Source organism: Bidens hawaiensis, unplaced genomic scaffold (assembly GCF_021521415.1).
Source record: "Bidens hawaiensis isolate Kalapana, Puna unplaced genomic scaffold, B.hawaiensis_p1.1 tig00004833_1, whole genome shotgun sequence".
NCBI lineage: Eukaryota > Viridiplantae > Streptophyta > Magnoliopsida > Asterales > Asteraceae > Bidens > Bidens hawaiensis.
In genome coordinates, this window is record NW_027504964.1 from 153,570 (window position 1) to 225,658 (window position 72,089).

At 37.0% G+C, this 72,089-nt stretch overlaps 1 protein-coding gene and 4 pseudogenes across 2 annotated transcripts; 4 read left to right on the forward strand and 1 right to left on the reverse strand.

The window, feature by feature from the left end:
• Positions 1–13,013: 13,013 nt before the first annotated feature.
• LOC143609580 (cytochrome P450 86B1 pseudogene) lies at positions 13,014–14,584 on the forward strand (annotated as a pseudogene).
• Positions 14,585–15,942: 1,358 nt separating this feature from the next.
• On the forward strand, positions 15,943–17,529 carry LOC143609583 (cytochrome P450 86B1 pseudogene; annotated as a pseudogene).
• A 16,321-nt stretch (positions 17,530–33,850) lies between these two features.
• On the forward strand, positions 33,851–39,597 carry LOC143609585 (proteasome subunit beta type-7-B-like). Its single transcript, XM_077084300.1, has 9 exons — positions 33,851–33,907; positions 35,257–35,398; positions 35,496–35,500; positions 38,561–38,652; positions 38,727–38,796; positions 38,891–38,995; positions 39,074–39,172; positions 39,260–39,347; positions 39,464–39,597. The coding sequence occupies exons 1-9, from the start codon at positions 33,851–33,853 to the stop codon at positions 39,541–39,543; spliced, it is 738 nt and encodes a 245-aa protein (XP_076940415.1). The 3' UTR covers positions 39,544–39,597.
• Positions 39,598–41,558: 1,961 nt separating this feature from the next.
• LOC143609586 (coilin-like) lies at positions 41,559–48,620 on the reverse strand (annotated as a pseudogene). Its single transcript, XR_013149444.1, has 14 exons — positions 48,412–48,620; positions 44,692–44,756; positions 44,366–44,599; positions 44,101–44,277; positions 43,974–44,025; positions 43,771–43,848; positions 43,613–43,684; positions 43,456–43,534; positions 43,337–43,368; positions 43,032–43,229; positions 42,463–42,534; positions 42,255–42,386; positions 42,071–42,179; positions 41,559–41,992 (listed from the first exon to the last, which is right to left on the reverse strand). The product of XR_013149444.1 is annotated as a coilin-like (transcript).
• A 6,953-nt stretch (positions 48,621–55,573) lies between these two features.
• Positions 55,574–56,189, forward strand: LOC143609587 (sufE-like protein 2, chloroplastic pseudogene; annotated as a pseudogene).
• Positions 56,190–72,089: the final 15,900 nt, after the last annotated feature.

A 72,089-nucleotide genomic window follows, 5' to 3' on the forward strand; every position in this document is an offset into this window, starting at 1 on the left:
TAAACTATAATGTTAAGTATAATCCCAATAGAAAATCCCGTCGTTTCATAATTTAACCATGTTTTTTTTATTTTTATGGGCAATTTTTAAATTACACAACTGTCACTGTTACAGAAAAATATAAATCTTTTTGATAGTGTAGAGTTGACAAAAATAAAAAAAATAATAATTCTTTTTGAAATTTATTGAGTAATATATTTTTAAGAATGATGCATGGTGGGCTCTGGTTTCCTTAAACCAGTCGGCAGGACGTGGATTAGTTCATGGCCACCTGTTTCCATTAGAATAACAGGATGCTAATTGCTAATATAAAATATCCTGCAATTGCGCTGCAAATTATGGGCTTGTATTAGTTAAATATATACAAATTAAGCCGTAAAAGTGTCACACCCCGACTCAGGATCTGGGTGCTACACCCGTTAGTTTGTATCTAATTTTAAAAATATATCAGAGTTGCGGGTTTGTTTAGCGAAAGTCTTAAAATATAATATTCACTATAAAAATGTTAGGTCGGAATACCCATTTGAATATTGTATAAAATATCATAGGAAGTCTTTTCGAATAAAATATTATTATATTGAAAACTCGGGACTTGAATACCCGTTTGATAATTAAAATACCATTCTTTTGAAAACATCATTGCTTATAATATTATTGAATAAAATATCTGAGCCATCAGATCACCCTTAATGACTATGCCTCCAATCTTCTATCAGTCTTGTCTGTCAGTTCTATTCTTTACAGTTCCCTGAAATGTGGGGAAAAATACGTCAGCACACAGCCGGTGAATGACGCTGACTCAATAATACCAATGTGTAAACAATAACAACACCTTTGTGACAATACTCATTAGGCACCCAACTCAATTGGGTTAAAATTACCCTAAGTACATGTATAATTAATCATATACACAATATCATTTCCCTGAACAGTCATGTAGACTTCCAGAGGCATGTTTGATGATATGCATGGCCTCGGGGAACTCCGAGTCACCATGTATGTATGGATCCAGACACATGTATACTCTTAATTTGAGTATGCCCGTTTCTTATTATTCCAACACAAAATTTTAAGGATTCGTAAATCCTATGCAAACAGTTTAGACTCTAAAAGAGTTGTAAAAGTTTAGGGCGTATTCACCTTTTTATGATTGTAATCAGTTTCTGATACTGATTCCTGTATATTGATGTAACACCCCGGCTTAAATCGGAAACGCCCGAGTGTGACATACAGATTTCTTAAACACACGTGGCACTATTAAATGACCATAATAACATTAATTCGTTAAATAGCCAAGTACACAAGTTCAATCAAGTAAACAATACAAGTTTAGATCAAAGATAAACAATAAGCAAAACAAATGTCTCGTTTATTAAATAACCTAGGTATTCTAAGCATCTTCTAGTCCTTCATCCTCTAATCACGGTACCTGTAACATATGTATAAAATATGGTCAGCTATAAATATAGCTGGTGAGATTTCCACAGTTTAAATACTGCGTAAAAACCATACAATTCCATGAAAACTTGTGAAAAGCACATAAGGGTTATTTACACTCGATGCAATGGACCTGAGTGTAAAGAACAAACGAAGGTCCTTTTTCAGTTGGGGCTACCAACGTACTTGGATAATGAGGTCCCTTTTCCACCCAATACAAATGGACCTGGGTGCAAAGGGGGACGTATGATCATACTTAATGACGCAACCACTTGAATTCCACGTATATAACAATTAAACAAATAAGCACACAAGTCCATGATTGAATTGTAGTTTGTAAGTAATCAAAATAGTAATACTTGAATTTTATAATGGATAGATATGCCACACCAAAACATTAAAACATTTAAAAAGGGGTTGTGAAAACTCACCTTACTAATTGAAGTGAAAAAGAAAATAAGAATAATTCGAAGGCGTCAAAGGAAACCGAAGCGGTCAATCCGTACGAACTATAAATAAGAATAAACACGACTTTTAATGACTATTCTAACGGAACTTTAAAGTTGGTTAAATGAATAGATTTTGAAGTTAGTTATTGTTTTATTACAAACTTTACGGCTCTTTGATTATTATATTAATATTTATGTTTTAACGGAAATCGGTTATTAATATGGTTTAAGTATTTTAATGGCGGGGATATGAAGTTTGTATGTTTGAAATACTTGAACTAATGTTTACAAGTCGAAAAAATATAATTTTTGTTTTAACGAAATGATTTTTAATATATTAAAGTTTTACGTCGCAATTAATATAAGATTTTTAGTTACGGCTTACGAGAATGAAAAACTCGGTTTCTAAGTGTAAAATGGTGAGATATATTTTATAGTTAATTTATATAATTTTTATTTAACTTAAGAAGGTTTTTATAATTTTATTTTGATTTTTAATTGCTTAAAATGATTTATTAGTTATTAATAAATAAACTGTTATTAAATAATATATAAAAAAAACGTGACTGACTCGGGTTTCGAACCCGGGTCTTGAGGGTTATAAGTTCATTCTTTTATCCAACTGCTCTGGGGAAGTCATCCGTTTAAAATATGGTTTTAAATATTTATATATAGTATTAGGTTTTAACAGTTAATATTAATAATAATAATAATAATAATACTATATACATGCTGCTCAAAAAAGACTTTATCCGTGTGTCTAACAGTCTTTTATCCAACTGCTCTGGCGAACCCGGGTCTTTCATGTATTAACCCGTGTGTCTAACCAGTTGATCTGTGTGAAACATTCGTTGTAGGCTCAATAATATATATATATATATATATATATATATATATATAATATTTCAGGTTCTTCTTCTTCAAGAAGAACCCTAGGTTTTGCAATTGAGTAATCCCTTCCATGTTTGATCAAATTAGTTTAGGGCTATTGTTCATCAGTTAATCGACATTAGAAAGCACATATCAATTACCTTTAGATGTTTTGATTTGGCCGAGATTAAGGTTGCCGGAAGAGAACTAATAAGAACTCACAATTACAGAAACTCGGTGTATTAGAGGGGGAATAAGAGGAGTGAGCAAGTTGTAATGAAGCTTAGGGTCCTATTTATACTAGTAGGAGGAGCGTATACACGGTTATCGCATTAATGGTGAATCCCGTGAAATCCGGCGTCGATTACGGGGTGTTTTACGGCAAGGAATCACAATTAATTAGTTGGTTATTGATTAATATTGACGGAGAATCGTTTTTATATAATTAATTTGCTTAGAAAAATGTTTTAAGGGGTGTTTGGGGTTGCCGGAACCGTTTTCCGGTGACCGGAAAACCGGGCCGGAAAAACGAGGGGAAAGGGACGGGGTGGGTTGGGTTTGATTTTAAGAAAATAATATAATTTAATTAATATTTACACTTTGGCCCCTAAAGTATCATAAACCTTTTAAATGTAATTAAAGTTCTTTTAAGTTAATATAAGTATTAAAGTTTTTCACTTTAACCCTAAACTTTATAATTAAAATATATAGCATTTGGATTGTTCACGCGTTTAACCCGCATTACTCGATTAATGTTTAAGACTCGGAAACTATAAATAATAACATCGAACGTTGAATATTAAACGTCGAGAACACTTTAATAAATGAACAATAATAGATCGAAACGACCCATCGGGTCGGGTTTACAAATACAAATACGAATCAAAATTTGACGAATGTCATAATTGATCAGTTTCTGTTACTGACTCATGTCTGTAAATCAGTTTCTGTTACTGATTCTTGTTTCTGTTTTTCGCTTTCAGATTGATTGATTGGCTGTTATCTCGGACCTATAGTACGAGAATAACATTTGTATAAATATCTAGATCTACGATCTAGTCTCAGACCTCGTAGTCTGTTTTGTATAGCTGTAACCTTGATAATTTATTTGTTTGTACAAAACATGTGGACATTTAGTCCCTTTGTTTATTTATTAATTATATATCAGGTTTCTTCTTCAGGAAGAAACATTTATACCAGGTTTCTTCTTACTTTGTCTATAACCTGTGAATGAATAGTATATTTTTTAATCATTAAGGAATACTATTTAATTATACCCTTTGTATGAAAATGATTACGTTTCTTAATCATGAAGAAACTATAATTAGATTATAACCTATGCTTATGAAAAGCTATATTATACTTAACAGTGATCAAGGTTCGGGTTATACCTCCGACTATGGTCTAAGCTATTATAATAATAATAAAATAATAACTTAATCAGAACCCCTACCTCGTATGGGTATTTGGAGTTAGTTAACTAAGACTGATCGAGTGGCACTTCTACTCTACTTCGCGTACTACTGCTTAAACTGTCAGAGCTTCTGGGCTTGGCACGTTCCACGAGATCGGCACGCTTCACGAGGTCGGCACGCTTCACGAGGCTAAGTGTGTGTAAAAGTGTGTGTTCAGTGTGAGATGGAATGTGCCGAATACCCCTCTATTTATAGCTGAAATTCTGTAACTTTGCGTATCGCGAAGCTGCTTCGCGTATCGCGAAGATGCACTAGTTTTGCCGAGTCAGCAGTAGGGGTGCCACGTGTCACCAGGTGCTGCCACGTGTCTCCACGTGTCATGCATGCAGAGATGCAATTTTGCGTATCGCGAAGATGCTCCAAAGTCGGTCCAAGTCTTTTGTCTTTCGCGTATCGCGAAGATGCCTGATCTGCAACTTCGCGTATCACGAAGATGCAAGTTTCAGATTTTAATTTCCAGTCCTTACACTATCCAAAAATACTAAAGCGGCCCTTATGCGGCCTGCAGCGATGCGAGCGTGCGAAGTGCGCCATCAAAACGCCACATTACGCCTATCGCTCGAGTCCGAGTCTGAGCGCGTGCGCGTCGGGTGATTCGCACCCTCCGCTAGGAATATAGAGAGTGGTTAACCACATTAAAACTTTTCTATGGAAACTTGCTTCCTTATAAAAAGCTTCAATTTCTTTGTTTGTTTCCATGTGGAATGAAAATTCTATTTCTTATTTATACCCACAGGAATGCTTTCCTTTTCTTTCATCTGTCCATGTGGGATAGATTTTCTTACTTTCCCAACATAAAATGCTTATTTTTCTTGTTTCATTTTTCTCATGATTTATCTTTGAGAATATTTTTGGTCCTTCAACTTTCAAAGTTGACAACTTTAGTCCAAAATAAATATGGGTTTTTCCTAGATATTACAAAAAGAATATATCAAAAAAATCAGCATGAACAGTTAACAATGACATTTCGTCTCAGAAAGGCTCATTCGGATATTAAGGGTGGTTCCAAACACCGTTAAATAAAAACGAGTTGACCAAGGGCGGACATAGCATATTGACAGGGATAGCACCGCTACCCCTCAACTTTTCTGACGAAGTGAGATTTTTTTAAATATTTTTTACGATTTATATGTAGCGTTATCCTTGAAAATTGTATTACACTATCCCTCAATTAATTTAAACGTCGAAAACTACAAATTTTAAACTTTCATTAAAAGTCCAAAATGATTACAGGTCTATTATTTATATATAAAACTTAAAAGTCCAACTTAAATAAAAAGCCCAACTTAAATAAAAACTCAAGTGTAATTATTATCCTTGATGAGGGTTTTAAATAGGTCGGGCAAATTAAACCCAAATGGTTTAACCGGGCGCCAGGACACACGAAACGAGTGACCCTACGCTGATACGCGCGCAACGTAAAACCAAGCCCGACACGGCGGAAACGCGTTGTCGGGCCCACCTTGGTACGCGCTAAATTGGAAAATGGACGCCAATACACATGAAATGGGTAACCAGGCGTCGATACATAAGTAACGCAACATCGGGCACGGGAAGCATGGAAAGCGTAACCGGACGCCTGCACGAGCGAAACGCGATACCGGACTCTGGTACGCACAAAACGCTTAACTATGGTCCGTTACGGGCGAAGTGTGAAACCGAGCGCTCGTACTTGTGAAACGGGTAAAAAAAATTTCTTAATGTATGGGTAAAAAACAAATATACATGAGACCCCTAAAATAATATTCTAGATCCACCGTACCGTACTTGACCTAACTGATAAAAGAATATACTGTTTTTTTTCCTTTTCTTACATCAACTCCTCAATTTTAATTTCGAGTTACTTTCAAAATATAATAGTTTTAAAATTCTATAAAGAAATAAGACAACGTGACAGTTGATTCATAGTTGATCGATAAGAACTATAACTGTTAGTTTGTTAAAAGTAGTCACGTTGCCTACACTTATTTTTTCTTTTGTTCATTTTAAATCTGGTCTTAATCATCTAATTAGTCAATTAGAAACGTGTTAATTAAGTATTAACTATACCAACTATGTTAATATATGTTCTAAGCAATATATGCAAATTGGTTGAACAAGAACAAAAACAACAGCTTTCCTCAAATATAAAATTTTATCTATCGTGTTATTCTCTCATATGGATCATATTGGATATAATAGTCATATAGAATATTTCTATCAACACATGACCCGACCAATATCATTTACAAACCGAATAAAATAAATATAAAATACAAAATTTATATCCCAAAGTTGATGTGTACGGTGTCTTTAACAGGTACTGCAACGAGTAAATCTATTTTACGGTATAGACGCTAATGACCTCCCCCTTTATGCCCTGCAGTAATAATTCCTCTGGCATTACGACCTTTACCACAATAATGCTGTCCATAGATAGGTAGTATCCTCGTCTTGGGTGTTCATCACATCCAGTCTTTAGCTAAGCTTCTTGACTACAACAATAAGTAAACAGAATGTTGATAGTTGTGACTAAGGATTCATGTTTAACGACGCTCCTTCAAACAGATTTCAGGTATCTACTATAGAGTCCGTTCTCAGGATGCAACTGCCGAAACAGTATGTGTTGTCGGAGAAGGCTCTCGAACCCGAGGTTTTACTAGATAAAATAAGTGCATTGCCGTGATAAACTAGTTATACCATGATTTTATTAATTGTTGGTGTTTATTGCTATAATTTTAATCGTCATTAAAAAAAGCAGTTTGCATTATTTAGTTCTTTAAGGCCTAAACAGTTTGCATTTTTTCCTGCTTGGCCAGGGCTTATGAATTCTCAAGGTTGCCATTTTAAAAATGTTCTGTACGAGTTAGTGGTAGATCGACCTATTTAAACAAACAAGTTTGCCTGTCGACATGTTTGATTAAACACGTGACCCTAAGATCAAGTAAATGCTATAAGCATGAATGAATCTTGTTGAATGTAGGACTATAATTCTTCTTTTATTTTTGTAAACCATAATTTGACACAAACACTAGACGTTGTTTGGTTAGTTGGATCATAACTCCAACCAAACTACTTACATCAAAGTTTCGACATTTTTCATTTATGTGGTTTGAGATAAAGATGGATTTGTGCTTTGCGAGGGCAAAAGCCTAAAAGGGAATGAAGAAAAAAAATTTTAAGTTTTGCCTCCATGCAAGATCGAACTACAGACCTCCAGTTTACAAGAGCTATAGGGGCAGTTTTAATTATACAAATTACTTAAAAATATTTCAAATCATTATTTAATTACCAAATAGAGACTCGTTACCTGACGTTTTTTTTTTTTTAAATAATTGTATATGTAGAGAAATAAACTCTTTTTACTTTTCATTTAATGACGTTGCAACACTTTGTTATCATGTTTATCTGTTAATAAAAAGGTATAAAAGTAAGCTGTCATTTTTGTTGGAGGTTTTGTAAAATCCAAACTTATATAATAATATCTTAACAAAGACACCATACTGGAGACTCACCACTGGAACTGATTAGTAAAGTCAAACCCTAACATCTGAGGTGATATCCGTAGGTAGTAGGTACTAGGCTAGGACAGCAACACTGCCAACACATGGGTTTGGATGGAGACACATACATGTTGATGTTGTTTGTTTATTCTCGTGTTTTTTGACACACATGGGTTTCGATGGCGACATCACATGGTCGATCGAGTTTAATCAGCGTAAACTAAACTTTGGCCGTCCAAATTTCAATTTTCTTCAATCATTTGGTTTGGAGTGATCTTCATACATCATTTCTATATACCTATACATCTCGTATAGGCTTATACTGCTTGTATATGCTTGTATGAGTTATATAGGTCACGCGTGAATAATAAGTGTACGAAGAGAACAAAAAAATAGCTTTTTGCAGCCTATACAACCCGTATACTGTACAAGCCGTATAGGCCTGATACAACATAAAACTCGTATAGGATCTATACGATCGTATAGAAACATTTTGCAATCAGACTGGGCGTTAACCGACTATTACTTGTAGCTTGAAAAGGACTTTATGAGCCTATACGACCCGTATAGGCAGATTTCATGAAGTTTTTTTTGTGATGGTTGATAACATTATGCTGAAAGTAGTTTGACTGTATGTAATATTGGGATTAAAGCTTAAAACGTGAAAGATTTGTTTATTGATTTATAAGATTTTACCGAAATTTGTTTGGTTTGATGTATATATTATCATATTAAGAAAACATTTCTCGTTCAAATTAATAATATAATAAAATAGATAAAGAGGGTATTTAACTCTCATGAAATACATTTCAAACAAATCCTATTCTCAACAAAAGACAATCAATCATCTTCTACTACTTTAAATTAATATATATATATATATATGGCTCGTATAATCCTATACGAGCCGTATGGGTTTATATGAGCTGTATAGAGCTATACAAGGCACTACTCACAAAGACTGATACCTTCTGACACGTCTTAACATGACTCAGGGTAGCCCCGATACGTATACAGACAAAAACTGGTGTGTGAAGATTAAATGTGGTGTATGAAGATCTTGTTTTTTTTGTTTCTATATATGAACTAATTTTTCCATTACTTCTATTAAATTTTTTTGTTAATTTGAGAAAAAATTGATGCTTATGTGTTATTTTTCATAATTTAATATTTGACGGTATTTTGTTTTGTCTTTCATATATATATAATTTTATGTTTTGTCCATCGATGAAGTGTTTACTTGACTGACTACATTCATCATACACTAGCCCATAAAAGTAACAATGTAACATCTTTAAAAAATAGCATGTTTTAATTTATCGTTCCACATCAAGTTCTTTTATTTCATAAATAAATACTAACGGATATTAAAATATAATTTTTACGAATTTGCTCGGCTAGAGTGTTACTCCATGATAAACCATTCTTTCTGCCTTAACCCAAGCCAAGGGTGGCTTGCTTGTTAGTTTGGCTCGCTTGTTGGCGTACTCAATTAAAATTGATTTGGACATGTTATGTATATGCTTTTTGAACTATGTCTTGTAAATTGAACTTGAATAGTGTTTATTAATTTTCTTTTTTCTGAGAGCCAAGCCGAGCTCATGCTTAATTTTCAACCTCGTTTCTTATCAGAGCCAAGCCCTAGCTCGCCCTGGCTCATCTCTGCTAGGCTTGTGAACAACCCTATACCTCATTTGTATCTGAAGTACGTCATTGTGCTATTCACGTAACGCTATTACTTTTTTCCACTTTAGTTCTTGGCTTCCAACACATGGTAAAACTGAAAAAATAACTGTAAAATCTGCCTGACATAATTAATAAACTCAAAAAACAGTTTGATAAAAAAGGGTCAACCTTTTTGGGCTCTAAACCCATGTTTAATTTCTATATATACTTGTCGGGCTGCCCTAATTTTGCGTCGTATATAAACACATTATAATAATTTTTTTTGAACTAATTTTTTCCACTTTATTTTCTCTAGATGTTTCAAGTGAGACTATAATTCACAAACATTTAGTTCAAAGTAATACATCTTTATCACCGAATCAAGCTAGTGATTATGATAATGTTATTTGCATATGGACATGTAAAGCGTGTTAGTATCCCTCGTTAACCGATAGAATCCAACATTAAAGCGTCTTGATCAATAACAACGATTCAACTTTCTCTTTGTATGTTGTTTGGATTGCTTATTAAAAGTGCTTCTCTTTTTATTATTTGTTGAATTGTAATTTCATTCATAAACAATCACATATAAAAAGCATTGATTTAGATATTATTAATTTTTTGGGGGGGTTTGAATGACCATTTGGATCAGTGACGGGTAAATGACCCAGTCGATCATCTTCCATTCTCAGGAGGAAATCAACAATATGTGAAAAAACCCTTTGATCGAACATGAAATCCCTATTATTTGTTAGATATATGTGAGACTTAAACCAAAGAACTCCTTTCTTATTGGGACCAACTATAAGATGAGTTGTCACAACTATATAAAATCTTTAATTTTAAGAAAAATTCAAGATCAAAGACTCAAAGTTGCATCTTGTTATGGTTTTTGTGACGTCTATAATCTTGCTTCATCATCTATTTTCAATTGACAAAGGGAAAAACACTATATATAGGGGTGAGCAAGATAATGATCGGATCCTTGAAACTCTTTTACCCGACTTATAAAACCCTTAATTATACCCGAATATACAATATGGGTCGGGTAAAGGGTATTTAAATTTCACCTTAAAGGGTAAAATGGTTTCAAGTGTCCGACCCGTTTTCAAACCCTTCACCCGTTTACTAGTTTCTAGATAGATATGCATCAGATTCACAATTAATCTGAAATATAGGATAGGTTTGTATTTTATATATGATTCATCATAAATTTCATAAGTACTGAGAAAAATAAAAATAAAATACCATACTATTAATTGGAAACATATATATAATATATATATATATATATATATTATATATATATAAAGCAAGGTTAGAATAAGAAGTTAACATTTCTTAAAAAGTGTAGGAAGTAATTAGGATCATAGGATTAGATAAAACACAGTGATAAGATTGTCCATACAATTTTTTATAATTTTTGGTATTAATGTAATCCACACATTATAATTTAAGGAAACGTAATTATCTTTCTTTCTTGTCACAAAATCTCTCTTCTTATTTAATATCCACCGCCCCAAAATATCTCCCAGCCTCCAAGCCACCGCCGTCCCCACCACCACCAACAACCCGCTGAGAAGCTTTAGGCCTTTAGCACATCATTACCACCTCTGACGGCGATCTCCTTGTAATTGTGTGTTATTTCTCATGGCATTGTGATATTGTTCTTACTGCATAACCTTCTTTTTTACTAGGTATTATTGTTTGAGTGTCACATGCCATCATTAACTACCATCCCTTATCATCAAGTGTTCATAATATCCAATTGGTGCTTGAATATGGCTGGGAAGAAGAACGAGGAGGCGTCTAAACCTCCAGATCCGGTTTCCTTTTGAGTTTTGTTTACCAAATCTACTGTTTGTTTGGTATGGAGAATAAAAAAGTGTAACGGCGGAATTTGAAATATTTTTCAGGCGACGAACTAAATATATAGATTGTTACTCGACGAGATGAACCGACGTTCCGGAAATGACCCAACAGCGGTGTTACTCAAACACTAGGGTGAGTTCCGATGGGAGATTGCATGTTGCGTGTCTAGAAATCTGGCGTATTCACCCGTAGAAAACGATTTTGTGGCGACCTTAAAATCCTAACTTTCTTGTTGATGAATTTGTATTCTATATTTTAGAAAAAGGATAGCAAATTAACGTGATCTAAATAATATGTGGACTGTGTATATATATTGTTTTGAAGACAAGAAAATCAATGAAAATTTGAACGAAGGCGAGATGGCAGGGTAAATGTAAAAAGACAAATTGCGGATATGTATACTTGTTATGGAATATAAAAAAAATTTATAACTATTATTTAATTTTCTAACAAGCATAAAAAATTACACAATGAGCATTAGAAAATTGATGATATTTTGAACGAAATTACATAAAAAAAATAAAATAATAGTGTGGTATTCTGGTAATTCACCGGTGTGTTTCTTTTAATGAAAGTGTGTTCTTGTTCTTTATGTTTTTGGTGTTGTGTTTTAAATTTGGTGTTGTTTTAAGAATTTGATTGTTATTTAATTTAAAACACACTGTTAAATATCTTATAATGTTTTTGGTGGTGTTTTTTAAGTTAGAATTAAAAAATAATAATTATTGATTGATAATGTTTCCATATATAATATAACACACTGGACGATTATGCTCATAAAGTGTTTTAAAACAAGTATTAAAATAAAATACACCGCCTATAAAACACACTTTCCATCTAGACCATCAGATCACCAAATTTAATACATCAGATTACTTCTTACACTTCTTAGACACACTCCACTTCTTATTATAACTCCACCCTATATATATATATATAGAAAATGGTTCAAATAAGAATAAAGAGTTTTCTAGGAATGGTAAGAACCAATAGATTTTTGACATTTGGCATTAAAACCTATGGTAAAAGAATAATTCTAGGAAACAATGTCGGTTATAATGGTGAAAGAGTAATTCTAGGAAACTATGTCCGTTTTTGGTCATTTTAAATCTCAACCATTGATTAGCATGATCCAATGGCTATGATTTATTCTTAGTCTTTCTAGAAAACTACTTCTTTTCACTATAACCCTCCCCTATATATATATATAATTTGTGAATGTAATTTGTGAATGTGAATATTATTTGCATCGGTTCAAATAGTTGATAAACTTTTGAAGTTAGAGTTTACTGTGTTATTAAATGAAAGTATAATTGTTCTAGGATTCATATATTAAGGTCATATATGAGATATGCAACTAGTAAATACAGAAAAGGAGCTACGATTACTGCTTTAAAGGGTTGGACCCTTGAAACCCTTATTTATACCCGACCCTTTTATTGTTTAGAGGGTAGGGTCTCGAATCCACATTTCTTCCTAAAAGGGTAAAGGGTCCGGATAGAGTATTAGGTAAAAGGGTAGGATCTTACCCTTTGAACAGTCCTAACTATACATGTGTAAATAAGACGAGTTTTGTTGTAAATACTAACATAGAAAAACACATTTTGCATGGTAAGGTGGTTGTTACAAATTACCAAAAGAGTCGTCTTGAATTATCAACAACAGTTCATGTATATATAATATATGAGTTTAGTTAGCTAGCAAATTTACCACAAATCTGCTTTTTTTAAGCACATATATACATTTGATTGGATTACTATATCATGATCAAGAACCTCATATTCTCTTCACCTAGATGGTTGTATTCGCATTTATGGTTCTCAGACGTCGCAATGGGGCTATTCTTCATATTCATATTCAAATCCATACGTCAAAGACTCACTACAAATGGTCCGATGATATGGCCGGTTTTCGGGACATTTCCAACGGTAGCCTTAAATGCCTTCAACATTTATGAATGGGGTACCAAGGCTTTGATCAAATCAGGTGGAACCTTTTCCTATAGAGGTATTTGGATGAGTGGTACTTTTGGCATTGTCACAAGTGATCCTGTTAAAATTGAATACATGCTCAAGACCAATTTCAAGAATTTTCAAAAAGGGAAAGCTTATAAAGAGAAGTTTTATGATTTACTTGGTGATGGAATCTTTAACGCCGATGACAAGTTGTGGCGGACGCAGCGTCGAGTGGCTAACTCTGAAATGCATTCGACACGTTTCATCCAGTTCTCCATGGACTCGATTAAAGCGCTTGTGCATGACAAGTTGTTGAAGGTTTTAGATGCTAAAAAAGGGTGTGTTATTGATTTACAAGATGTGCTTCTTCGTTTTACTTTTGATAATACTTGTGCGGTAGCATTTGGTGTCGATTCGGGGTGTTTGGAAGTTGAATTACCGGAGACTTCATTCGCTAAGGCATTCGAGAAGGTGACTTTCTTGATCTTGATGAGGTGGTTGGCGCCTCGTTACCTATGGAAGCCAATGAAGTATTTCAAATTAGGGTTTGAGAAAACACTACAAGGAACTGTCAAAATTGTTCATGATTTTTCTGAGAAAACCGTACGAGAAAGAAAGGTCGAATTATTATCAGACAATAGGAGTTCAAGGTGTGATCTTTTGTCAAGACTGATCATAATGGAACAAGATAAAAAAGACAAGTTTTTTAGTGATAAAATGTTACAAGATTTTTGCATAAGTTTCATCTTAGCAGGTAGAGACACAAGTTCAGTGGGATTATCATGGTTTTTTTGGCTAGTTGCCAAGAACCCAGTGGTAGAAACCCGAATCCTCGAAGAAATCTACAATGTCATACGACAACGAGAAGAACCCTACGAGGAAAATCAAGAAAACATAGTATTTACCAAAGAAGAATTGGAGAAAATGAGTTATTTGCATGCATCAATATCCGAATCCTTGCGTTTATACCCTCCTGTCTCGTTTGATTTCAAAGAGCCACAAGAAGACGACGTTTTCCCTGATGGGACTCCGGTTCAAAGGGGCGCACGAGTTATGTATATGATGTACGGCATGGCTAGAATGGAGAGCCTTTGGGGTAAAGATTGTTGCGAGTTTAGGCCCGAAAGGTGGATCAAAGATGGTGAGTTTGTGAGGGAAAGCCAGTTCAAGTACGCGGTGTTTAACGCGGGTCCGAGGTTGTGTGTGGGCAAGAAGTTTGCGTATATGCAAATGAAAATGATTGTTGCTTCTATTTTGTTAAGGTATAGGTTGAAACTTGTCGAAGGTCATAAAGTATGTCCAAAAGTAAACACCACACTTTATATGAAGCGTGGTCTATTGGTCACAATAGAGCCTAGGGCAAAGTTGATAGATTGATGCTGATTTGGCATTTCTTTTATGTAATTGTTGTGAACTTTCTTACGTTATAAACAATGTGAGATGTAATGGAAGTTACTGTAGATTCTATGCTCTCAAATTATTTATCTTCTATAACATAAAATTTAGTTCATTTGTTTGATAATATCTTTTATTTAGTGCCCATTTAGATTTATCCTACATTTTATACATCTTAAGTTGTATCAAACTTAAAATTGGTTGGTCTTCATCTTATCGTATTGTATTAAATATAGTTTACTTGCATATATTTTGACACCCCTCACCATCAATTGTTGTTAAAACTTCGACTCCAACCTAGTTAGTTGACTGTTTGTCAAACGATCTATATTTTAGTTTTCATTTTTCTCGTTTGTTTCAGGAAATGCATTTCCGGTTGGGTTGGTTCATTACTACACCGGTACTTTATATAATTTGTTATACTAGAAAATACTTAATTTTGTATGCAACCTTATTTTCAATAAAATTTATATCTAAATGTTAAAAAAAGTATTTATTCATTACTGATATTGAAAATACCGAAACCTAAAATGAGTAAACACATAAACCGAACAAAGTGCCTATTATGACGATACGCTACAAGCCCAATTCAAGACCGTGCAAAAATACCACAAAATATTCAAACCGAAAGGCATAAAAATAAATACCGATACTAGTATTAATTTGTTAATTTAGGTACTAATCGGTAAGGTACGTAAATATATAACATACTTTATTTTGAATACAAAAAATTTTCAATAGTATTATTTATATCGCAATACGGTGATACAATGAACTTAAATATAACAATATATTATATTCAGACAAAAATTTAATTAGTAGAGAAAATTCAAATTTATAATAAAATATTATTATAGAAAGAAAAAAAACTTGGAAGCATGAATACCAAAATGTCAATAAAATTAATAAATAAGAATAAAAAAAACAACGGCAAAAAATATTTATTTTTTAACATGGAAGATTGTAACATGCTGCAAAGTCGCCATTCATAACTCATACGGTCATTATTTATTTATTTATTTAACGTAATGCAAGGATTTTGAATCGTAAATCTTCCATCAAGCTAGCTGAGTAGAGACGCCTTTTATGTGTCCCTAATACCGTTAGTAATTGCAGTTAGCAACGTAATATATGTAGCATATATATGATCCACGTTTTTCCACACGTAAATAACAAGAGTTTTGTTCTAAAACCACACATTTTGTGTGCTAGCTAGTATGGACGTTACCAAACGATTCATGACTTACCCAAAGTCATGTATCCATCTTGCATATATATACCTTAACCAAAATCCATAGACCAGTTTTACTAAGTTTTATTATTTCATGAAACCAAACTATATATTCACAACATGATCATTAACCTCATTTTCTCTTCAACAAAATGGTTATATTCCCATTTATGGTTCTCAGACATACTCATGGCGATGTTCGTCATCTTTGTCTTCAACTCCATACTTCAAAGACTCACCACAACGGGTCCTATGATTTGGCCGGTGCTCGGAATACTTCCAACGGTCGCCTTATACGCCTACGACATTTACGATAGCGGTGGCAATGTTTTGATCAACAATGGTGGAACCATTTACTTTAGAGGTTTGTGCATGAGTGGTACTTATGGGTTTGTCACAAGTGACCCTATTAAAATTGAATACATGCTCAAAACAAATTTTAATAACTTCCCAAAAGGGAAAGCTTATAAAGAAAGATTATATGATTTTCTTGGAGATGGAATATTTAATGCCGATGGTGATTTGTGGCGGACGCAGCGTCGTGTGGCTAACTCCGAAATGCATTCGGCTCGCTTCATGCGGTTCTCCATGGACTCGATTAAAACACTTGTGCATGGCAAGTTGTTGAAGCTTTTAGAGGCTAAAAGAGGGTGTGTTATTGATCTACAAGATGTGCTTCTTCGGTTCACTTTTGAGAATGCTTGTGCGGTAGCTTTTGGTGTCAATACCGGGTGTTTAGAGATCGAATTACCCGATACTCCTTTCGCTAAAGCATTCGAGAGAGCGACTTTGGGGAGTTTGGTTAGGTTCTTGATCCCTCATTTTGTGTGGAAGCCAATGAGGCTTTTAAAATTAGGGTTTGAGAAAAGACTTCATGAATCTATCAAAATTGTGCATGGTTTTTGTGAGAAAATAGTGACAGAAAGAAAGAAGGAATTATTATCCAACAAGGAAGGGATAAGTGCTACTTCAAGGTGTGATCTTTTGTCAAGACTTATATTAATGGAACAAGAACAAAAAGATGTGTTTTTTACTGACAAATTGTTACAAGATTTTTGCATAAGTTTCATCTTAGCAGGTAGAGACACAAGTTCAGTGGGATTATCATGGTTTTTCTGGCTAGTTGCCAAAAACCCATTGGTAGAAACCCGAATCCTCGACGAAATATACAACATCTTACGACAACGAGAAAACCCTAAGAACAACAATCATGAAAACATAGTATTTACAGAAGAAGAACTTAAGAAAATGGTGTATCTGCATGCTGCAATATCTGAATCTTTACGCCTCTATCCTCCGGTGTCATTTGACCACAAAGAGCCGCTAAAAGATGATGTTTTCCCGGATGGAACGCGAGTGAAAAAAGGTGCACGAGTAGTTTATTGCATGTATGTCATGGCTAGGATGGAGAGCCTGTGGGGTAAAGATTGCCGCGACTTCAAGCCCGAACGGTGGATCAAAGACGGCAAATTTGTGAGTGAAAGCCAGTTCAAGTACACGGTGTTTAATGCGGGTCCAAGGTTGTGTGTGGGTAAAAAGTTTGCATATACACAAATGAAAATGGTGGCTGCTTCGATTTTATTAAGGTATAGATTGAAGGTTGTTGATGGTCATGTAGTGTGCCCAAAAGTAAACACTACACTTTACATGAAGCATGGGTTGTTGGTTAAAATGGATTCTCGGGAAAAGGAGTATTGATTGATGATAATTTTGGACATATGGAGGTGTTTGCTTCTTATTTGTTGTAATGGTTATCAATTTATTTGGATTGTTAGGGTTAAATGCTATATTTATAAGTAAAAGACTGATAGGTAAGTCTGCAAGTTACGGCAGGGACGTAACGGGAGCTCGGTTAATAACGGTTGCTATAGCAAAATTTATATTTGGTATAGTTAGGTGTATGTGGAATGTAAGTTTGAAACGTAACTTGGTACCATAAAAAAACTTACCATTAGACGTAACCTAGTACATTAATAAATGGTTACATCACCTCCGTTTCCTAACAACAAACCAAAACATGTTAACAAAATAAAACATAGAAAATAACACAATGGGTGTGAAATGATCATGAACACAACCGACTATTGCTAGCAAAACAAGATAACCTTAAGGCTTTTCCAGTTTGTTAATTCTTCTCATATATCGGCATGGTTTCCCCTTATAGTGGTCAGTAGGCAATAGCAACTCACCGCAAACTTTGAGCAGCCATGTCTTCAATCGCTATTATAAATATTCTACTTGCACAGTCCACAATCAAAACAAGATGATTGTTCAATGTTGATGCATCCTTGATACTTGCTAGATGATATAATGCCAACATTCTCTATCAAACAAGCTTAAACCTTCATCTCCCTTTGGTTTGTCTCTCATTTTTCACTATAACCTTCTTCATACATGTCATCCACATAAGGATTAGATTAAACTAGTGTTACACCCGGCGTGTTGTGCCAGGAAAGTCAGTAAAACCCAAGCATTATCGGCCTCAAGTGTTGAGGCGGTAAATCAATGTGAACTGAGTCGGTTTTGGTTACGTGCGTTATTGTACTAGAACCAAAACCAAAAATAAAACAAAAAAATTATAAAATTTGAGGTGGATCAATGGGGTGGCGTCGGTGAGTAAAACTCGAGCGTTGGTAAAACCTGACCTTGTCGTTCCCAAGTGTTAAGATAGTGAGTCTACACAAATTTGGTTGGTTTCCGCCACTTTTGGTATCGGAAGCCAATGCTCAAAATTGTTGAAAATATTTTAGCCAACATTATTGTGAAGAAATATGCGATTGGGCAATTATAGCATGTGTCGTACTCTGCAGCCTTTTCGGAATTGGAGGTTATTTATGTTGTACTATAGGTGATCCATCCTCACAACTTATTTGCAAAGAATCAAGTCAGTTGTAGAAACATGATAGCAACAAAAAGTATAGAATAATATATTATACAATATATTTACTGTTTTATTTTCTAAACAACTCATAATATACTCATATTAACCTCACATATTTCCGACTTAAGTTTATGTATAGATGAAAGACACATTATATTACAATGGCTTTTATGAGACGATAATACGGTATATGCTAATATGCATACATTTGGGATAAACTGTTAACATTTAGAATGTTGCGGTGGTGAGTTAACGTGAATTTAGTCGAACTCAGTTGCGTTCATTATGGTACCAGAAATAAAAAGGTCGGTAAAACTCGAGCGTTGTTGGCCTCGGGAAGTGCGGCGGTGAGTCGATGTGAATTCGGTCGGTCTTAGTTACGTTAGTTACGGTACTGGAACTAAACAAAAAGGACGGTAAAACCCTGGTGTTGCGGTGGTGAGTCGGTAAAACATGAGCGTTGTCGGTCTCGGGCATTGTGGTGGTGAGTCAACGCAACCATAATCAGTTTCAATTATGTTTGTTACATTACTGGAACTAAAGAAACAAAAAAAACAATAATATTGACGTGGCCCAATACCGGACCACCATTTAGCTCAATAGGTTTCCAAGCGGCACCAAACTTCTATTATATACATATTAGATAATTTTCAAGGTCTCAAATAATTACTAACCCTTTTGTAAGTGGGGATTTACTTCATGATGTGGTCTAGCATGTAAGTGAGCCAAACCGCACATATGTTACAGGTAATCAGCTCGCTAAAAGCTTAAATCATGGCAAGGTTAAAGAAGTTGTGGTTCAACCTTTATTGGAGCTTGTTTAATAAACAAACATGAGCTTGATCCAATATTGAGATTAAAAGTAGAATTCGGAATGAGCAAAGCCCGAGCTTAAAAAAATAATGCTCCATAGGAGTAAAGCTCGAAATAAGCAAAGTTAGAACTTAAAACTAGAGCTTGATATAAGTAAAACTAAAGCACAAACTCTCTTAAATTAAATAAGTCGGTTTGAGGCTTTGATAAGTTGTTTACGTCTCTAGTGTTGCTTATGAGCACTTTTTGATCACTCGTCATGAATATATGTTTGCCTAATAGACAAATAGCACATACCGGGTCGCCTATTGTATATGGGCCGGAAAGAATATACGAATCACTTTTTATTTACCCACACTTGTTATGATATACCTCGTGTATCAATCAACTAGTCAACGTGTATGGTTTAATGAGACTATATATGAGAGTAACTTGCTAATCTTAGATCCCATAAAAGTCAAGCTTAAGGTTGGCCTAACACGCTTGTATCCTTCTGTGTTGTAGATCGACTAAAATCATATAAAGTGAAAAAAATTAAAAGTTCTTTAATTAATAAAGTCTGTATTATTATGAACATATGAAGAACAGAATTATATGATCAAAGTGATTAGATATTCAATCATAAGTAAACTAAATTAAAGTAATATACTTTCTTTCAAGTAGTTAATTAATTTCAGTGAAAAAAATTAATCAAAGTGAAAATTACAGGTATGTTATTTCATCAAGAGTAAAGTGTCATTTTCGTCTTTGTGGTTTGGTAAATAATGCGAATTTTGTCCAAAAAGTTTATTTTTTTTGTATATGGACCGTCCACGTTTCTCATTCTTACCAATTACATCTAAATCACTAACCCCACTATAGACATGTATCTTTTCACTCTTTCTTTATTATATGAGTAAAGTGCCAAAATCGTCTCCGAGATTTGGTCACATTTGCGAATTTCGTCCAAATTTTTTTTTTTTTGCAATTAGACCATCGATATTTCTCAACAGTTGCCAATTTCGTCCAAATTGTTAACTCAGTCTAAATACAACGTTAATTCAGAGGTTTTACTGCTATTTTACATGTTTGTTAACATTATTATTATTATTGTTGTTGTTGTTGTTGTTGTTGTTGTTATTATTATTATGTGTTTGTTCAATGACATATATAAAAGCCCACTTATTATTATTATTATTATTATTATTATTATTATTATTATTATGTGTTTGTTCAATGACATATATAAAAGCCCACAATTCCTGTGTTTGAATCCAATATAGTATCCGTTAGTTTTTCTTCTTTATTTTTGGTCATATAAAGGGTTTAGCTCTGTGTAATAATAATAATAATAATAATAATAATAACAAACATGTAAAAAGACAGTAACGCCCCTGAGTTAACGTTGAATTTAGACCGAGTTAACAATTTGAACGAAATTGGCAACGGTTGGGAAACATCGATGGTCTAATTGCGAAAAAATATTTTTGGACGAAATTAGCAAATGTGATCAAATCTTGGGGACGATTTTGACATTTTACTCATATAACAAAGAAAGAGTGAAAAGACATGCCTACCCCTGACTTAACGATTAAATTTACCAGCATTAGTGATTTAGATGGAATTGACAAGAATTGGAAACGTGGATGGTCTATATGCAAAAAATAAACTTTTTATACTAAAACCAGAAGGACGAAAATGACCCTTCACTCTTTTGAACAATGTACAAACATCAATGGGTAAACCGTAAAAATGTGATTCCTTCGGTCTCATCTTTGAGGTGTGTTTAATTCGAACGAGATGAGATTGTTGTGTTACAATCTATAGTTTGTTGATAATTTTAATTATATGTGTTTATTGATTGTTTGTATTGAATTGAAAATTGTGATTAAGCTGTGTTAGTATGTATAAATGAATTTGGGCATCAAGGGTGTGTCAATTCAAGGGGTGCAAATGAGCCTGAGCTCAGCTTGTTATGGTTTACGAGACTTCAAGCTTGAGCTCAGCTAAAGACTTGTTGTTTCAAGATTAAGTTCAGCTCAGGCTTAACTCGTTGATTATTTATTAATTAATTTATATGCATTTTTAATTATTTTGTATGTTGAGAAAAACCTTAAGCGAGCCTTAGCTCAAATCGAGCTTGTATGCAGTACCTTAAAACGAAACTTAGCTCGGATAGAGCTCGGCTGTGCGGTGTGAAATAAATATGTAGAAGCTTAAAAGAGTTGAAATTTAAAAAGTACACAAAGTTTGTTAAGGCTTGACGAGCCTAGACAATTTTTTAATGCAAGGCTCAAGCTTGGGCTTGATAAGGCTTGTCTCATTTCGTGTTTTTTATTATTCGATCTCGAGTAGCTCATTAGCGGCTTGACACATTTGTATTTCTATAGTCACTTTGTTACTTTTCTTAAAAGTAACCATCTGTAAGTTGTAACCATTATACTTGAATTTAGCTTTAAGAGAAACTATTTATTGAAGAAGATCCAACAGTGTTTGGTTTCACTACTCTATGCATATAGTTTCTCAAAATATATTAATAAAAGTTCTTTTGAACTCAGAAAAGTTGAACTATGAATACAAGTTGCTTTATATATGTAAATACATTTTTTTTTTTGAAAATTGACTTTCATTAAAAACAAACACAACCAACGACTATCACCAAGACGGAGATAGACGCCGAAAGCCAAAAACCAATAACAACAATCACGTTACATCAAATAAACACCATCTTTTCCAATCCACTACCCCTATCTTAGATCTATTTTTGTACCAAAGAAAACCCAAAGATTTTATATCCGCAACCATTTCTACCACCTTAGTGTTCTTGCCCGAAAAAATCTTTTCATTCCTAGCCCGCCAAATCCTCCAATAAGTAATGATGACAATGCCATGAATAATCAATCTCTTGTTCCCCGTCGCACCACTAACCTTATGCACTTCCACCAAATCATTGACATGGAAAACAAAAGATCTAGGGATGTTGCACCATGAACCAATCGCATTCCAAACGGCCATAGAAATGAAACACCCGGTTAACAAGTGCTCGAGCGATTCCTCATTACTCTCACATAAAGCACAACTATGATCATCACAATGCAAATGACGCCTAGCTAAAGCCTCCTTGGTTGGAAGACAATCCAGAACGGCCCTCCACATAAAAATATTACATTTTTTCGGGACCCAATCGCTCCATTGAAAACCGAAACTCTCAGCATCCACAACGGACCGCACCATCCATCTTTTAATCGACGAAACCTCGAACTCTTTGCAGCTACCAACCGCCCAAGACCATGAATCTTCACGGTCAACCATCATCACCCCTTGAAGGAGATCTTCCAACTCTTGCTTCTCGATCACCTCCTGTTGGGAGCAAGGAGCTCTAAGCCAATCCCACACAATGCGACGAGAGGATCCAGTGACCACCAACCGATCTGCTAACAAGACATTTTTATGTTTTTCTACCGCATATAAGGACGGATACTTGTCCATAATCGGCGCCGAACCCAACCACAAATCCATCCAAAACCGAACTTGGCGACCATTCCCAACTGTGGCCCGGATCACTCTATTAAAACCCACACCATCAACCTTAAATTTGTTCCAAAACATAACACAATTCTTCCAAACCCCGGGAATCCCATTATTAACCGGAGCAAGCCCCCAACAGCGCGAGGACCCGTGAATAGACAACACTACTCTTCTCCACATCGCGTGATGATCGTTTAGAAATCTTCCAAGCCATTTAGTAATCAGCGTTTGATTATTAACCTCTAAACGAGCGATACCTAAACCCCCTTCTTTTATAGGTTTGGTGACTACCTCCCAAGCCACCCATGACATCTTCCTCACTTCATCCGAACCACCCCATAAGAACCTTCTCATCAAAGCTTCTAAATCATTGATAACCTTCTTGGGTGCCTTAAAAAGCGAAAAATAATAAGTGGGAAGACTATCCAGCACCGATTTAATAAGGGTTACCCGACCGGCAATAGATAACGAATTAACTTTCCATTTAGAAAGCCTCTTCTTGAACTTGGACACAACCGGTTCCCAATTAACCACCCTATTCATGTTAGCACAAACTATAATCCCTAGATAAGAAAACGGGATTGTACCCGGCTTACAACCCATGAAACCAGCTTGGATATCAATCTCACCATCTTCTACACCTACTCCAAATAACACTGATTTATGGAGATTAATCTTTAGCCCCGAACACAAGTAAAATATGCGAAGAATACGTTTCAAGTTATCAAAATTAAAAGAAGACCACTCTCCCATAATCATAGCATCATTCGCATAAAAAAGATGGGATAAAGTAGGACCTTCATTAGGAAGAGTAATACCATGAAACGCACCTATATCACAGGCTTGCTTCAACATACCTGAAAAAGCCTCCATCAGAATAATAAAAAGAAAAGGCGATAGCGGGTCACCTTGACGAATGCCTTTATGACACCCAAATTCGAAAGTAGGAGATCCATTAACAAGAACAGATGATCTGGTTGCCAACAAAATACCACTAATCCAATCACACCAGACCGAAGGAAAACCCATCTGAGAAAGAACCGACAACAAGAACTCCCAATGCTAAGTATGATCACAATTGTTTCACTTGAGATGAACGGTGGGTGAATAACATCTAATTATGATTATTTCATCTTCAGAACGGTGCCATTCTTGGGGATGATACGAGAGCTAAACATAGTCCCATTGTTGCTGACAAAAACTGTGAAAAGATTCATTATATGGTTCCAAACATCTTATGCTTCTGAGCTGGAACTGATGCTGGTACTCTATCTAGTTGCGTATTTGCAAGTTATTATTCTTTTTTAAGGATCTTGTGCAATAAACTTTAATGATTGAATGTCTGTTTTTTGGTAGACAGCATCAACTCTCAATTGAAACTGCACTGATATCATAATGGTCGCGAATCAAGGGTCGTAACAGCACTCACCCTAATAAAGTCCCATCTTTTCCGGTATGCTTAAGTGTTTTCCCGAGTTTCTTTTGCTTTTGAGTAGCATCTCACTTTGAATTTGTTTTCTTAGTTACAAAGGTCATGTATCTGCTGCTTTGATACTTGGTGGAGTTGATGTGACTGGCCCACATTTAAATATCGTGAGTCGATTTCATTTCTGTGCATCCGGGAAAGTTTTTATCAGCAATAATGTTGCGATACAATTAAAATTCACATAGAATCAGGCATTAACAACAAATAGTACTTTTTTATCAAACCCAAAAGAAATTTAAGGCGTCATTAAGAATACCAAAGAAACTCCAATTCAAGTAACAATATGCTAAGTGGAAGAAAACAGAGGAAAACGCTAAGTCAAGACACATACATCTAGTCTTCATCAGACTCATCACTATATGGAACAAGCCCGCCAGTAAAACTAGTAGGAACTAGAGTTTCTTCAGAGGAAAGTTCTAAAGAAATGGCAAGTCAAGACATACATCTAATGGTCATCCGACTCATCACTATATGGAAAAAACACGCCAGCAACACTAGTAGGAACCGAAGTTTCTTCATGTGCTAGTCTTTGCCTTTTTCGGTTACACTTTTCAGCTTCCGTTTCAGGGTCTAATTCACCCGCTCATGATTGACGAGTTTATAACAGACATCAGGGACTTTTCAACTTCCATGTCAGGGTCTAATTCACCCGCTGCCATGATAGTGTTCTGTGTAAGACTAATTTGCTCATGTTATGAAAGATCTTGTGGAAAAAATGGGTTAGTTTTCGTTCCGAAATGCTTCACTTTTGTTACGGGGACACACATAGTTAATTTTATGTAACTTTTTTCAATATTGTAGATTATGCCATGTCACCACAAAGGCACAAACTGTCATTGTTGGTGATCAACTCTCTGACTTTCGATGCACCCCTATACATGGTTATTTTCCTGCTTCTGCTTTGGTATTTGCAGTGGAGAGAGATAAGCCTCCTGGTAATATTTAAATCTGCACTTCGTGTATATAATATATATTTTATGATATCCTTGTTTTTGTTTTTATATTCTAAGGTTGCCACTTGAGTCTCTGATCACTATTCATTTGGATCCTATTTATGGTGTAAAGGAACCATGGTTTGGTGTATTATACCAGTAAATTAAAATACATTTAATCCTCACCTGTATCAATACAGAGATTCTCAATCAAACCACCTTGTTGGAGCTCTATTTGTTTAATGATTTCAAATTTATAAAGAGTTTCATCCTTAACATGCAACAAATAGACATAACAATATCTAGAAGTATTGTCACACCCCAACCTACGGCGGAATATGCCGGGGTGTGACATAATTATATCATAACTCAAAGACACTAATAATAATAACAATAAGTGTCAATATCTAAATTTATTTATTCATATCAATCGTATACAAACAATTCAAATGAAAAAGAATTTAATACAACATTTAAATTTTAGCCTGAAGTCCAAGTTTATGTATTCACTTTAGATAACTTCTTATAACAACCTGCATTATGCGTTAAAATAATTTGTCAACAACACATGTTGAGCGAGTAATTCACAGTTTGGTGTAAATATAATAATATTAATATGAGAAATAAAAAATTCCTTGCGTATGTGAATAGCGTCAATTAATATAAACAAATATAAGTGTCTTTTCAATCATGCCACTAGAATACGGACATGTCTACTCGGACGAATTTGCAACCAATACAACATAAAGTAAAAATAAACAAATGTGTCTTTTCGAACATGCCACTAGATTTCGGGCAAGCCTACTCGGACGACGTATAATCATACTATGAGGATGAAGATGAGATATCAACCAAACATAAAGCAATAAACACATAATTCATATAGCATTCAATAATCAATTGAGCAATATCATAACCACACAAATAATGGAATTGGTTTGAGTATAATAGTATAATAATTAATTTTTTTAATGCGTATAATGCCCCCAAAACAAAATAGAGAAAAAGGAGATGTAATTACTCACCTTAAAATAAAGAAACCGACAATGAGGAGATATTTAAGACAAACTAGTTAGTTCCACAAGAAGTCTCGCGATAAGCCTTAGTTTTAAGGTTATAATTAAAATAAATAATCTAACAACATAACGAATAAGAAGTAACATGATGGCCTGATGGGTTTATAACGGAACCTATAATTAATATTTGCCGATTTAAACTCTAACTAACATTCATGATAGTTTGTAAAACAATTCATTATTTAAAATAAACACATTTTAAAACCATATATTTAAAGTCTAATTAATTCGGATGTTTTAAATTTAGCATGACCAATAATGTACTCTCCATTAATGGCAATATTAAAGACAGTTAATATAATAAATTTTGGTGGTAATAAAATAAGCATATAAATTTTACTACCCTAGACCTGATAAAAAAAAGAAATGAAATTAGCCAGAGGGTATATATATCACCTTCTCTAATTATTTGTAGAAAACACCAAATATAATTATTTCCTTGAAGTTATAAACGATTAACTTTAAACAATACTAGATTTTATCTCCCATATTATGAGGGTTATTTTTACCTTATTCGTTTTTAATATTTATATATGTATATTTGGATTTTAATTTTATTTATTGTAAGAAAGTTAATAATTAATATACTTGAGGTTTGATGATGGAATGGTTTCACAAATAAATGATATGTTATAATCCGGTTTAAAAGTTATCTGAGTTTGGTGATACCTATTACCCGTTTTTTTTCTTTATTATAAAATTGTTTATTAATTATAAATAATATCTTTTTTAAAAAATAAAATAGGATATTAATTTTTAATATATTCCAATTTTATAGGATTTCCATATCAAATATTTGATAAGATTATTTTTTAATATGATGAGATGTTATAACCCGTTTAAGAGCTATCTGGGTTTATTGAGACGTTTACCAGTGAATTCGGATCAAATGCGTGAGAAGCCATCATTTACAAATAAAGTAATCTGATGGCTTGAGAGAATGATTGTTTTACATTTTTCGTTTTTTAATATTTATTTTTTTATTTTAATTTTATTTAATTTAAGAAAGTTAATAATATACTTAGGGTTTGATGATGAAAGGGTTTCATAAATAAATGATATGTTATAACCCGTTTAAAAGCTATCTGGATTTGGTGACACATGACACGCTTATGTTTTTTACTATAAATTGTTTATTAATTATAAATAATATCTTTTTCTTTTTAAATTGGATATTAAATTTTAGTATATTTCTATTTAATAACATTTTCATATCAAATAATTGGCAAGATTAATTTTTAATTTAATGAGATGTTATAACCCGTTTAAGAGCTATCTGGTTTTGGTAAGACCAATACCCATGAATTTGGGTTAAATCAATTAGAGTTCTCCATTTAAAAATCAAGAAATCTAATGGCTTCCATGAAACGGAGAACCGACGGCAGTGACGGTTAAACACAAGATGATAATTCAGTGAGAGAGAGTACTGAGAGTTGTTGATTGTTGTGGGTTCCAAAACGAGTAGAAAGCATCGATACTTATGGAGTTTTACAAATGCTCGTCACAATTTTGGTAAGTCCGTGATGTTCGGACAGCAATTGAAGCTTGAAAGGAACGTTTATTGCCAGTCTAATAACGCGTATTTATGTCGTGTGAATCACGGTTTGTGGTTGCGAGTTAATTGGAAACGTTGGGGTTTTGATTTTCTTTCCTTTTTTATTTGCTGATTAAGGCTTGCCGGAGTTGTATGAGTGTGGCCGGAATGACGACATCGGAAAGCAGTGGCAACGGCAGTTGGAACAGAGGAAGAACTCAAGTGAGGTGAAGGGGTCGCGATGTGAGGTGTATTCTGAACCGAGCGAATTTGTTAGTATTTAAAGGGTTAAAGAAAGCGCGTTACCCAATTTCGGTAACCCCGTGATTTCAGCCCGATTAATTTGGTATATAAAGTCACGAACAAAAGTTCGATAAAACTGGCGAAATATTCGGTTACTGATTTCGAGTCAACCAGGGTAATCAAATGTGTTATTCGGTCATAACTTATGGTATTAATTCTCATCGGAAATTTTGTGGCGGTGGCCGGATAAGTGGAACGAAGATGGAGATGTTATGTGTTTAAAAAAACATTTTTTTTTCTATATTAAATATGATAATATAGATTTTGATTTCATGCTAATAAAATATGTTAGTAGAGTTTGATCCATATAGCATTTAATTACGTTATTTCCATTTTGTATGTATGTCAACACAATAAATTCCAATTAATGCGTATTAAAACTCTTACTCAATTTTTCAAATCAACCATACTAATCGAAATTAACATAAATTCACTATATATCAAAAGTATATGTATCAAATTCATTTTCATATATAACTAACATTAAAAAATTCCTTTTTATATAATTACATTTTGATTAAAAATAATTACATTAACTATACTAATTTTTCATATATATATATATATATTACACCGTTACTGAAAGTTTAAAATGGGTCAGATTTCGGGTCCGAAAATTAACGAATGTTACAAATATCAATAAAAGTAATAACATACTTTTATTTTCAAGTGAAAGGGTATTATGAAAGTCACATAACTCAGAATGAATAATTTTAGTTATTTACAAACATGACATTTATCATTATAATTTATGCCAAAAGCATGCATTAGGCTCATTTATGATATTTTTTTCTTTCTAGAATAATTCACCATAACAAGTGGATAGCTTGGATAAATGTCTTGCACCCCGACCACGGAAAAAAAAAGGGGAGGGGGGGGGTATCGTAATCGAAAGCATGCGGGCACTAAATTTAGCACTTTGTCAAAGCAATCGGGTTTCGAATGATTTTCTGGTGAAAAAATCAATCCCATAAGCTTGGATCAGTAACAATAAGGTGTTAGCTAATTTGGTTTTGTTGAATATTCGATATTTCGAATGGTAATGGAACAATAACATTTCACCCGCACACCTCACACGCCACACCATCACCATCTGGAGTTTTGGGAAACGAATTCTTGACGAATGCTAAATGTGGAAATGTCACTGTTGATACACGACTTGGGCGTCTCGGTCTTTATTATATTATTATATAGTTTATTAATGTAAGGGGTATTTTGATAAATAACCCTATTCGCTCCATTGTAAGGCCATTCGTTACCCCGTAACGAATGAGTCACATTCGTTATAATGTAAGCCACATGCGTTAACTCTGTTTAACGAATGTGACACACGAATGAGAGGGCTATTCGTTAGATAATGTAAGACGAATGAGTCTGTTCATTCGTCATTAGTTAAAGTAACGAATGACATATTCGTTAAGTATTAACTTAACGAATGTTGTCATCGTCTATATACCTCTTTGTTTATTCAGTAAAGTATTGAAGTGATTTTGAGTTTGTTGTGCACTGTTACTCTGCCGTAATACTCTCAAAATACACACACGAACACACAGTAACATATATCTTCGTGTTAATCGTAATAGCATCATGAAATCACGTTGTCATCAACGATCTAGATCCAAGTAAGGTTCCTCAGTCACATATTTCAGTACCGTAAACTGGTCTCAAACGATGTTTGTCAAATCCAAAGGGTCTTAAGAAAACCATTATTGAGAAGCTTGCAAATCAAACTAGCCCACTAGGCTGATGCTAATTGTGGTAATGAGTCAAATTTCAATGATCCGAATCGGGCATGTTAAGGCGTAATCAAAGTTCCAAAAACCAAATGGACACTTTAAAAGGAACACAAATCCAAAATAGATTCAAGAACTTCATGATTGAGATTTGAGAAGCTTGCAAAACAATAAATTGGCAAGAACTGAGGATTATAAGTAGCAGCCAAAAACTAAGGATTATTGCAAAAGATGATGAAAACTTAGATAATAGCAGCCAACACCAATAACTCTGACTACATTAATCGCCAAAAACGAATTGGTTTTGTTCTATGTTTTAACGTTAACACGAACAAACCGCAACGATTATGCAACAGATTACTCAAGAACTTTCAAAATCAGAAAAACATTAGTGTGGAAGTCAGATAAGAACTAACAGGTAACAAGTAAAACAAACCTTAAAAACTAGAAATTTGTATGTGGTGTCCAATACTTAAAAAGATTCTTTTTTTTAAAAGGTAGAAACAGCCTAAAATATGTCAGCAAATATTCCATGAACTAAAGTAGGTATTAAAAGGTAGCTGGAATCTGACTTGACATAAAGACTAAACTAACACGAAAACTAAGGGTGCAAACAAGCCGAGTTGCTAGCGAGCTACTCGAGATCGGCTTGTGAAAAAGCTCGATCGAGCCCGAGCTTGAGCCAAAAAGTAAGCTCGTTTAATAAACGAGCCCAAGCCCGAGCTTCACTTATCGAGCTCGAGCTGGCTCGCGAGCCTAAACGAGCTTGTCATTTATATAATTTTTTAACATATATATTTAATAATTATTAATTAATATATGTATGTAGGGGAGATTTCAAATGAGAATCACTTTGAGTTTTAAGAACTCGAAAGAACTTAGTGTAACAATTTTTTTTTTAGAATTTTTTTTACACATACGTAATATATGTAAGTTACATACATGTAAAAAAATTACAGAATTTTTTACGCACCGAGTCGACTTTTTACATAGTAACGGATGTAAAAGTTAGTGTAATCAGTTATATATTTATTCCCTCTCCTACTTTGACTTTTTTGTCACATCTAATCTCAACCACATATTCCAATCCATTTAATTAAATGTGTGGCTTAGAATTGAATTCTTAAATTCTTAAAACTCAACATGGTTCTCAAAAGATCCCTCCCCTATATGTGTATGTGTATATATATATATATAGAGAGAGAGAGAGATAGATAGAGAGAGGGGGGGAGTATAGAATGAAAACTCACTTGAGTTATGAAAACCCTATGTAACATCGTTTTTTTTTTACATGTAATATATGTTGTTACATTTAATACAAAATATCGAAAACATAAAAAAAATGTTTTGCTATTTTTTTTACATTTTTTTACTAACTTTTATTTTATATTTTCATGAGAGAGAAAGTGTAAATAAACTTTTACATTTTTTATTAACTTTAATTGTGGACCACAAGATTTAATCTTTAATTAAAAACATATGGTTGAGAATGGGTTTCTAGAGTTTTCACAACTCAAGTGGGTTTTTATTCTAACCTAACCCTATATATATATATATAAGGTTATAAAAATTAACTAAATAACATATATTATTTTATATATAAAATTATATTTGAAAAAAATATGCAATAATATTTACAAATATATAAAATTAATTAATAAATAGTAAATGCGTCGAGCCCGAGCCTTGAAAATCTACTCACTAGCCGAGCTCGGGTCAGCTCGTTTGCACCCTTAACGAAAACGAATAGCAATACCTAAGCATCGACTAAAGCAATGCTAACACAACATTTGAAAATACAACAAGAGTCCAAATAAAGAACAGAAAGTATTCAAAATCTGAAAATAAACATAACTTTATTCTAAACAAGCACCATCTAGTTGATAATAACCTAATCAGCCACATCAATGGTTTAACTTAACATGTGTTGTTATAAATTCCCAAATATATATCACTAACAAACTAAGGATGAACATATTCAAGAATAAAATGCACTGCTAAAAGTTTAAAATGAATCAGGCACAAATATGAAGAGTGGATATGAAAGCATCATTATATAACTAAATTCCAAATTCAAAAGCAACAAAATTGTAAACATCAAGTAAATCTTATGACATCGTACGGTAATGTAGCGAAGCCGAACCTGAGAAATTAACCTGTGCAACTAAAGTCAAGACATGCATCTAATAACTGTCATCAGATTCATCGCTATCACTGTATGGCACAAGCTTGCCAGTAACAATAGCAGATGTGTTAGTGTTTGCTTTTTTGGGTTGCACTTTGATAACTGCCCCTAGCGGGCGCGCACGTGCTTTCTTCTCCCGTTGCTCCTACAAATAAAGGCCCGCGTATTTAATGTTGTTTAAAATAAGGAAAAATAAATGAAGTCATGTGAATTTATTAACTTACCTTAAACTTACACAGATGTTCGGCCTCATCATGGATAATCACAGCTATTGATTAATGTGGTGATCCTATATGCGATGCGATGCTTGTATATGCCTACAAATTTCTTCCTGATTTTAATATCCTGAAAAACATACTTAAAGTCAACATAATGTTGGTGAGTTTACAGGTTTTAAATGCATGATTAAATCCGTTGTTTGGAAAATATTAAGTTTCAAACGTTTAAAATGTATAAAACAAGAAATGATTTCTCAAATATATGCTTTCATGATTAAAACATATATCAAAAGCTTATGTTTTCATGACAAAACGTGCTTTAAAACTTGTTTATGTTCACGTAAATAAAATGTATTTTAAAAGTTATTTACGTCTTCGTGATTAAAACTTATTTATGAAGTTGGAAACTTTGTTTGTTACGAGTGCGTTTTCCCGATTAAAACGTTGTCCAAAAAGTTTACGTTTACGAATTTAGAAGCCCTTTAATATATAAGTGAGTGTATGCGATGCAATAAGATATATAAGATAACCTAAACAAGATCGATAATCCTCTGTAGACTAGCTAAGAATACAAATTAATATATGAGGATGAGCCTATAATCAAACCCAAATCCATTATGTATGCCCGATAACCGTGCCATCCCGGTGTGAATTATAGAATATATGTTCCCATTAACACGTCGGTTAGAGAGACTAACCATGAGCGGGGGATCAATCCCAATAGTACTACCCACATATTACTCGGCTAAACCCATAGTTAATGATTATAGAATGTATTGATCCGAAGATCTTAAAGGCCGCGCAGTTTGGAAACGAAGCCAGTTTGGAGGTTGAATTGTTGGCCAAATGAAGTGAAACCAGTAGCAGATTTTAAGGATGAGGTAGAAGCTTCACCTCCAAGTGGTAGATCTGAATTTGAATGTGTATAGCTTGAGATATACTTGTGTAAAGAGGGCTGATTCGTTTTGGCATAATCTGAAACTGAAGCTGGAAGGGTTTTAGTGAAGTTTGGTGCAAGGATGAAGTAAACTATGGCTAGGTATTTATAGGAGGGCTTGATCCTTGTGCTTTAACCCTATTGGGTGATCTCTAATATGATCCAATGGCTCACATTCATGGCTGGAATATTGTGTTTGTTGGCTCTCTCAAAACATAAGCTTTGTGGGTATGTTTGTGTTTGTTTTGCTTCTCCCAAGTTGATAGCGACATGTCCAGCCTTAAGTAGTATTATGCAGGTCATTGGGTGTCAAAGTGAAGGGCATAAAACCCTCTTTTATGCTCTAACTTTTGGCTATAACACTTACACTATGTTTTTCAACTTTTCATGTCTTTCCTTACATCATTGATAGCAATGACTAGATGGAATCTTACTCAAGAAATGTTGCAGCAAATTTTCGGTCTTGGTAAGGTATCTAGCTCCTTTCTAAAGATAAGACTAGAGTGTGGTCATAAGACTCTTATTGGCTGGCTGGTCCATGCATGCCATACCGAAATTATCATGCATATCGTGCCTAAATTGTAAAGTACGCTAGTAAAGTTTTTCTTGCTCTTGCCTAAGGTAAACTCATATTGATATATTCAAGTATAATCTGTTTTGGGGCTGCAATAAATGTGAATAAGTATTCCAAGGATTTCTTAATCAATCGTAAAGTGTTAGCTTTGTTTACTGTGTAAGAACCGATCCTGTATTGAGCTACTAGTTAATCTTTGGTTTTGATAGGAGTTCTCCACATATTTTAGTTTTAGCAATTTATGATTACATCATAGATTTATTTGAGTGTAGCTATTTTTGGTTTGGACTTGGTACGAACTCTTTATTTTATTTCATATCCTAAGATGGTGCAAAGCTTATTCATGTTGTTATACGATGATGTGTTAACCATCACATAATGATATTCTTTCATTCATGATTGATGACATGGTTATAGGTTTTACTACGTTTAAGTGATACATTACGTCTAATTATCAATGTTGTAAAACTCCCGACTAGGCGGCCGAGTACTCCCCGACTACTCCCCGCCTAGATCGAGTACTCCCCGCCTCGGCTGAGTACTCCTCAGGTATTTTTCAAGTAATCCCCGAATACTCCCGAGTACTCGCGACTCCCCAGTCGACCGCCTAAGACCGCCTAACGACTTTTACAACCTTGCTAATTATCATTTAAGAATTGTACAAATATTACAGGTACACAAACAAATAAATTTCCAAAACTACTTTAATTGAACATGTTTAAAATTTAGTTTATTAGATGTAATATAATGTAACTAGGGTATAGCCCTTGTGATACACGTGTGGTTAAAAATAAAATAAAAAATTTAAATTTATTAATATACATAAAGTTTGTTTAAGTTTGACTAGCCTAGACGATTTTTTAATGCAAGGCTTGAGCTTGGGCTCGATAACTAAACGAGTAAACGGGCCTTATTTTAGGCTGGCGTGTTTCAAGCCTGAAATCATTCGATCTCGAGTATCTAGTGAGCGGCTCCATAGTCGCTTGGTTACTTTTCTAAAAAGTAATTTGACATTTGTAACCGTTATACTTGATTTAGCTTTAAGAGAATCTAAATTTGAAGAAGATCCAACAGTGTTTGGTTTCATTGCTCTATGCATATAGTTTCTCAAAATTATTTAGTGAAGTTCTTTTATATTCAAAATTATATGCATGAATATTGATTACAACAATGCTAAGTATGATCACAGTAGTTTCACTCGAGATGAAAGGTGAACAACCTCTGATTATCTTCGTTTTATCTTCAGAACGGTGTCATTCTTGGGGCTGATACCAGAGCTACAGAGGGTCCCATTGTCGCCGACAAAAACTGTGAGAAGATTCATTATATGGCTCCAAACATCTACTGCTGTGGAGCCGGAACTGCTGCTGATACAGAAGCCGTCACAGGTACACTTTCTAGTCGCTAATATTGCACTTTATTATTTTTTTTTTAAGGATCCTGTGCAATAACAAACCTTAATGATTGGATGTCTGTTTTTGGTAGACAACATTGTTAGGATTAAACGCACACACGAAACCGAACACACACACGAAAGCAATAAACGAACACGAGGATTTAACGTGGTTCGGTCTAAACTGACCTACGTCCACGGGTGGCAACTAGGTATATCTTTATTGAGTGACAAATATTACAAGTACATAATGTTGTTTATATAGAGACTGAACTAGGGTTAGTAAATTATTATGCAAGAAATCTAAACCGGGCCGGGCTTGGGCCCGACCGCCCACACCCGTCTCCTCTTTTGACTTCATATAATAAACCGGGCCAACAAGGCCTACGAACCCAACAATCTCCCACTCGGAGGCCTTGAGTACTCTCGTCTGCACTCCTGATTGTACTTCTGTAATCTGAACATTAAACTTCTTCTAGTTGCCACCCGCCTTCTCATCAATTAACCTGAAGGCCAGTTGAAGCTCCCCGGAGCTCCAACACGTCAGTCACGGCTGAAACTGCCCCTGACCCATTCTCTGTCCCTACCGGCTCCCACTGTAACGAACTACCGGATCCTGAGATAACCTGAGAACAAACACTCTCCATATTCAGCAAGTAATTCATTGGAGAGACTTTTACAGCTGGAATACTGGTTTTCTTAATCCACTGTCGATCTGGAACTGTAACTGAAACACGACCTGTGCTCCACTGTCACGATGTCCCCCAACTGATTTAACCTTCCTAGCTCGTTCATCCTGAATCTTCACTTTGGCTCTGGGTTTGTTACTTGCAAAACGAACCTTCTTCTGCCCACGAGATTCTGTGAACCGGACTTTGTCTTTCACCAAAACTGGATCCACTCCTTTCAGTGACATGTCGACCATATACAACGAACCCATTTTCTTGCCACGAGCAACCACGAGATTCCCTTTGACTACTTTCCACTGCCCATTCCCGAACTTAACATCGTGCCCCTGGTCATCCAACTGCCCAACTGAAATCAAACGTTTCTTCAAACTTGGAATAACCCTCACGTCTTTCAAAGTCCAAGAAGTACCGGCTGAAGTTATCAAATCAACGTCTCCCATACCCGTAACCTCTAAAATATCATCATTCGCTAGTCGAACCTTTCCAAAATCCCCAAATTTAAGATTCTTCATCGTTTCACTACAGTGAGTGGCATGAAACGATGCACCAGAATCCATCACCTAAGCATCAACGCTACTCTCAACACTACAAACCAAAGCCTCACCACTACTGACCCCGTCATCTGTGTCGTCTTCTGTAACGTTCACCTCTTTCTTACCATTCGGACACTGATTCCTGAAGTGTCCTTTCTCTTTACAACCCCAACATTCAATATCCTTACGAGTCTTAGACTGACTCCTCTTCCTGCTCCCACTGCCTCGCTATTTTCCCCTACCTCTACCTTCTGTGACTAGCATATTGCCTGATGATTCACCTGAACTTCTGCGTCTTGAATCTTCTCCCAGAATCAGATCTCGAATCCCATCGAAAGTAATATTTGTAGACGAACTACAAACTGCAGTCACTGTTTGCGACCAACTGTCGGGCAAAGAGGATAATAACAAGAGGCCTTGAACTTCATCATCAAACTTAATGTCAACTGACACTAAGCGGGACAAGATCGAATTAAGATTATTGATATGAGTTGTAACTGACCCACCCTCTTTCATTCTTGTTGTCACTAGCTCTCGGATAAGATAGACTTTATTCGCTGCCGAAGGCTTCTCATACATGTTGGATAGCGCCTCCATCATACCACGTGCTGTGGTTTCTTTCATGATGTTAAACGCCACATCTTCCGACAACGACAAAGTAATACAAGCCCTAGCTTTCTTGTCTAACTTCTTCCAATCTGCTTCTGACAGCTTTTCTGGTTTTTCATCCTCAAGCACTACATTCAAGTCTTTCTGACAAAGTAGTGCCTCAATCTGCATCTTCCACCAACCGAACTTCTGTCCGTCAAACTTCTGTATCGAAACCTTTCCGTCTTCTGCCATGACAATGACTAAAACGAAAAACTAGATAAAACACAGACAAACACGCAATGGCACGAGCCTGAACTTAACGACTGTTCTACTGAACTCTGTTAAACAATCAACCTATTTATACGCAACGGAATATCGAACTGAAAATCAGAAACTGAAATGATAAAACCTGTCAAGCGCGGTTGACACTGGTTCACTGCTTCTTTAATGCTTCTTCTGACTTGACAACTGTTCTTCAACAAAAATAGGATCTTGAGTTGTTGTCTTAACTCGTTCTTGCTTAACCAAAAAATGTGTTTCTATATCTTGGTCAAATAGCAAAACGAAAAAAAAAATAAATAAAAATAATCTTATTTCTCTTTGGTCTTCTGCCACGAATAGCAAGGAAGAAAAGAAAGTAATCTTTCACTTTTCCATGAATGTCATGGCTCACAAGTCCCAAGAAAATGATAGCATATCTTTTCACTATTTTCTTCGCGAACAGCACCCAGGACCAAATAAATCGAAACCCACTGCCTTCCACGTCAGATCTAATCGTATCTGCTAAGTGGCGGCGAACTGCGGTTGATAGCGGCGGAACGCGGTGTGATGCGTTGCTCGACTGAACCCTAGTCGTGATCGTCGGGCTGGGTTTAGCAGCGGCGAAACAGCGGCGGCGGCGTATACCCTAACGACAATCGGAAAACCGTAGCAGCGGCGGAACCCTAGCGCAGTAGGGTGGCGGCGGCTGGATGGTTTGGCGGCGACTCGGCTGGTTCAACGTGTTCTTCGTGTGATCCGAACCTAAGCTCTAGATACCACTTGTTAGGATTAAACGCACACACGAAACCGAACACACACACGAAAGCAATAAACGAACACGAGGATTTAACGTGGTTCGGTCTAAACTGACCTACGTCCACGGGTGGCAACTAGGTATATCTTTATTGAGTGACAAATATTACAAGTACATAATGTTGTTTATATAGAGACTAAACTAGAGTTAGTAAATTATTATGCAAGAAATCTAAACCGGGCCGGGCTTGGGCCCGACCGCCCACACCCGTCTCCTCTTTTGACTTCATATAATAAACCGGGCCAACAAGGCCTACGAACCCAACAAACATTAGCTTTCAGCTGAAACTTCACAGATATCATACCGGCCGTGAACCAAGGGTTGTAACAGCACTTACTCTACTGAAGTCCCATCTTTTCCGGTATGCTCTAAGTGTTCATAGGAATCTTTCTTTTGTTTTTTGGAAAGTATCTTACTTTGAATTTGTTTACTTAGTTACCAAGGCCATGTGTCTGCTGCTTTGGTACTTGGTGGAGTTGATGTGACTGGCCCACATCTACATACCGTAAGTTAATTTTATTTTTGTGCATCTGGGAAAGTCTTCCAACTTTCAAGACAATGTGCTAACTGCTAATGCTTTTAAACTTTTTGTTATTTAGATATATCCTCATGGATCAACTGACACACTCCCATTTGCTACTATGGGTTCGGGTTCTCTTGCTGCAATGGCTATTTTCGAATCTGAGTATCGTGAAGGGCTTACCGTGAGTTTTCATAAGTATAGATCTAACTGTTAGTTTGTTACATAATTTGCTGATTAACGAGTGTTATCTTTGTTACAGCGGGATGAAGGAATTAACTTGGTGACTAAGGCTATATGCTCCGGAATATTTAATGATCTGGGAAGTGGAAGCAATGTAGATGTGTGTGTGATTGAAAAGGTCCGTTTGTTTTCTCATTTGTTCACAATATATCAGCACACTAAATCATGTTATAACTTTTTTTATACGCCTTCTATAATATAATAGGGCAAGAAGGAATATTTGAGGAATCATTTGACTCCGAATCCACGCACTTACATCAGCTCCAAAGGCTATACCTTTTCGAAAAAGACAGGTTAGTAATTTCTAATTCCGTTCAAGAATCCACATTTTGGGGTTTAATATGCTATCTTGGTTCATATAAGAATCCAAATTCAGGGGTTAATGTTAATATGTTATCTATGTTCACAGAGGTTTTGCTTACGAAGATTATGCCACTTAAGGAGCTGGTGGATGTGGTTCAAGTGGGAGGAGATGCTATGGAGGAATAAGTGTAAGGTTTACCTCAACAAGTTATGCCTTCTTGTTTTAGAATCAGCTGCTTTGAGAGTTTGAATCATGTTTGAACCTGCATTTTAATGACGATAAATCCTCTGTTGTTTGCCATCAGTTTATGTTAAGATTGTTGATTAAAATTTGAAGAATGGTTTACGACTTTACGTATGTTTGGGAAATATGATTTTTTTTAGTGAAAACTAATTGGTATCGTTAAACAACTGCTGGGCTATACTTTCACCCATTGTTTTCAATATTAAAGGTCAGAATTGGTGGGTCGAGTGGGTTTGGTAGCGGGTCAAAAAGGGTTCTGGCCTAAAATGCAATTATAGTACAGGCTCAAATTATTTGGGTCATGTTGTACCAATCTTTTTATTCCATTCTTTAGAATTTGTAAATAATGAATGCATAAAATAATAACCCGTCTTAACTTAGTTAAGCATTCATAAATCGTAACAGTGGTTTTTCGTGCTGTCTAAACAAAACAACTGTGCCATTGTTGATCTTACTTTGATGGGGTGTTGGTGCTTGTATGTGATAGTCTGTGGCCTTTATTGTTGAGGCGTAATACGATCCCTTGGCCTCTATATATGAACCCAAACTGTTGTGATTTATGAAATCATTGGCTTTGCATGCATAACTTGGTGGCTGGTTGGAAGATGATTTTAATGTGAACTGGTGTCTGATGATCCCGGGCTTGCATAGCATACGAAAACCAAGAGCAAAACTAAGGTTTTAAACGTAGGCCTGAGGATATCAAGACATAATGCTTACTAGGCCCTTGTTCCGATTCCGGTTCCACCGGGTTGGTTCCTATTCCGGGTCCGGGTCGGGTCCAGAACCGGGCATTTTGTGCACCTCTAATCAGATCTACAAAACAAATTGTCGTTAGCCTTGCAACGTGGAAGGAATTCTTTTCATGACAACCCTTTGGAATAAGAATAAATACTTGTTTATCATCGTAAAGTAAGTATGTAAGATAGAGAACATTGAGAGAGTGAATGACCTGATTTGCATAAGGTTGTTAATATATGTACTAGGTATCGTTAGGTGTCATCGTCAAGTAGAGGTGGATCTCCTTTAGGTCATAATTGTTTGGTCGGAGATCCAATTTTTTTTAAATGATCTCGAATTATCTAAGTCAATTGTTTAAAATGTGCTTGATTTATCATTAATTGGGGATGACGTAGATTTTCATACAAGGTGGTCGGGGTTAAATTATATACATACTGTTAAAATCAATTTCAAGGGGTGCATGCGTAGTTCAATCTCCAATACTTCAATCCGCCATTGACCATTTTGGTATTAATCTTTACTCTCGTACGCCTGACCGTGTCTTAACACCCTCTTGCAAAGAAAAAGAAATATACTAAAGCATATGTTCTAAATTGATCTTTGCAACTTGTTACCTGTTTAACTGCTACGAGAAAATGTTCTAAATGTATAGGTGATTACTGTCATTTAAATTTTAACGATTATAATTGCATAAATTTTTGAAGTTATACATAACCGATTAAAAAATGAATTTTTAGGTTATTAGTAATCAACACAAAATCATCTTTGTTCAAAATATTGGAGAAAAATAAAAAAATAAACCCGTGATTGTTGGAACGTGGAAGTCGCAAATTCAATGGTGACGTGAAAACGGGTCAGTCAGGATCATAACTAAAACTAAGAGATTACGATTGGTATAAAATTTATAAACATACATCAGCAGGTTAACTCGGAACTGATCAAGAACATATTATGGTAAAGAGATATGTTGGTCAAAGGAAGGTTGTTGACTATGACAGATTTCCAAATTCCAAATTCCAAAATCATAATGTTAACTCCATTGAGTTTAATATAATAAACAGGAGTTAGCATAATATTAACCACTACACCATATACTGGGAACAAATCCATCTTTATACATACATACATACATACATATATCCTAGTGCTATGGTGCAAGTTTATAACTTTCATACCTCAAAATCTGCCATAGCTTCCATACCTTCAAACATTACCTTCATGTCAAATTACCGTTTCGCCCTCAACCACGCCCACGTCCACGTCCTCGACCTCTTGGGGCCCCACGTGACCATGGTTTCCCACTGCCACGAGAACTCCCTGCACGCCACTCATTTTCTTTATCTTGTTGAATGACCAAACTGCCCCTGGAGACGACAAATGTAGACCATGGCCTCCCCCATGAATATTCATTTTCACAATCATTCTCAGTGGGGCCCGTCTTCTTTACATCAGGCGCATTAGCAGCTAGCCAGGGATCAGAAGAATTACCCTTTTGCCCTTCTTTCACCCCAGACGACTCTGCAGCATCTGGACTCGTACTTGTACTTGGGCCAGGCCCACCATATGAACATGGGCTCAGCCTAGAATAATTTGGCTCGGGTATTTCCGTGATTTTAGAGCTGAAACGGTCCCATGGACTCACTTCTCCTTCTACCAAACATCGATATGATTATGAGAATACATGTAACTACACATACTTATAGAAAGTCAAAGTCAAAGTCAAGTTACCAGGATCATTGCCTTTTAAGGGAGTTTGACTATCATTATTGACTGTTTTCATAGCATGAGGATCATGTTGCAGGATGTTACGAACATCAACGAGAGCTGAATAATTGATCTGCAAAGAAAAGATGTTTGTAATAATCCACGGTTATAACACGATTGACTAGTCAATGCTGAAAGGTTTAGCTACCTCTAAACTACCATCTTCTCCATAAAGAGAACCATTTGGCCCGTTATCGTGAATCATTTCTGGAGCAATAGGGTATTCTGGCACTGGAATCAGAACAATGTCCTTGGCATCATAATATGATATTCTTCCAACCTGCAATTTAAATTGACATTTTACCCAAAAAGGGAAATGTAGGGTATATTGTTTTCCATTTCGAGAAAAAAGTTACCCGAAATGATGAAAACTCGGGGATCCATGAAGAATTTAACTCGAGCAGACGATATGCGATCACATCACCTTCCTGCAAATCATAGGAAATATTGGATATAAACAGAAACAGGATTAAATACATTTTATTCTTAACATGAAAACAGTGAGAACCAATTTGCTGTTATTATTAGGTTTATTTTTAGAGGTGTTTGCTGTTATTTTATTTTTATTTTTTTTGTATTTGCTAATTTTCAATAATGAGACGTTATAAGTATTTGCCGATTTATATTTTGTTATTATTAGATTTTTTTCTTTTGCTGTTATAAGTATTTTGCTGGTATTTGCTGTTATTATTTTGTTCTTGATTGTGATTCTTTTGTTGTAAATTTTAGGTTTTTTTCTTTGTTATTATAAATCATTATGTAGATTGGTATTGTAGTTGGTATTGTTTCTTACGTTCTCATTTTTTTATAAATTGGTATTATTTCCTACATTCTCATGTTAAGATTAAAATGTATATGAACCTTACCCGATATAAACAAATGATAATAAGCAACTAAAACATGTTAACTGTGAGTAGGGAGAGACCTTTGGTTCGGAACAAGGAGGAAGCTTGTCAAAGTCATTAATGTCAATTACAGGTACTTGTGAATCTTTAAACAACGTTTTGAAGATTTCTTTATTTATTCTTTTAGATTCCGCCTTCTTTCTTAGATTAAAAAAGCTTTCTCTACCCCGTTTTTGACCTTTTCTTTTGCTGCTACTACCGCTCCACTTAGAAGTTTCCTGTAGCACAACACAAGAACTTATTGTATGGAAAGACTTAAAACCCCAAAAAAAAAATATTAAAAAGCAAAATAGATGATAATATGATTTAACTGTGGGAAACATACATTTGATACTCCAATATGTTTTGCAGCTTGATCTGCATGAATGACACTATACATGAATAACAATACAAAAGTATACATTGTTAAAAATATGGAACACATTTAGACTATTTAGCATATACCTTCATCTAGTGGTTCAAACCTGATATGCCTTGGCCTGGATACAGTGGGACCCTCATCACCATTTTGTTTCCAGTATAGCTGCATATTAAAAGAATCATTCATAAACATATTACTTCAGGAATAAAAGATTTTTCTAGTACACGATTGATTACTTACTAGTCCCTTTGGCTGACCGTTATCCTCTTCATTCTTATGTTTAGTTACTTCAGGCTTTGAATATCTTTGTGGCTGCAATACAAAATCACAATAAATGTATATAACCATCAATATATGGATATTATTTCACAAACTATAACAAATAAATAGTTAAATACCTTCTTTTTAGCAATTTTAGCATATTCTTTCATCTGTTTCCTTTTAGCCATTTTCCGTCTAGAACTTCTACTAGGGACCTGAGATTACCCTCATTAAACTAATATATTAACCACAAATTATATGTAAACATAAAAAAGGTGAAATCATTGTTGTCACCATGTAATCAAATAAATTATGTCACATATCAATCACTATTACAAACCTTTTTAGTTACTGGAACGACTTCTTCAGCATTCTCTTGAAGGTCTTCACTCCTGTAAAGTGTAAAGCACGACTAAATTAACAGAAAAATGGATATGCGCATATGATAATGATAACATTATGGTTACCGTTTCACAATGGTAGAAGATTTAACTTTTTTGTTACTTGTTGCAGCTTTTATAATAGTCCCCTTCTTACTGCTGGACTTTACGTGATGAGGCGCATCATTGTTAATATTTTCAATTTCCTCGGTTTCAGCCTCGTCTTCATCATCATCCAACACCGTCACGCATTGTCTCTTTTTTCTGTGATCAAGAAGCAAAACAGTTTAAAAAGTCCTCGGTGTAATTAAACTTTCGTAAATCATAACGAGGGACACAAAATACGACTTACTTCAAGTTTGGAAGATTTGTGGAGGCTTTTCTTTTCTTAGAAGCTGCTTCTTTGGGAAACTCTTCATCTTGTGACGGCTCTTCATCAACCTCCTCAGATTCACTCGAGTATTCTCCGGCCTTATCTAGTTTATTATCTTCCAAAAGTAGCAAATCATTATCTTCCGACTTATCATCTTCAACCTCATTAAGTAGATTGCCAGCATCGGGTGTTTTGCCGCCTTTCTTTTTCACACTAATAAAACAAAAACAAAAAATGCATGCTTTTTAAGTAGGTATTACATGTAAACCAAGAATGGTTAATATGAAACTAAAAGTTAAACTGACCAAATAATCTCCTTATCTTTCAAGATTTCAGTTGACTCAAAAGGTGGCAATGTAAATCCTTCCATCTGCAAGTAAAAAAATTGCTAAATGCGGCAAGAATAGATTTAAAAGCACTTAACTTTACGCATCAATTCAACACTTAATTGAAAGTGCCAATACATAAATATTCATCATAGCTAAAAGAATGGTAAGACAGTAAATAAGATGAAATAAGACAAAACAAATGAACAATACATGGTAAAGTAACAAAAACTGAACCGGTTCGGGTAGAATTAACATCCTCGTTTTAATATTTTTACCAATACTAGGTCATTCCAATGGGCACAAGAATGGTAATGTAATAAATAAGATCAAACAAAATGCACAGATGGATACGGTAGGTAGAGTAATAAAAACACAACAAATATGCGTAAAATTATTATCCTTCTTCTCATATTGGTTACCTTTTTCGCAGCATTAAAGAAGAAAAACTTACAGTAACAACAAACATCTAAGAGATCTCTTGCATACATGTTAATCAAGAACGAAGAAACAAACAACTCAAACTCTCTTACAAAGTCTAACAGGTTGATTTTAAACTTGAAGAATCACATGATTTTAAAGGTTTGCAAGCAAAAGAAGAAGCACATATACAAGTATAGAACAATTAAAATTCAGAAAGTATAAAGTCAAAAGTCTGGAATAACAGCATCAATTAACAGTTCAATTCAAGGCAGAAGTAAAAGAAATAATTATAATAAGCCATAATCACCAACTGAAGCAACAAACATAATCATCTGCTGCTGTTTATAATTAAAAAAAATTAAAACTTAAAAGTTAACAATAATCATATGCAAGAACTTATCAACACCAAAAACGACAATGTAAGCATAATTAGCATATTAAATTACTAAAAAGCCCTTATCTTGTACATACATTTTGTAACACAAGTATACATTTCAATAAAAAATTAAATTTTTAAAAAACACCCACCTACAAAACTCAACAATAATCATATACAACAACTCACCAACACCAAAAACAACAATGTAAGCAAAATTAGCAAGTGAAATTACTCAAAAGCCCTTACCTTGTACATACATTTTGTAACACAAGTATACATTTCAATAAAAAATTAAATTTTTAAAAAACACCCACCTACAAAACTCAACAATAATCATATACAACAACTCACCAACACCAAAAAACAACAATGTAAGCAAAATTAGCAAGTGAAATTACTCAAAAGCCCTTACCTTGTACATACATTTTGTAACACAAGTATATATTTCAATAAAAAATTAAATTTTTAAAAAACACCCACCTACAAAACTCAACAATAATCATATACAACAACTCACCAACACCAAAAACAACAATGTAAGCCAAATTAGCAAGTGAAATTACTCAAAAGCCCTTACCTTGTACATACATTTTGTAACACAAGTATACATTTCAATAAAAAATTAAATTTTTAAAAAACACCCACCTACAAAACTCAACAATAATCATATACAACTCACCAACACCAAAACAACAATGTAAGCAAAATTAGCAAGTGAAATTACTCAAAAGCCCTTACCTTGTACATACATTTTGTAACACAAGTATATATTTCAATAAAAAATTAAATTTTTAAAAAACACCCACCTACAAAACTCAACAATAATCATATACAACAACTCACCAACACCAAAAACAACAATGTAAGCCAAATTAGCAAGTGAAATTACTCAAAAGCCCTTACCTTGTACATACATTTTGTAACACAAGTATACATTTCAATAAAAAATTAAATTTTTAAAAAACACCCACCTACAAAACTCAACAATAATCATATACAACAACTCACCAACACCAAAAACAACAATGTAAGCAAAATTAGCAAGTGAAATTACTCAAAAGCCCTTACCTTGTACATACATTTTGTAACACAAGTATATATTTTAATAAAAAAATTAAATTTTTAAAAAACACCCACCTACAAAACTCAACAATAATCATATACAACAACTCACCAACACCAAAAACAACAATGTAAGCAAAATTAGCAAGTGAAATTACTCAAAAGCCCTTACCTTGTACATACATTTTGTAACACAAGTATACATTTCAATAAAAAATTAAATTTTTAAAAAACACCCACCTACAAAACTCAACAATAATCATATACAACAACTCACCAACACCAAAAACAACAATTTAAGCAAAATTAGCAAGTGAAATTACTCAAAAGCCCTTACCTTGTACATACATTTTGTAACACAAGTATATATTTTAATAAAAAATTAAATTTTTAAAAAACACCCACCTACAAAACTCAACAATAATCATATACAACAACTCACCAACACCAAAAACAACAATGTAAGCAAAATTAGCAAGTGAAATTACTCAAAAGCCCTTACCTTGTACATACATTTTGTAACACAAGTATACATTTCAATAAAAAATTAAATTTTTAAAAAACACCTACCTACAAAACTCAACAATAATCATATACAACAACTCACCAACACCAAAAACAACAATGTAAGCAAAATTAGCAAGTGAAATTACTCAAAAGCCCTTACCTTGTACATACATTTTGTAACACAAGTATATATTTCAATAAAAAATTAAATTTTTAAAAAACACCCACCTACAAAACTCAACAATAATCATATACAACAACTCACCAACACCAAAAACAACAATGTAAGCAAAATTAGCAAGTGAAATTAATCAAAAGCCCTTACCTTGTACATACATTTTGTAACACAAGTATACATTTCAATAAAAAATTAAATTTTTAAAAAACACCCACCTACAAAACTCAACAATAATCATATACAACTCACCAACACCAAAACAACAATGTAAGCAAAATTAGCAAGTGAAATTACTCAAAAGCCCTTACCTTGTACATACATTTTGTAACACAAGTATATATTTCAATAAAAAATTAAATTTTTAAAAAACACCCACCTACAAAACTCAACAATAATCATATACAACAACTCACCAACACCAAAAACAACAATGTAAGCCAAATTAGCAAGTGAAATTACTCAAAAGCCCTTACCTTGTACATACATTTTGTAACACAAGTATACATTTCAATAAAAAATTAAATTTTTAAAAAACACCCACCTACAAAACTCAACAATAATCATATACAACAACTCACCAACACCAAAAACAACAATGTAAGCAAAATTAGCAAGTGAAATTACTCAAAAGCCCTTACCTTGTACATACATTTTGTAACACAAGTATATATTTTAATAAAAAAATTAAATTTTTAAAAAACACCCACCTACAAAACTCAACAATAATCATATACAACAACTCACCAACACCAAAAACAACAATGTAAGCAAAATTAGCAAGTGAAATTACTCAAAAGCCCTTACCTTGTACATACATTTTGTAACACAAGTATATATTTCAATAAAAAATTAAATTTTTAAAAAACACCCACCTACAAAACTCAACAATAATCATATACAACAACTCACCAACACCAAAAACAACAATGTAAGCAAAATTAGCAAGTGAAATTACTCAAAAGCCCTTACCTTGTACATACATTTTGTAACACAAGTATATATTTTAATAAAAAATTAAATTTTTAAAAAATACCCACCTACAAAACTCAACAATAATCATATACAACAATTCACCAACACCAAAAACAACAATGTAAGCAAAATTAGCAAGTGAAATTACAAAAAAGCCCTTAGGGTTAAAGCAACTTACAGAGAGGAGGATGCCGTTAGGGCAGGATGGACGGAGTTTGAAAACATGGAGGAGATGCGTGGTGACGTCAGAGATGGTTGGATGCAGTGGTGGTCTGAGGAGAAGCCAGCTGTTGTTCATGCCGTCCGATCGCTGTGGTTTGCTGAGAATCGAAGGCTCTTCGAACACCAGACGGACTCGTAACGTTGGGGTTCCCATTGTACATGCAGCAGCAGTTCGTACGGTAATTGGGGAAAGTGTGGTTTAAAAGTAAAGCCCTAACATTGGAAATCGGTTACTGAGAGTGAAAGATGGTGATCGAGGAGTTTTTATTATGATGATGAAGAAGAATAATAAAAACCAGAGAAATGCAAAAGGCAACAAAAAGAGTGATAGTTATGAAGGGGTTGCTTGAGATTGCTTATTTTCAAATACTTATAACTTATTATATTAACTTTTTGAAGTTCGGGATTGCTTATATCATTGCCCTTTTATAACTTATTAACTTAATAAAATGTTATAAGAAGGTTAAAATAAGGAATCCTAAACACCCCTGAAATTGTTGATTGGTTGATTTTGTAAAAGATTTGTTACTTAATTAGATCATTTACTAGGGCAATTAGATATTTCCCCTTCTTAACCTTTTGAAATTACATATTTTTCCGAAATATAAGTTTTTAACACAAAATATACAATATTCTTTAAGCATGGTTTGAGGAAATATTTAATTTCAAAGTTTAGGAAGAGGATATATGTAAATGCCCTGTAGTATAATGGTAGTAGTTTTATGGTTTTTGTTATGGGATGTTGCGGGTTTGTGACAAAGTATCACGCGTGAGCTAAGGTTGTGCACGAAGCCGAATCAAAACCGAAAGAGCCAAAGAAACCAAACTGAATTAGAAACCAACTACTCGGTTTTGACTTCTAGTAAAAAACCGAAATATCAGTTTTGTGTTTTGTAAAAAATCGAAAAAATTGACTTGTGGAATTATATTTTCGTTGAATCGTTTATGTTTTATAAACTTGTATATATTTTTTTTTGTTTTTAACGTTAATCGATTATGTTTTATCAATTTGGATGATATTAAATTATTTTAAATGTAAGCTTCTTTTATTAGCTCTTAATATTCTTGGCCAGACTGTACAGTATTGTATCTGTTACTAATGTTTTAAAAAATATTAGGCGAAATTATAAAATATCATGGGTCAAATTTCTTCGGCCCGAAAACTACCAGCTCAATTAGCAACACCGAATTGAACCCGAAAACCCAAAACTAAATGGTTTTGAAAAAACAAAAAAACCGAAGCATTTGTTTCTGGTTCGGTTTTAACCCAAACCGCACCGAACTACACCACTCACACGTGAGCTATGAGTAGGTAGCCGTTTGGATAATGGCTATACCCGGATTATCAGGCTCTGTTTGTCATTAAAAAGAAAAGTTAATTAGAGCATGCTTGGGATTGAGTTTGAAAAATGCTTATTGGTGTTTTCAAAAAGCCAATAAGTTAAAAGGTGTTTGACAAGCACAAATTTTTTTTTTATTTTAGCTTTTTAAAATGGTTAAAAAACAGTTTTCCAAATGCCCCAAATCCTGACTTTTCAAAATGTCTTTTTGAAAAAGCGAATAAACATTTTTCAAACTCAATCCCAAACATGCTCTTAGACCATTTATTTGGTAGATGAACGCAAAAGCCTTTACCAATTGTGTGTCTTCCACCTTCTCACCTTCTATGACGCCCCTTCACAGTGTTTCTTGTAGTTTATAACCGCTAACAAATACATTAGTCATATTAGAGAAGGAAAACATCAATAGTAGTTGCAACCAATACTCATAATTACCTTGTTTTACCGTTATGTCCGGTTTGTGACAAGTAACAAAAGAGGAATTAACAACAAAAGACGAAGTAGGCATTTTCAGAAAACATGTCACAAGCTTGAATGCTTTAAATTTCTTGGTATGCTTAAAAGTTAAAATCAATTTTTTTTTTTGTAACTACTCATGAAGGCAACTTTGCAAAACATATAATCGGTGCAAGACGGTATATGGGCCACCACCAAAAGTCCAAAAAGCCCGATAAAGGCTTGCTTTCGGAATCATTAGGAGACCCATATATGGATTGGGCTACATTCATTGAAGATGTGATTAAATGCTGTTCAAACCGCTCGAACTCGCTCAGAAACTGCTCGAAAAATGCCTGCTCGTTTTTTTGCTCGGTTGTAAACGAGCTGCTCTGCTCGGTTCAGTTTGTAAATGAGCCAAACAACAAGCAAAGGTCTGCTCGGCTCGGTTCGGCTCGAATATTTTTAATTTATATTATATATAATTGTTATATGAACAAATATATAAATATATAGACAATACACATAAAATATAAGTATATAATTTTTTAAACCCTTTTAAAATTTTCCTATTCCGTCAATTTTATAGTTTACTAGTTTGATTCAAATTTTCAGAATACTAAAAGTTTGTTTACATGCTCATTATATCTCACTTAAAATTTCCTTATACTAAAAATTTACAACCTATCATACGTTTGTCTAAAAATTACTAATTTGTTTACAAAATATATTATTTACGGCCTTCAAACTTGTTTCTTATTAAAAATGTTAAAGTGAAAAAGAAATAAATAATGCTCGAAATCGCTCGATGTTTGATCGGAAAATGCTTGATTCGATTTTGGCTTGTTTCGTTTTTCGCTTGGTTCGAATTTCAGTCATTCGGTTTGGTTCGGTTGTAAACGAGCCAAACAACGAGCAAGCCTTCTCTCGGTTCGTGAACAGCCCTAATCACCACCAAGGCACCAAACCCGCACTGGACTTCCAGAAGCAACATTTCCTAACTATGGCATATGGGACAACCCGCTAACACCTTGCATGCGCAAAGCTTGATCGTATTGTTGGTTTTGTTTTAAAAATAAGATCTTGATCTTTAACTACAATATGACTACAGAAGGTTGATAGTTGTGGATAATGTGGGAGTAAATTAAATTATGGAAAAGTGATGAAATAGGATATTTAGCCTATGAAGCTCGCTTTTATATTGGGGGGTTTACTTTTTGAACTAACCATTCTTCTTGTTAAAATGGTCTATATTTTGTTAGAGTGTGATTTTGGTTGATTATACAAAGAACATACATAATCATTAGTTCTTGTAACAGACATATGGTGGTTTAAAAGGTTGATTACCCCTGGGGGCTCAGTGGTGCTGGCGGTGTTACGACGAAGGTGTAGGCAGTGTTACAACGGCAGTGGTGTTGACGGTGTAGGTGGTATTATGGGACTAAACTTTAAAACTAATTTGGGTCAAGGTGTAATATGCAATTATGTAAATTTTGCCCGGTTGTCATAATCTTTATAGAATAGTTAAATAGTATTCTAGTACGAATTAATGGCGTTTGTGATTAAGGGAGTAAGAAATAGTTAAATTTTGCCCAATTGTCATAATCTTTATAACACCTACACCTGGTTATAACAACATTCAGTTTATATTAAATTTTAACTAATGGTTTAAGAAAATACTCAAGACAATATCCGTAGTATAAGACCTTTTAACGGGAATTTATAATTACTTTGGTAATTGATACAATAAAGCATTGTTCTAATTACTATTTAGGCCACATGTACGGGCAAGTTACCCCAAGCATTCATTCATTCATTCACTAAGCAAGTGAAGTATTAAAAAGAATGAAGAGCAATGGATTTGGCGTAATTCAAAATGAAAAAGGCAAACAAACGTCAAAATGGCAAGTGATAAAAGGCATTGAAGAAGAAGTTACGAAGATAGGAAGGAAACATTGACAAATGAGATCGAAGATAGGAAGGAAACATTGACAAATGAGATCAAATTCAGAGAAAAGGAACAATAACTTTGAAGAATATGGCTCGGTCAAGTATGATATTAAAACATATTGTACATCTATGCCCTTATTTCAGCTTCTTGCCGATTGAAAACTTTGTACTGGTTTGTTTTGGTTATGAAAGTTGAAAGTTCGATTTTGCTAGTCAAAAAGAAAAAAAAAACTAAGTACAAACACATTATTCTCTAGTCTCCGCATTCAAATCACACGCTCACAACGAGAGTTAGGGTACTTACTAAAATCTTGGAAACAAAAAATGCACGCATGCTACAATCCAATGTAAATATGTTGTGAGAATCCATGTTCTCAAATTTCAATGGTGATTTACTGAGGATTGTAGTCCTCAAGGTCCAAATTCAACACATGGTCTTCAAGTTAATTTTGTGAGGATTATAGCCGTTAAAATCTTAATAGAAACGAGTACTTAATTGTGTAGATGTCACGAATACTCAATTCAATCTAATGAGGAACAAGTCTTTAATAGCGTGAATATCATGGTTTCTCGATTAAAACGTACGAGAAATAAATAACTCCCATAAGTCTCAAATCTAATTTGTGGGTCATTGACCTTTGAGTGAACATCTAAGTTTTCAATGCATATACATGTGGTGACATTTTTTTTAACATGAAATCACTAGCATGCCATATATTAACATTAGGGCTGTCACTTTTACCTGAAACCTGACCCGAAAAAACCTGCACCCGAACCCGAACTAACCCGACCCGAAGAACCCGAACCCGAAAAAAGACTAACCCGAACCGAAGTAATTTGGGTTGGTTCTTGGGTTTGATTTATATGTTTCGAGTCAACCCGAAAAACCCGAATAAACTTTTAGTTTTAAAATTAAATATATTTTTATGTATAATAAGCTAAGTCTTAGCCACTAAAGTTATCATAATCTAGCTCTAATCGACTGTTGTCATTATAACTATTATGGATCAATTGTTTATTATTAATTTATGTTTTCCGTTTATTACTAATAGTAACCGAAATCGAACAACCAAATCACGCCTGATTGAATACGATTAAGGCTCGGGTTGTTTACTCTTCTTTTGGATTGTTTTATCAAGTTATGTTAGTTTGTTTTTGATTATTTGTGTTATAAGCAAAAAAGAATATGTTGTTTTAATATAGAATTGTAGTTTTTAAATTTTTTTTGTTTTTGTGTTTTTTTTTCTTTTGTTTGTTTGTTTTTTAGGATACTCGAAACCCGATTAACCCAACCCGAAAAAACCCGAACCCGAATTACCCAAACCCGAAAAACCCGTGAGAGATTTGGGTTGGGTTTCGGGTCAAGATTTAAAACTTTGAAACCCGAATAACCTGACCCAAAAAACCCGAAACCCGAAAAACACCCCTAATTAACATGCATCAGCTAGAGCTAGCATGTTATTTAAACCAAGATAGACACACGTTACCCTAAACATAAAGTTTTAGATACTTTTATTTGCGGTTTAATTGTTTATTTATGCTTGTATATAGCTAAGAAAGAAATTGTTTTATGAAAAATTGAAGATCAACAATTGGAACTTTGAGGCATGTTATTTTTAGTGGATGATTATTGATCAGTTCTTGGGTTTGACGTCACGTGAACAAAAGTGGGCGTCAATTGAACACTATAAGACTGATTAAAATAGCTAGTATTATTATAAGAAAATATGTTATTGGAATGAAATATTTAACTACAATATGAATATGACGTAATTTGGACTCTGGAATATAACAACAAAAAATCAGTTAAGATTTTAACGAGCAACCAGGATGAGTGCCTGCAATTGATGGTCCAAAAAGCATAAATAATTCATTTTTAAAGTTAGAACATTCATTTATCGAACTTTTATATTTTAATACTGTTTTGGTGGGGAAACGAACTTGAGCTTGAATATGTAAGCGATGACGACATAATGGATTAATGGGACAAACCACATTCAACTCATTCAGTTTGTTAAAAGTGACTCATTATATTTTAGTGATTATAAATGTTAATGTGTTAAACAAGAATTATAAAAATTATGTTACTTTTACTGCTTTTATAGTTTATAATTATTATATTTGAATTACTTTTATTCCAAAAGTTAGTTATTTGGATGAATAATGGAACTTTAAACGAACAAAATTATCATAGAACTACTTCTTTTTAGGTGTTACACAACATCATTTTCATGTGCTAAATTTTACGTGCACATCGTCCCTCACAATATGTTACATAAATCTCGTATTTGTGTATCTATATCAAGTTTCATTTATCGATATGTGTTAGTGTCTTCATCATCCTCTTTTATATTAGAGAATTATATTTTGTATACAAAATTGTATTTGTTTAGAAGATCATGATAGATATTAGTACGTCTCCTTATTTATCGGGTTAGGTTAATCTCTATTTAAAGGATTTCTCTTGTATTTGCAATTAAGGAATAATATCATGATGGCTTCCATTTTATTCTTGCTTTTATTCTACACATTGTTTATATTTCATAAAATACTTTAAAATTTTATATTTTGATATTGCTATACAAAAATAAAACCTAAGCATGAGACCGCAAAACAATTCTAGCTAGTGGAAAATTCCAAAGTTTATGTGGTTTGATAGTGTTTTAAGCATATCTCTCTTTCTTCTTAAAACGCTGGTATGGTTAGTAACTTGATATATATAGATTTATACTTGTGGGCGGAATTCTTAAGGGTGAGGAATTGAGGGAAGGGGTCTGTCTCGTGTTTTTAGGCTAAGAACTTCAAAATATATCCCATATTAATTTGGTAAATATAACTTATATATTTCCAATAATATTTTTAGACTTAGAACTATAGAAGTATAGAAGTAATAATATATGATTTTTGTTGGTCCAAATAAAACCAACTAAAAGAAATATTATTTTTATTTAGAATTTATGCACTTTATTTAATGAAGAAAAAAAATATGTGTAAGAACTTCACATCATCCTCTAATATTTTTGTCATTCTTATACTCATGAAATAATTCTTTGTTTGAATATAGAGAATGCATTATTAAAATAAAAAAAAACTTCAAGAGTACTCTAAATGGTGCCATTGGTTAAAACGTCACACTTTGAAACAAGAGGTTTTGGGTTCGAAACGTGTTGGCTGTATTTGTTATACAACTACTAGTTTGGTATAATGATATAAATATATATGTTACAATCAAATAATTATAAGTTATATACATGGATTGAAATTTAGTAAAAAATTTTCATTTCAAAAAAAATATGAAATGAGAAGAGCTACTTTCTACTTTTGGTATTTATATTTTATATTTTCTATTTAATATGAATCGTAATAATTTGAGTACTATATAAAGCATCCTATTCTACTCCATACTTCCAGGATCAATCTCATCCTCCTCCGCCGCCGTCCACCGGAAATGAACTCCACCTCCGCCGCCGGCTTCAAACCACCAACCCCCACCATCCTCCCACCACCAAACCCAAACCCAAACCGCATTCAATTCAAACCAAACCTCCAAACTCCACCACCACTCACCGTAACCGAAAAACTCAACACCCTCGCATCCGAATTCAAGTCCTTAAACAAACCCATAGACAGAGTCAAACGCTTAATCCACTACGCCACTCTGTTACCCGAATTCGACGAGTCAAACAGAACAGAATCCAACAGAGTCACCGGATGCACGGCTCAGGTGTGGCTGCAGGTGGCCAAGGATGCTGATGGGTGCATGAGGTTTATTGTTGACAGTGATTCGGAGATTACGAAAGGGTTTTGTTATTGTTTGGTTTGGCTGTTGGATGGTGCGGATCCGGTTGAGGTTGTGGAAGTTAAGGTTGATGATTTGGGAGACATGAATGTTGGGATATTGCCGGTTAAGGTTGTTAGTAGGGTGAATACGTGGCATAATGTGTTGATTAGCATGCAGAGGAGAACTAGAGATTTGATCATGGAGCATGCATCTGTTTCTTTGTTATAGTAGAAAGATTAATAATCTGATTGTTGAAAAATCATGGCTTTTCACTTAATTATATGGCTGTTAATTACATGTTTCAAGTGTGTAAAGTTTTTTCTTTTCTTCTTTTTTTTTTACTCTGGTAGATGCGTTGTAACTGAGTGCGTTCCCACAAAGGAGAGAGATTGAGATTGTGAGAGGAGGTGGGTCGTCATTCGTCACTGTCTGCCCATAGCAGAGCATCAGTTACAACATTTCCAATAGATTTCCTAAATTATGTGAGGGGGTTTTTTATTTTTTATAGATGGTTAAAATGGTTGTGAGAATAGGAGAGATAAAATGTTACTGTTTATGGGTAAATTTGGAGAAACGTACTGTTCGTCTCTGTAATTTTTTAATGTTTTTTAAAGTAGTTGTGAGTGAATGCGAGAGAAAAGGTAATGATAAAAGTATAAAAAAGTATTATTTAATTGAAAATAAAAGAGAAAAGATAGTATTTTATTGTAATTATAGAGATGAAAATGGAAAATTGAATAGGAATGCTCTTAGAAAGGTGGGCAAGTCAATGTGACAACGGGTTGGGAGGACGGACACCACTCATCAACGGAGGTAGTTTATGCTCATAATCATCTCGGCCAGGGGTGACTTGTGTGACAACGAAAACAAGTTAGGGTTTTAGGCCCACACTTAATTAAGGCCTTCAAGTCAAAAAAAAAAACTTTATATATAGGTATATTATAATGGGTAAAGTAAACTCAAAGTAATGTATTGGTGTGGTGGTGGCTTGGTTGCTACTAAGTATAGGTTATGAGTTCCAAACTCGTAACAAGCGAAATTTTTTTTCTTAACAACTGTGATGAAATGGCCACAAAATCTAGTTTTGATTTAGGCCTTCACATTCGTTAACCCAGCCCTGATCTCGACTCTGGCTCAAGCTCATGACTCGACAAGTTAACTCGATTTCTTTTAACTTGGTGTATATTTGTTTTAATAGAAACACAAGAGTCTTGTTGAAGTCTCAAACAGTAAAGTATAAAACGACATGTATACGAAGACATGAGTTAACTTATACAACTATGCAAGCGACTTTCTTAAGCCAAATCGGCTCGAGTGAAATAAACTCGAGCTATCATATGAACACATTTGTTACTCGTAAGTTAATAAAACGAAGAGATGAACGTATGTTGACTGTTAAGAGAATAATATACGTTAATGTACGTTACAAATTACAATACAAAATAAGGTTCGTGGAGTGAAATAACTAGAAAAGAAGATGTGTGGATTTAAATAAGTGATAGACGGAATCTAGAATATGTGACGATGACTTTGGGCCTACTGAAGAAACGTGGATCGACTCACTGGTAGACGATCTACTTTCCTCGGGTGTGATTATGCTTCTTCACCGATGGATCTCTGGGATCTGGGCTCTTCCACCTACAAAATGAACAGCACCGTCAACTTACCCCTCAGAAAGGGACAGAGGGGTCCTCTTTGGGGTAACCCTCCGGTGTGAGAATAAGTGTTTGTAGGAGAAGATAATAATGTGAGAGTAAGGGAAATGGAGTGTATTGCTTAATAGCTGAATACTCTGTAATTGGATGTGATTGGATGTAATTGTGTTACTGGCTGTAACTGAGTGTAATTGAATGTCTTTCCTTGTGGAGTTGATGTGGTATTTATAGTGCTAGGGTTTCCACTGATTGAGCTCAGCCTTGTTGGCCTCCTCCAATTGATTTGCGCCACGTGTCCTTGGGGACACCTGGTGCTTTTTCATTGGTTATAATCACGTGGTAGCACATGGGTTATGCTGAGTTGTCCACCTTTCATTTGGCAGCTGTCAACATCAGCATATTCTTATTCCTTAAAAAGATACCTTCTGGAAGGTTGTCTGACGTGCACAATCAAGGTTGCCCTAATCCTGATTTGGATAAGGACGAGGTTGATTATGTGCATGTGTGATATGCGCCTATCCTGAGGATGCGCTAGGTCTTCTCTTTATTCTCACGCGCAGATGTTTCATGCGCAGATGTGATATGCACAAGCATGTGATATGCGCCACGCGCGGATGCGCCACGCGCAGATGTGATATGCGTGAGCATGTGATGTGCGTGAGCATATGTGATGCGTGAGCATATGTGATGCATAAGCATATGTGATGCCTGAGCATGTGATGCCTGAGCATGTGATGCATGAGCATATGTGATATGCGTGAGCATATGTGATATGCGCCATGCGCATAGGTTTTGGCTTTGTGCCTTCATAATATCTTGATTTCAAGTCTCTTGTCTGTATCTTTGTGGGTTGACCCGCCTCGCTCGGTGTTGAGGCGGGTATATACCTCTTCAAGCCCCCCAGTCTAATGTGTGTCTTGTCTCGCGTGAGCGAGGTAAGATAGATGTTAGACTAAATAGTTTGCTCTTTTAGTAGGGGTTTTGTCTTTTTCTTCTTATTATTCATCGTTGCGCGAAATTCTATCCTTTTAGTTGAAAACGAATCGTCCCTGTACGTGGTTGGTTGTTGCTGACATGCGTCAGTGATAGAGACGTGTCAGACCTTTCGTGTGCTCGAGGTGCTACAGTTGCCTTTCGTGTCCCCTCACATAGTGTCAGGGACACGTGTCGCGCTCGCGTTGGTCCGTTCCTGCGAGTGGTGGCGCGTGAACTCTGGCAGCAGCTGTACAGTTTCTTTTCGTGTCCCCTCACACAGTGTCAAGGACACGTGTCGCGCTCGCGTTGGCTTACACCTGCTAGTGGGGGCGCGTGAAGTCCGATCGGCACCAATTTTACTCTCTCCTGGGCCTATAAAAGCCAGCCCTTAGAGTTTTTATTCTTCATCTTCTTGTTTATTCAGAGCTTTTCTTTCTTTCATTCTATTCCGATTAGCTGTCTTCTGCTTCCAGGTCTCTGTTCTTCAGATCATCGTTTGTTCGTTGTCACAGTTGTATGTCTGATAGCTCAGACAACACAATCTCCCCCATCCATTGCCGTAGAAAATCGTTAGTAATGTCTACATTGAAGAAGACCGGCAAGGGGAAGAAGGCTGCTGAGGCCTCATCGGAGGAGGTAGGGAGGACCAAGGCCGTGAAGAGGTGGAATGAAATCCCCTGCAAACTGAGGCAGGCTGATCTTGACAGCCTTATCGCCTCTCAGGGTTTTCTCCCTGTGTTTGGCTGCATGTTGCCTGGGGCCGGGCAAACGGCGGCGGACCCGCCTACCGGCTATATATCCCTTTACTGCCATTTTTTCACCCACTGCAACCTTCGTCTCCCGATGACAAGGTTTGTGGGTGCGATGCTTAGGTTTTATGGGATTCATATATCCCAAGTCCATCCGTTTGGACTCGTGCGCATTACTCACTTTGAGTTCATGTGCAAATCTCAGCGCGAGGAGCCCACCCCTCGGCGCTTTCAGTTTTTTTACAAGCCCAAGATCCAGGATTCTTGGTTCTCATTTATTCCTTGCAGTCAGAAGGTGAAGTGCTCCACTGTTTCATTCAAGAGCCTTCATGACTGGTCTGAGAGGTTTTTTTACATCAGGGCTGGTGTGATCCCCATCCGCATGATGATGCGCGCGATCTCTTCTGCGCCTGCGGATGTGGGTGTCTTCAACAACCCAACTGGCGCCTGGGTTAAAAAGTTGACCGCCGAACCATCCCCCGCCAAGAAAATTTGTGAGGAGGCGCTGGTGGGGGTCGGTATGAGCAGGAGGTGGGCTAACAGCGCGACTGAGCCCGTTATCCAAGTTGACGGCTTGTGTAAGTTAATCTCATTGCCTTACTTCTGCGCGAATATGATTCTTTTTGCTGATATCATTTGACTTGTTTTGTGCAGTCGTCAAGGAGTATGTCCACGCCGCCTATGATGAGCATATGGAGGGTGGTTCCGTCGCGCTGGGCGCTGGGGAGGTTGGCTTCCCCGATCGCTTTGATGACATGTTCATCCCTGTTGATCTGGGATTTGTCTTTGACAGCGATGCGCCTGGTAAGCCTTTGTACTTATGCATTTTCCTTTATAATACCAAATTTGGCTAACATTTCTGTTGCACGTATTGTAGATGCGCTTGAAAACTACGAGCTGGAGCTCGCGGAAGAGGAGGAGGAGGAGGAGGCGCCCAAACTGAAGCGTAAAGCTAAGGGGAAAACTGGCGCAGGGGCCAGTAAGAAACAGAAGAAAGATGTTGCCCCTGTCGCTCAGGATCCTCCTACTCAGGCGGTGGGATTTGAGAAAATCCAGGATTTTCCCCCCAAGTTTCCTTGTCCTCCCTGCCTCAAAAAGTGGGCAGACCTCCTGTCCACACGAGGTATGGTGCTACTACCTTCTCCCTTCGCGCGGTGGAAAAGGGAAGCGGCGTTGCGCCTTCGACAGGTATACTTTGCTTATCCTTTGCTTATCTTTTATGGTTCTTTGAGCGCGATTCTGATAGAATTACTAATGAATCTTTGCTCACTCAAATGTTTGTAGAGCCGGCGACAGCGCAACAAGATGCCGAGGCTGCGCCGGAGGTCGCTTCGAAGTCCCCTGTTTTACCCTCAAAGAAGGGTAGAATGGACTTCATGGCGATGTTTGCTTCGCGAACGGAGTTGCGCCAAGGTACGTATTGCGCTCTTATTTTCTGACTTTCTTTTAGATCAAGTCATGAACCATTTCTTTTTGTTGATTTTTTCATAGAAGCCGTAGCTGGCGTACAAGCTGCTGGCGGCACTCCTGGCGCCGGTGCCAGCGCCGTTGGCTCTGCTCCTGCTCCTGCAAGCGATGAATCTCCCCTCATCGGGATTACTAAGGAGCAGGAGGCCGTTTTACGCGCCGATCTGGCGGCGTCGAGACCTCCCTCACCTCCTCCTGCGCACAGCCCTCCTCGCGAGACTGATTTTGATTCTAGGTCGCAGGAGAAGAGGCCTATTTCAGAGGAGGATGAGGAGGTTCATGCTGAAGACTCCGACGGCGGCCGCGCCAGCCCTGCAGCGCCACGAGGTTTCGCGTCGCCGTCTTCTCGTGGGCCTGCCGCTGACTTTTCTGCTTCGTCCCCGCAGGTATAATTTTGTTTTTGCTCCGCTGCGCGAACTTTCATATTAGTTTTTGATGACTTAGATCATTACTTTGTGTTTGCAGGAAGCCGATCACATCTACCGCCCGAGATGGAACATTACTGAGGACAGCTCATTTCAGTCCATGGGTGTGTGTGAGGACTTCTGGGCTCATTCTGTGCCTCCAGCTGAAAGGAGGTTTCAGGAGGCCCGCGCTCGCGATGACTTGCTTAAAGATCATCTGTTTGCTGGGTCGGCTTTCTTTGCTGCCTCCCAAGAGCTTCGCTATGATTACGTAAAGGTACGTGATGCTCTTGCGGAAGCCAAGCAAGAGGCTAAAGTATCTGCTTGGCATCTTTCTGATGCTCGAGAGAGAGCTGAGAAGCTCCAAGCAGAGCTAAGTGAGAACAGGGCAAGTGCCAACACCGCGTTTGTTAAGCGCGGGCATGAGCTACAGGCTGCGCGGGAGAAGCTGCAGGCGGCCGAGGCGGACGCTGCCAAGTACGCGCGTAGAGTGCGCGACTTGGAGCTGGACGCGGAGGCGCGTGACCAAGCTCTTGTCCAGTCTATAACTGACAAATCATCGCTGGAGAGTGAGGTTGCGCGCCTGAAGAAGGAGCTGGCGGCCGCGCAGGCCGATAAAGATGAAGCCTTGGCGACGGCAGCGTCTAGCCAGGAAGCACTTGATGCTGCGCGGGCGGAAAAGGAAGAAGCCTTGGCGGCAGCAGCGTCCGACAAAGAGGAGCTGAAAAAGACTAAGGAAACTGTTGAGTTGTTAAACTCTCAGGTTCCTGCCCTCGAGACGTCTGTTGCTTCCCTCGCGCAGGATCGCCAATGGCTAATCTCACAGGGCATGACTCGTTGCGCTTACGCGATGAAATACTCAGACGAGTTCCAGGCCCTTGTGATGGATTGCAACGCTGCCGCGCGCTTGGTGGGTCGAGCTGAAGGGTTTACGGATGGCTATGAATATGGCATGTTGAAGAAGAACCCATCCGAGTACCCTTATCAGAGCGACGTTGCCTGCGCGGACATGGCCGCGATGGGGGAGAAGTATATGAATACTCCTATTCCCATCCTTGCGCAGGTATTTTAACCTTAATGAGATTACCTTGACTTATTTTCTAAGTCTTTTTGTACTCATATTTTTCCTTATGATTTGCAGATATCCGCGCTTGCTGACCAGCCCGATCTCGTCGCGCTAAAGAAATTACTTGACGAGTGCGAAGGGGCTGGCGGCGGCGATGATGTCGCGGGGAATGCTGGCGTTGCAAGCGGCTCTGGCGTGGCCAAAGGATCCGCTCCTGACACTGTCGTGATAGAAGACTCCATTCAGGACGAAGAACTTGACTATGGTCAGTTTGGAGATGACAAGGAGCGGGCTGCGCCAGATGCTGAGGGCGGTGATGAGGATTATGAAGAGGCTGACGTCGACGTGGAGACTTGAGAAGCCCTTCATGTTTTTTGTATTTTTATTTGTAGTTTGTATCTTTTCATCTTGTATACTTGTAAATTTCAATGCTTTTGAATGAAATTTGTTTTTCCCTTCTTCGCATCTTGCGCATTCCCCATTCATCTCTTTATATTGCATGTTGAATATAAGATATGCTTGCACGTTGAAATAAGAACAAGGTTGTAAGGAAATTATTATACTTAATCCTTGTCATATTGTAAGTGATTTTGCCATATCTTGATTATGTTGACACGTGCCTAGGCTTTTTCATTATTCCTCTTTTGCGCGACGCTATCGCGCATTTATTATATGGAATTATGAGTTTTTAGCCTTTACGTATCAATATGTGTTGCTCAGATATCCATTACAATTGCATGCGCGACCTCGACCTGAGACCTTAACAACTATGTTTTGGCATTTGTTTTGCCTTAGTTGTGTTTAGGTATTTTTATGGTTAGGCTGCGCAGTATGTAGGATGGATGTTGTGAGTGATTTGAGCTAAGGCTCACATTATTGGGCTAAGGCCCTGACGTTTTAGAGTTAAGACTCGTTAACGCGTTTGAGCTTGAAGCTCGCGCATGTATGTTTTACTTCGTTTTATTTCGTTTTGATGTCAATACAATGTTGTCATATTGCTCAAAATTAATGTATGCAAAAGGTAATAGAATTGGGCTAAGGCCCTGACGTTTTAGAGTTAAGACTCGTTAACGCGTTTGAGCTTGAAGCTCGCGCATGTATGTTTTACTTCGTTTTTATTTCGTTTTGATGTCAATACAATGTTGTCATATTGCTCAAAACTAATAAAGGGAAGTGTGAAACATGTATGCAAAAGGTAATAGAATCCACATTAAGAGAAGATAGCGCGTATCATTATTCATAATGGCTTAAAAAGCCTTGATTACAAACTTGACATTTTTACATGAAACATTTTCTAAGCTGTGCCGCGTTCCATGCGCGCGGGATCTTCTTTCCATTCAAATCTTTTAAAGCGTATGCGCCTTTTCCCAATTCTTCCGAGACTTGATAAGGTCCTTCCCAATTGGGGGACATTTTTCCCGGGGGTATCGCGCGGCTAGCTTCATTGTTTCGAAGGACAAAATCATTTTTCTTAAAGTGGCATTCTTTCACGCGCTGGTTGTAATATTTTTCCAGTTTTTTCTTGTATTTGGCTTCACTGATGATAGCCGCCTCTCTGCGCCCTTCAAGTAAGTTGAGATCCAACCTTCTTTCGCGCTCGTTATCAATCTTGCTCATCATGAGCACTCTATGGGATGGGCATCCAACTTCTGCTGGAATCATTGCCTCTGTTCCATAGGTTAGGCTGAACGGGGATTCGCCATTGCTGGTTTTGCTTAATGTCCTGTGTGCCCACAGGACATTAGGTAGCTCTTCGACCCAAGAATGGGATTCTCCCTCCAACCTTTTCTTCAGCCCATTTAACAAGCTTTGGTTCGCGCGTTCCACTTGTCCATTCCCCTGAGGGTGATAAACTGAAGTGAAAATTTGGTTGATGCGCAATTCCTTGAGCCAGCTGGATATCTTCTTGTCAGTGAATTGCTTGCCATTATCACTCACAATTTCCATGGGCAAGCCAAAACGGCATATGATGTGGCTCCAGATAAACTGCTTCATCGCTTCGGCTGTGATTTTTGCTAGTGGCTTGGCTTCAACCCATTTTGTGAAATAGTCTACTGCCACTACCAAAAATTTTACTCGCCCTTGCGCTTGCGGAAGGGGACCCACAATGTCGATTGCCCATTTGTGGAAAGGCCATGCGGAGGTTACTGGAATCAAGTTGTTCTTTGGCCGCATGGTGTTTGGCGCATAGCTCTGACATGCTTTGCATTTTTGGATCTCTTTTAGAGCGTCCAAGTACATGCCTGGCCAATAGTAACCTGCGCTCATTGCCTTGGCAACCACCATGCGCGGGCCAGCATGTATTCCACAGATTCCTTCGTGTATCTCTCTGATCACATAGCTTGCTTCCTCAGCATCCAGGCATTTCATGAGCGGCCCAAGATAAGAGCGTCGATATAATGTGCCATCAAGGAATTCATAGTTCTGCGACTTGTGTCTTATCTTCCTCGCCTGTGCGCGATTGTCCGGTACCTTTCCCTCCTTCAAGAATTCCATTATTGGTGTTATCCATGATGAAGGAGTTGTATGAGTTACAAGGACAGACTTCGCTACCACCGACGGGTTGCTCATTACTTCTACCCTGACATCTTTGCCAAAGTGATCGAAACTGGTTGATGCCATCTTGCTCAGCGCGTCAGCAGATTTGTTTTCACTGCGCGGAATATGAATGATTCTGAAGCTGTCAAATTGCTCGATGAGCTTTTTCGCCTGCTCTAGATATAGAGGCATGGTGTTCTCCTTGGCATCATAAAGGCCATTGACCTGTGCTGCTACCAAGTATGAATCAACATAGGCCTCTAGATTTTTAACTCCGAATTTTTGCGCGATGCGCAGGCCAGCCAGCAGGGCTTCATACTCGGCCTCATTGTTGGTGCTTTTGAAGTCCAACCTGATGGCGTAAGTATATTCATGATTCTCTGGATCCACCAGCTTGAGGCCTGCGCCGGATCCTTCGTTGTTTGAAGCTCCGTCGGTGAATAATCTCCACACATTTTCTTCATCATTGGCTCGCGGAGGGTCTACCTCGCGCTGAGCCTCTTCAATTTTTCCTTCGGGGACTTCTGCAATGAAATCAGCCAAGACTTGTCCCTTTATTGCTGGACGGGGCTTATAGGAGATCGTGTGCTCTCCTAATTCCAGCGCCCACTTTGTCAGCCTTCCTGAGAGCGCGGGACGCCGAAAGACTTGCTGGATGTTGTAACCAGTCAGAACTTCAATGGGATGACCATTGAAATATCTATGAAGCTTGCGCGACGCGTGTGTTAGTGACAAAACTAACTTTTCCATGATGGAATAGCGCGTCTCAGGATCTGTCAGCACCCGACTCACATAGTATATTGGCGTTTGGATTCCCTTGCGATCCACCAACAATACTGCGCCGATGGCGCGCTCTCCTGCTGATAGGTACAATGTCAAGATTTCACCAGGAAGTGGAGCTGTGAGCGCGGGCAGATTTATCAAACACTCTTTTATCTCACTGAAAGCTTGCTCGGCCTCAGGAGTCCATTTGAATTGGCTTTTCTTTAAGCAATTTCTCAATGTGTTGACAAATGGGGTAGATTTGCTTGCATGGTTCGCTAGGAACCTGTTGATTGAAACCAATCTACCATTCAGCTTCTGGACTTCTTTCATGGTGGATAGCGAGGGCATGTCAAGGATGGCCTCCACCTTTTCTGGGTTCACCTTAAAACCATCCTTGGTGACCATTACACCTAGAAATTTTCCCTCCTGTACGCCGAAAGTGCATTTGCTCGGATTGAGCTTCATGTTAACTTCCTTTAGGCGCCCAAGGGTTTCCTCGATGTCTTTGAGCATCTGTTTTTCCTCCCTGCTTTTGATCACCAAATCATCCACATAGACTTCTAGGTTTCTTCCAATTTGCTCGTTGAAAACGGCATCCATAAGTCTTTGGTAGGTGACGCCCGCATTCTTCAAACCAAAGGGCATTTTTGTGTAACAAAAAACACCCTTGTCAGTTCTGAAGGCGGTCTTGTCCTCATCTTGTGGTGCCATTTGAATCTGGTGATAGCCCTTGTAGGCATCCAGGAAACATTTGAGCTTGAATGGCGCCACGGAGTCCACCTTTGCGTCGATGTTTGGGAGGGGGTAACAATCTTTTGGGCACGCTTTGTTGAGGTCTTTGAAGTCAATGCACATCCTCCACGACCCGTTACTTTTCTTTACCATCACAGGATTGGCTACCCACGTCTGGTATCGTATCGGGCGGATGATGTTTGCGCGCAGTAAATCCTCAACCTGCTCATTCATGGCCCTCGCTTTCTCATCCCCCATGACTCTCTTCTTTTGAGCAATTGGCTCTACAGACTTGAACGTGTTGAGAGAATGTTGTGCCAGGTCTCGCGGAACCCCAGTCATATCAGAGTGTTGCCACGCGAAGACCGACATATATGCTGTGAGCAATCTTTTCATTCTCAACCTCGTGTCGTCTGATATCGTTGCGCCAATTGTGATTTTCTGCTCCGGGAATTTTGGGTTGAGAATCCATTCCTCTGGCGCGTTGTCTGCCATTGGAAGTTTCATTCTCCCCTCCCGCGGAGTACTTGTCACTGCACACAAATGATCACGGTATACAAAAGTTACACCTGTTGGTGTTGGGAACCCCAACGCGCCGTGCGCTGGCGACGGTATGGCGTTGAATTGGGCAATCGTTTCCCTACCCAAGATCATATTGTGGCAAGAAGTGGTGGGCAAGACCAGGAAGTTAACAACTTCGGCTCGCTTGTGTTTCTCATCCCCCATGGTTAGTTCAAATTGTATTTGACCTAGGGGATGAATGATTTCATTTGAAACACCAGAGATTGGTGCATTCACAATTTCAAGCCTTGCTTGGTCTGCCGCATCCAGTTTCCTGAAACATTGCTCATACATGATGTCTGATTCGCTGCCAGTGTCCACCAGGACTTTTGACACTTCATAATGAGCAATGTGTGTAGTGATGACAAGAGGACTGCTGATAGAAGGGCCTCCTCTGATTCTTGGGAAGATGACTTGTTGCTCGCGCCAATCTCCTTGGATTTGCGCGCTTCTCTTTCTTGATATTTGCCCTTGCCTTCCTCCCTCGGCTACACAGATTCTTTTGTACTTTTTGCTGGCTGAGACTCCTAATTGTTCATTTTCTGGCCTTGAGTTTTTTACCAGGTGAGCCAGCTTGCCTGATTTCACATCTTTTTCAATTGCATCCTTCAAGTGGTGGCATGCATTAGTGTTGTGTCCTGTGGACTTGTGAAACTCACAGTACTTGCCACTGTCTGATGGTCCCTTGTAGTGTAGTGGCTTGGGGCTTTTGAATTGGACATTCTCAGTGCTTAACACCTGTGAAGGCGTTTTAGTGAGGGGAGTCCATATTCTTGGCAGAGGTCTGTTAGGATCTCTGCCGCCTTCCCTCTTGTCACCCTCCCCGCGATTACGAACGTCTTTTTGGGGCTGGGGTGAGCTTGGTTGCGCCTGCTTTTCTGCGGAAGAAAAACTGGTTGGTTGCAACCTGGACCATACAGAGTTCTGTTTGCCCCTTTTTTCGTTGCTGCGCGGTGACTCAGCTTGATGCGCTCTTTCTCTTGCCCTATCTTGGGCAATTTGTTTTTCATTTCTCGCGAAGACTCGCGATGCTTCCATTAGTTTGGCCCAAGTGGTGGGCATGCCATCTCTGCTTACGAGAGCTCGGCGGAGTTGATCACTGCGCGCGCCTTGTATAAAGGCCACGCGCAGGAGTTGCTCAGTTATACCTCCGATTGCCAGAGACTCCTGATTGAAACGTGTTATGTAGTCTTCAATCGTTTCATCATTCCTGCGCACGCAGTGCATGATGTCATCAGGGTCGCGCGTGTGTCTGCGCTGCTGTACGAAGTGGGCTTGGAACTTTTCCAATAGTTCCTCGAACTCATCGATTTGCCCAGTCGGCAAGCTCTCGAACCAGACACGCGCCGCGCCCGTGAGGCAGCGAGCAAACATGTGACACCATGTTGGCATCGTCCAGCTCTCTAGGTTTCCCGTGTTGTAAAAACCTTGCAAGAAATCGTCTGGATCTGTTGTGCCGTCATATTTGCCCAAACCACTTGGCATCTTGGTTTTGTGCTGGATGGGAGCCTTCGCGATGCGCTCAGTGAACTTTGAATGTTTCACCAAGATGGCTGGTCTGTACGGTGTGGTTACGTCCACTTGCCCTCTAACTAGTGGGCTGTACGGTATGTGCAGATCCAGATCGGCTCTGGCTCCAGGCGCCATGTTCACAGGCGCGCGGAGCTGTGAGCCTCCTGCATGAGTATCTCGCGTCTTCCTCATGCTGTGCACTTCTTCATCACTAAACTCAGTGTGTGCAGTGTGAACAGAATGTCCTTCTTCCGGCGCGCGCGCCCTTTTTGTTCCGTGAATGTTTTGCTTGTCAAACGCTAGCCTTTGTGTTAAGTCAGCTGACTTTTTGTGTTTGACCATCTCATTGTACTTGTCCATTAGACGCCGTTGCTCGTTTATGAGCCATTCTTTAGGGTCATTTGTTTCATCTTCTGGACCCATTGGTCCTTTTTGTTTCGCGCCGGCAAGATTTTGTAACGTGAGATCGTCTGGAGGAGTTTCAGTCTGGCCATGAGGAGTTGTGATGAAAGGGACGGTTACTGGTGGTGCGCGTAGAATCACGCGGCACCCTCAGAAACTGCTGTCCCTCATTAACATCCTCACGTTCAATATCCTCCAGAACTTGATCTACGTTACGAACGCCAGAAACCATGGTGAAAAATTTTTTTTATATAGATCTGATGAGATCTTGTTGCCGTTGTGACAGTGGATGGCGCCAATGAAGAAACGTGGATCGACTCACTGGTAGACGATCTACTTTCCTCGGGTGTGATTATGCTTCTTCACCGATGGATCTCTGGGATCTGGGCTCTTCCACCTACAAAATGAACAGCACCGTCAACTTACCCCTCAGAAAGGGACAGAGGGGTCCTCTTTGGGGTAACCCTCCGGTGTGAGAATAAGTGTTTGTAGGAGAAGATAATAATGTGAGAGTAAGGGAAATGGAGTGTATTGCTTAATAGCTGAATACTCTGTAATTGGATGTGATTGGATGTAATTGTGTTACTGGCTGTAACTGAGTGTAATTGAATGTCTTTCCTTGTGGAGTTGATGTGGTATTTATAGTGCTAGGGTTTCCACTGATTGAGCTCAGCCTTGTTGGCCTCCTCCAATTGATTTGCGCCACGTGTCCTTGGGGACACCTGGTGCTTTTTCATTGGTTATAATCACGTGGTAGCACATGGGTTATGCTGAGTTGTCCACCTTTCATTTGGCAGCTGTCAACATCAGCATATTCTTATTCCTTAAAAAGATACCTTCTGGAAGGTTGTCTGACGTGCACAATCAAGGTTGCCCTAATCCTGATTTGGATAAGGACGAGGTTGATTATGTGCATGTGTGATATGCGCATATCCTGAGGATGCGCGAGGTCTTCTCTTTATTCTCACGCGCAGATGTTTCATGCGCAGATGTGATATGCACAAGCATGTGATATGCGCCACGCGCGGATGCGCCACGCGCAGATGTGATATGCGTGAGCATGTGATGCGCGTGAGCATATGTGATGCGTGAGCATATGTGATGCCTGAGCATGTGATGCCTGAGCATGTGATGCATGAGCATATGTGATATGCGTGAGCATGTGATGCATGAGCATATGTGATATGCGTGAGCATATGTGATATGCGTGAGCATATGTGATATGCGCCATGCGCATAGGTTTTGGCTTTGTGCCTTCATAATATCTTGATTTCAAGTCTCTTGTCTGTATCTTTGTGGGTTGACCCGCCTCGCTCGGTCCCACGGATGGCGCCAATGAAGAAACGTGGATCGACTCACTGGTAGACGATCTACTTTCCTCGGGTGTGATTATGCTTCTTCACCGATGGATCTCTGGGATCTGGGCTCTTCCACCTACAAAATGAACAGCACCGTCAACTTACCCCTCAGAAAGGGACAGAGGGGTCCTCTTTGGGGTAACCCTCCGGTGTGAGAATAAGTGTTTGTAGGAGAAGATAATAATGTGAGAGTAAGGGAAATGGAGTGTATTGCTTAATAGCTGAATACTCTGTAATTGGATGTGATTGGATGTAATTGTGTTACTGGCTGTAACTGAGTGTAATTGAATGTCTTTCCTTGTGGAGTTGATGTGGTATTTATAGTGCTAGGGTTTCCACTGATTGAGCTCAGCCTTGTTGGCCTCCTCCAATTGATTTGCGCCACGTGTCCTTGGGGACACCTGGTGCTTTTTCATTGGTTATAATCACGTGGTAGCACATGGGTTATGCTGAGTTGTCCACCTTTCATTTGGCAGCTGTCAACATCAGCATATTCTTATTCCTTAAAAAGATACCTTCTGGAAGGTTGTCTGACGTGCACAATCAAGGTTGCCCTAATCCTGATTTGGATAAGGACGAGGTTGATTATGTGCATGTGTGATATGCGCATATCCTGAGGATGCGCGAGGTCTTCTCTTTATTCTCACGCGCAGATGTTTCATGCGCAGATGTGATATGCACAAGCATGTGATATGCGCCACGCGCGGATGCGCCACGCGCAGATGTGATATGCGTGAGCATGTGATGCGCGTGAGCATATGTGATGCGTGAGCATATGTGATGCCTGAGCATGTGATGCCTGAGCATGTGATGCATGAGCATATGTGATATGCGTGAGCATGTGATGCATGAGCATATGTGATATGCGTGAGCATATGTGATATGCGTGAGCATATGTGATATGCGCCATGCGCATAGGTTTTGGCTTTGTGCCTTCATAATATCTTGATTTCAAGTCTCTTGTCTGTATCTTTGTGGGTTGACCCGCCTCGCTCGGTCCCACGGATGGCGCCAATGAAGAAACGTGGATCGACTCACTGGTAGACGATCTACTTTCCTCGGGTGTGATTATGCTTCTTCACCGATGGATCTCTGGGATCTGGGCTCTTCCACCTACAAAATGAACAGCACCGTCAACTTACCCCTCAGAAAGGGACAGAGGGGTCCTCTTTGGGGTAACCCTCCGGTGTGAGAATAAGTGTTTGTAGGAGAAGATAATAATGTGAGAGTAAGGGAAATGGAGTGTATTGCTTAATAGCTGAATACTCTGTAATTGGATGTGATTGGATGTAATTGTGTTACTGGCTGTAACTGAGTGTAATTGAATGTCTTTCCTTGTGGAGTTGATGTGGTATTTATAGTGCTAGGGTTTCCACTGATTGAGCTCAGCCTTGTTGGCCTCCTCCAATTGATTTGCGCCACGTGTCCTTGGGGACACCTGGTGCTTTTTCATTGGTTATAATCACGTGGTAGCACATGGGTTATGCTGAGTTGTCCACCTTTCATTTGGCAGCTGTCAACATCAGCATATTCTTATTCCTTAAAAAGATACCTTCTGGAAGGTTGTCTGACGTGCACAATCAAGGTTGCCCTAATCCTGATTTGGATAAGGACGAGGTTGATTATGTGCATGTGTGATATGCGCCTATCCTGAGGATGCGCGAGGTCTTCTCTTTATTCTCACGCGCAGATGTTTCATGCGCAGATGTGATATGCACAAGCATGTGATATGCGCCACGCGCGGATGCGCCACGCGCAGATGTGATGTGCGTGAGCATATGTGATGCGTGAGCATATGTGATGCCTGAGCATGTGATGCCTGAGCATGTGATGCATGAGCATATGTGATATGCGTGAGCATGTGATGCATGAGCATATGTGATATGCGTGAGCATATGTGATATGCGCCATGCGCATAGGTTTTGGCTTTGTGCCTTCATAATA

What these genes read in the sequence shown, in the direction of transcription:
- LOC143609585 (XM_077084300.1), top strand. Translation starts at nt 33,851, where the DNA reads ATGACTAGATGGAATCTTACTCAAGAAATGTTGCAGCAAATTTTCGGT. An exon ending in AAATTTTCGGTCTTGGTAAG is followed by an intron (nt 33,908 to 35,256) that starts GTATCTAGCTCC and finishes TTTTATCTTCAG; the next exon opens with AACGGTGTCATTCTTGGGGC. An exon ending in TACCTTTTCGAAAAAGACAG is followed by an intron (nt 39,348 to 39,463) that starts GTTAGTAATTTC and finishes CTATGTTCACAG; the next exon opens with AGGTTTTGCTTACGAAGATT.